The 72089-nt window shown below is 36.5% G+C and overlaps 1 protein-coding gene across 1 annotated transcript; it reads left to right on the forward strand.

Annotated features, from left to right (window-relative positions):
• The first annotated feature begins 32829 nt into the window (after positions 1-32829).
• Positions 32830-58650, forward strand: LOC122748939 (thimet oligopeptidase-like). Its single transcript, XM_043995020.1, is given in 4 exon segments — positions 32830-33014; positions 56493-56544; positions 56546-58183; positions 58186-58650. Coding segments are annotated over 4 exon segments (2340 nt in total).
• Positions 58651-72089: the final 13439 nt, after the last annotated feature.

Below are 72089 nucleotides of genomic sequence, written 5' to 3' on the forward strand. Positions count from 1 at the left end.
AAATGTACTTCACAAATGTTATGTACACTATAAATGTAAAATATTATTATGGCAAAGTTCTCCAGGAGAATATATCCCCAGGAAGGAGTGTGTTCTTGCTATAGAATCTAGAACACTAACAAGTTCTCATTTTTCTGTATCGCTCCTTCTTGAACATAGAGTTCAGCATTGAATCCAGAGGAGAGGGAAAGATTTTTCACCTCCTCACTATGAAAACTCACTATAATCTGCTTGTAATTATTTCTAGTCCAAACAAATCCCAGAGGCACTCATGGAGATTAATTCTGTCTTGTCTACCATTCACATCATCCTAGAATGAGTGGTTCTTGCTACCTGGCATTAATTAATGTCAGGCAAACTTTCAAAAGCTAACTAAATCCCAAATATGTTAGACTATTGTGGTCAGCAGCTCCTTCAGAATAATTGTGTTTGTTGTCAACAATCCTGTGACCATGGGAGATTTGATTCTGATATTGAGGGGTTGCTTCGATTGGACTGTTCCTAACAAACTATATTAGAAATATTTTTTAAAAATAATTTCCAATGCCTTTCTTTCCCAATAAAAAGTAATGGAATAGAAGTGACTACAGTACTCTATCCAAGTAATGGACATATGGACGCCTTATTTCTCCTAGCAGCTGCCCATGTTTCCTATCATGAAACACTTCAGGCAGGCCCATAATGAGAGATTGCAAAAGACCCAAATTAAGAAAATTGACTCATTAATTGACATTTTTTTAGCTTTGCTAATCAAGTGAGAAAATTCCATATTTACTTTTTTATGAAAAGGAATAAGAAAATTAGTTTCTTTATTTGGTTTATTGTTAAATAACACTATTATAGAATCTTATAGTGTTTGGGCAGCTTAGGTGGCATAATGGATAGACTGCTGGGCCTTGAGTCAGGAGGACTCATTTTGCTTAGTTCAAATCTGGCTTCAGACATTTACTAGCTTTGTGACCCTAGGCAAGTCACTTAACCCTGTTTGCCTCAGTTCCTCATCTGTAAAATGAGCTAGAGAAAGAAATGACAAACCATGCTAGTATGTTTGCCAAGAAAACCCCAAATAGGTCATGAAGAATCAGACAAAACTGAAAAAATGACTGAGCAACACTGTTAGATATGTAACAGTGTTTTAGCTCATGTTTTAGAGAGAGGAAGCTGAGGCCTGGAGAAGTTAAATGACTTGCCCAAAGGCATGTAGCTTATGAGGAAACTTGAGTACAATGTCAGATCTCCTAATTAAAGGATCAGTACTCTCTCCACTAAAACACAATGGTAAAAAAAAAAAAAGAACTAATAAAACAAAGGGAATAATGTCTATCCGTGTTCCATTTTATATCAGAAAATTAAAAGCAAGAGCCCTATATTGGAACATGCCATTTTAGTGCACCAGAGAATACATATTTTCTTAGTACTTCATCTGTAGCCTATACATTATTTTTTTTTATTCTTTATCAAAAGTGAGACTTGACACATTTCTGCTGGCTCTAACATAGGTGGGACAGATTAGTATTAAAACATATGGGTAGTAAGAGTGTTCCAGATATGTTAACACTGCTGAACACTTGTTCTGAAATGACTGCAGAGTCTTTGTTCCATTCCATTTTGTAAAACAGAAACATGACTTGAGTGGAAGGAGCTAAAGGAAGGACACTGGGGGATTGAATGTTGGCTCTGCCCATAAACACTTGTGTGTGATTTGGGGGTAAGTCACTTTGAACATCAGCTTATTTAGCTGTAAAATGATGAGATTACTCTAGGCGATCTCTAAAGTCACTTCTCCCTCTACAACTTTCTACCTAGGGCTCCTTACTCAGGATGGCTTAATAGTTTTACCTCAAAGCTTTCACCTCTCAATGCTGCCCCCTAGAGGTTAGTGTAAGTCTGGCTTCCAAATTCTTTAGAGCAAGGATAATAAGTCTTAAGATTGTTGATGGTGACAGAGGACATTATCAATTTTCTTTGTAAGCATGTGATCCCAATCTCTTAACCCAGATTAAGTTACAGGCACTTGAAAGCTGAAAGAGAAACAACTAACCAAATTTTATTGCCCATTCAGAAAGTAGAACAAACTACAATTTCTCATTTATATGCTAGTGTTGTGCAGTGAAGCAATTGCTCTCTAAGGAGAGGGTTGCGGTTTTTTTGTGTGTGTTTTTTATGAAGAGACTAGGGGCCAAGGGCCTTTGTGCCTGAGCACCCAGCAGAGAACATGGCTATTGTGCAAAGGTGATCCATCCTGCCTGAAGAAAAGATGCCAGGATGGGGTTTCAGATTTGAGCATGATGTCATTCCTTGATGTGTTCTCTCAAACAAAGCAGAAGAGAGTTTCTTGAAAAAATGCTCTTTCAGAGCCTTCTTAAAGGTCAAAGGTTCAAGGGTTTTGTGTGTATTTTCGTTCTTTGGAGTGGTATCATTGCCTTATGTTTTCAAGTCACCTCTGTATGAAAACATAAAAGAAAGGCAGTCTTTGGCATTTAATACATAGTGCAAATCATCTAGCATTTTGCACCTTATTTTGAGGGTGGTCTAATTCCAAAAACTCCTACTGGGTTTCAGATTTTAAATCAGGAGCTCTGTGAAAAGACCACCTGGTATAGTGACACAGATTATTAAAAGCTAATAGTGATTTAATACAGCAAGTCTCATGACATTTCTTCCTTCACGGCTAACATTTACAGAAGAGGCAGTAGAGTGGTGGAAAAACAGCACTGGTCTGAATGTCAAGAGATGATTTACAGGTTTTGGTTTTACAAAGAACAGGTTGTCTGACCTTGGGATAGCCACTTCACCCCTCTAGGACTCAGTTTACCCTTCTTTAAGATGAGGACATTAGGGAGAAAATCCCTGTTTCATTTTATAATTCTATGTAGAGTAAAATAATTACAATAGTGAAAGATTAATTTCTCAGACTTATCTTAGGTAAGAAGCAGCCTTGGAGTTAGAGGGCAGAGGACTAACATCAGAATTGGGAAGACCTGGATTCAAATATTCATTCTGCCTTACCCTACCTTGCCCATGAACATCGGTAGAGGAAGTTACTTTTGGGATAATTTCCTGTATCAGTGAAATAGTTCTCTGTCTCTCTTTAGTTGATCTCTGTGCCTCTCTGTTTTTTTCTTTGTGTCCCTCTCTATGTCTTTCTTTCTCTGTCTCTGTCTCTTTCTATGCATATATATGAAGGGGTATGTGTGTGTGTGTGTGTGTGTGTGTGTGTGTGTGTGTGTGTGTATATATATATATACACACATATATGTGCATACATGTGATAGTACCTATGCAATATGATTTTGTGTATATGGCTATATATATGAAGAAAAGATAGGTAAAAAGAAAAGATGAATTTTCTAGTTTTTAATGTTTTTAAACAGCTACTCTTTATTTTTGTATCATTTTAATTCCTGAATAAATGAAACACACACTAATTGTTTAGGGACCTATCTTTTGTAATGCAAAAATAGAAAAGGAAAAAGAAAAAAATACTTCAGTAAAATCAAACCTTATTACTATAATTACACAAGACATTGAATTGCTTTTTTGTTGTTTGTTCTTTCCCTTTACACTGTTAGTCATTATACATATTGTTTTCCTTCCTTATCACTTTACATTATTTCATATGTCTTCTTGTGTTCCTTTAAATATGCACAGTATTTGAAAAACAGTCTTTGGTCTAGTAATTGGACTTTGGGCCAAAGGCATGAGCCTTTTAGAACCTTTCTTCAAACAATTCCAAATTGCTTTCCAGAATGGTTGAACCAATTCACCATTGCACCAATAATGTACTAATGTGAGTCACTCTTTACAGGCCCTCTAGTATAGATTATTTATCTCTTCTATTATCTTTGTCTACCTACTGAGTGTGAGATAAAACTTCAAAGATGCTTTGATTTGTGTTTCTCTTACTTTTAGTGATTTGGACCTATATTTCACATATTTATGAAGTTGGAATGTTTCTTTTGATATTCATTTTTCCAAATGCTTTTATCACATGGATTAATTCCTAATATATCTAGGATAATTAAAAAAAGCACTTTCTTCTTCTGCTAAGCCTGCATTGCTTCCAGACAGTGACAAAGTACCTCTTGCCCATTTCCTAAGTTTCTGAACTAGTAAGAGTACAAGGCAATAAGGAAACCACCTTCAGGCTTCTAGGACCTGAGGGTCCTATGTTGCTGAACTGGCAGATGAGACAGAGCTGGGGAAATCAGCCTCCTGAGGCCCAAGACTCACAATAAAGCTGGGTTTGCTCCAAAACACAGCAATGTGGAAGACCAGTCAGTCAATAAGCATTGACTAAGTGCTTGCTATCTGCAAGTGATTGTACTGAGGTTATACAGAAAAACAAGAGTCCTTTTCCTCAAGGAACTCACATTCTAGTTGGGTGCATGTATTATATATACAGAGTAATTGGAAGGCATAGCACCTGGGGAATCTTTAGAAGATAAAATTTGAGCTTAATCTTGAGGTAAATCAAGAAAATAAGAGGAAGCATTGAGGAAGGCAGATCATTTTAGGTATGGGGGCCAATCAGAGGAAAGGCACAGACACAAAAGAAAGGATCGGGGCAGCTAGGTGGCACAGTGGATAGAGCACCGGCCCTGGATTCAGAAGTACCTGAGTTCAAATCCAGCCTCAGACACTTAACAATAACTAGCTGTGTGACCCTAGGCAAGTCACTTAACCCCAATTGCCTCACCAAAAAAAAAAAATCAACAAAAAAACAAACAAACAAAAAAGGATCGTCATGTTTGAGAAACTGCATGTAGGTTATGGTGGTTAGATCATAGAGTTTATGGAAAAGAGTAAATTCTAAGAAGACTGTAGAGTCAGAAAGAGGACGGGTTGTAAGAAAGATATTGGATCCTGTAAATAATAAATATGTACTGTGATTTAATGAATAAGGGGCTGACATGGTCAGACCTATACTTCAGAAAAGTCACTTGGATTGAAGTAGGGAGAGTCTTGAGTCAGGGGCATCTATTAGTATATTTTCATTATCATCATAATCACCATCATTATTCTAGCTGTTGTTGATATTGTTGTTAACAATAATAACAGTAACTAACCTGAATCAGTCTAAGCTAGAGTTGATAATGGGCTGAAGTAGTCTGGTGGATATGTAAGTAGGGAGGGAAGAAAAAAATGTAAATGCGAGATGATGTGAAGACAAAATAATATTTGCCAACAGATTAGATATGTGTGGTAAGCAAGAGTTAAGAGTTTAGTATATCAGAGTTACAGGCAAGATGACCAGGAGGATGGTGTCAGTTGTGTGAAAGTATGGAAGAGGAGAGATTTTGGGTGGAAGAATGATGTGCTGTGTTTTGGTCAGATTGAGTTTGAGATTACTATCACAATCTAGTTCCAAACATTCCAAAAGCAGTTTGTTAAGCAAGGCAATAAGTTAGTATTACATATATAGATCAGAGAATCATTTGTATAGAGATAATTGAACCCGCTAAAGCTAAAGAAATCAATGAATGTCATAATATAAAGATAAGGAGAAGGCATTCAGGAAAGATCTCAGGGGACATCCATGGTTACTAGGAGTGACATAGATAAAGGTCCAACAAAGGAGACTGAAAAATTTTCTTTCAGATAGGTAGAAAAAGGAGAGATTACCTAAGAATAGCTAGCATTTATAGAACAATTTCAGATTTGGAAGTGTTTTGCAAATAATAGTTCATTTCATCCATACAACAACCCTGAGAAATAGGTGTCATTATCCACATTTTACATATAAGGAAACCAAGTCAGGGAGAGGTCAAGGGACTTTCTCAGTATCACATAGCAGGTATGTGAATCCATATTTGAAGTCAGATCTTTCTAACTCAAAGTCTACCATTATGTCATCCAGTTGTGACTATTTCCCTTTATAGTGTCACAAAAATTTAGAGGGGAGAGTATCCAAGAGAAAAAGGTAGTGAGAGGTTTTAAATGTGAAAAAGAGGTCAAAGTGGATGGTGATTAAGAAAAAGATTTAGATATGTCACTTATAGCATCACGGTAACGTTAGAATGGGTAATTTTAGTTTAATGATGGACCCAGAAACTAGATAAAGGAGATTAAAGCGAAAGAAGATGGAGGTCTCTAGCATAGTTAGCTTTCTCACAAAGTTTAAGTATAAATGGGAGGAGAGACAAAGGATAACAGCTAGAAAGGATGATTGGATAAAGTGAAGGTTTTTTGGGTTTTTTTAGATACGAGAGACATAGCCATGTTTTCAGGGAGCAAGAAAGAGGGCAGTATATAGGGAAGTGACTAAAGATTAAAGACAGAATCGGGTAATAGTGACATCAATATCCTTGAGAAGATGGAAGAGAATGAGCTGAAGTGAGCTCATGGGACTGGTTAGCCTTGCCAAGGTGAAATGGATAAGATTTGAAATGAGGGAATTTTAAGGGAAATGATAAGATTTGAAATAATCATTATGGAGAGTGAAATAGGAAGTTGATTAGAAAAAAAGGAAAATATAAACTTTGCTTCAGTGAAGACCCAGTTGAGATTAGATAATAAAAGACCTTAAATAGAACAGTTTTGCAATTTTCTCTATAGCCCTTTACTAGCACATGAAACAGAAAAGGAGGTGGATTGTTGTAGTCATATAGGCTTGATTTGGCAAAGGTTGATTGGTAATAGGATGAGAGAGCCAGGAATCTAAGAATAGAGGATAATGCAGAGTTGAACTGGTTCTCTAAAGGATCAAAATAAGTAAGGAAAGTATAAGCCAGAGGAAGAATAATGGCCTGGAAGAGAAATGTAGACCATTTGAGGCATATGACATACAACTTTGAATCTTCTAATCACTTGTCTGATCATTAGCCCTCACTGATGCTCCATCTGGACTCATTCTCCAATGTTTGGCATATTTCAATCCATCCTAGTCTCTCCATGAGCATGAAACTGAATTCCTGAAACAACTGCTGAAGAGTAAGCCTGCTTTCTCAACCTCAGCTGTTTATGCCCCTATTTCCATTCTTCTCAAGCTTACCTCAAATTTTCCGTCCCTATTTTAGGTCAGATCTTCCCTTGTGCTCTCTTGAATAAAATTTTATAATTTTTAAACTTCCTTTCATGTTAATCCTCTTCCTTTCCCTTTCCATCTTGTGGTAGCCACTGAGACCTAGCTCCCTCTTAGGGATAGTACATCCCTGACCACATTTTCCAGTACTGTTTATACTTTAATTCATGCCTAATTTATCATGGTAACAGAGTTGGAATATTCCTTGTTTCCCATTGCCACTTCCAAACTTACACTAGAACTTCCATCACTGGGCAACCTCTCTTCCTTTGAAGTTCATTCAATTTAAATTTATGACCTATTCAGATTCAATATTTTTTTCCTTACGCTTTTTCTTTTCTCCATGTGTTCAGTGCCTGACAGTTTATCTACTCCTCTTTCATTCTAGTGATTTTAGCATATATGTTTATGTTCCCTCAAATACCCAGTTGTCCAATCTCTTCAACTCCCATAACCTTCTTCTCTTTTCCAATTCAGTTACAAAGGGAGGCACTCATACCCTTGATCTTGTCCAAAGCTACAAATATTCCATTTCCATGCTTAAGAAATCTGAATTCCCTTTACCTGATCATATTTTTAATAATCTTTCTACCTTTCCCTTTGCTGTATTTTTTCTAATCCCACTCTTTTTCCTCATTGTTACCTCCGAATTCTACATCCTTCAGTACTCTCAGAGGTCATCATCATACTCTTGTTATACTATCATATTTTCCCTAGCTTTTATCCATTTGTGAACCAGTTCAACTCTGCACAGTTCGTTAATTTGAACTCCTTTTCCCCTTATTTTAGTGCCATGAATTTTTTTTTGCCATACCTCAAATGTTGATTACTAAATGGCAACTCTGTGGTTCAAAAATTACTTCAAATTAAAATAACTTTATTATTTTCCCGTAATATTTATTTTCTCCCAAACAAAAACATATGAAGAAAAGAATGAAAACAGCAACAACAATAAAAGAGAATACAAATGCAAGAAATAAGTAAGCAGAGCAGCATAAAGAAGTAGTAGTGAGTTCATATACCCTTGTTGTTGTTCAGTCTCTTCTGACTCTCAATGACCCCATTTTGGGGTTTTCTTGGAAATGACAGTGGAGTGGTTTGCCATTTTCTTCTTCAGCTAGCTCATTTTATAAATGAGGAAACTGAGGCAAACTGGGTTAGGTGATGTGTCCAGGGTCACATAGTTAATAAGTACCTGAGACTGGGTTTAAACTGAAGTTTTCCTGAGTCCAGGCCCAGTGCTCCATTTTTTACATCACTATCTGCCCTAATATTATAACAGTGGACAATAATGTCCCTCTCTCAGGGTTAAACAAATCTAACAGAAAGATAAGCAAAAGGGAAAATATATCACTGAACAAATTTTGGTAATTTTAGAGAAAAATATTTTATTAGAAATTGTCATAATTAAATTATATATTATACATCATTTATAGACCATAACACAATAAAAATAAAGAGAACAGGCAAAAGACACAGACATAAGTAGGGATAAATTAATTCTTTCCCTCCAAAATATAAAACTTAATAAGAAAAGCCTAAAATAGATCAAAGAACAAATCATAGAAACAATTAAAAAATATGTGAATGATAACAGAAATGAGAAGACATCATATTAAATTCCTTGGATTCATCTAAAGTAGTCCAGAGAAGGAAAACAATTTCTAAAAACATAAATTAAATATGTTAAAAATCATTTTAGTGAACTGAATATACATTTTATATATTTGAAATCTGAGAAATAAACACCTCCAAACACCATTGAAAATGAAATCTTGAAAATTAGAAAAGAAACAGTTTTACTTGGAAACAAAAACCTACAAAACTATAGACTAAAAATAAAAGCTGACTTTTTGAAATAACTAACAAAAGTTAGAAACCTTTAGCTAATCTGATTTTTAGAAGATGAGGATATTAGTAAAAATGAACAAGATATAATTTTAAAAAGAGAAATAAAATCTGTAATCAGAATCTACTATATACATTCTTACTGTATAAACTGAGAAAACTGAAAACTTAAAAGAAATAGAGAATTCTTTTTACAATATTATTACTATACCAGTTCTGCTGGAATACACAGCAAATAGGTAATGAACTCTGTCATTACTCAAATTAGATAATGAACTCTGAGACATAATAATCCTGATCAAGAGAGTGACCAAAAAGAATGCCAAAGGACTCATAGTGAAAAATGCTATCTACCTCCAGATGGAGAACTGATGGACTTCATTTTCTTTCTTTCTGTTTTTTTTTTTTTTTTTAGAACATGGCTAATATGGACATTTGTTTTATATGATTTCATATTTGAAATAGGTTTTGTATTTCTTGCCTTCTCAATAGGTATGAGAAACACTGTGGGAGAGAAAGAATCTGGACCTGAAAAAAACAAACCTGAATTTAAAAAAAATAAATAAAATAGAGCACTATCTATAAAATACAAAATTCACAAAATTTAAAGAATTTTAAACTCCAGATTGTGATCTTAAATAACCAAATTCACAAAAAGAAATACAACTAGATATGATATATGGAAGAAATCAAAGTGAGTTGGGGGAGAATCCTGATGCAAATCTATATAGATTTAAAGAATCCCATCAAACTTTAAAATAAAAATTAACACCTCTACTAACAAATTGTCAAGAATTGAAACAGAGCACACTCTGTCAAACTCCATTTATGAAAAAACATTAATTCAAATACCTAAACCAAAGAAAGATAATGCAAAAAGCACAACATAGCAAGCTCATTAGTGAATATTGATTCTAAAATTCAAAATATTTTTGGGAAAATGTTAAAGAATATTTGCAAAAGTAATACTGATGAAGTTGGACTTATCTAAGAGATGAAAAGGTAGTTCAAAATTAGGAAATTTAATAAATCATTTGGAAATAAAATTATATATTAGATGATTAAATGAATGGATAAAATATTTGACAAAATAAAATATTTATGCCAAAAAATCCAAAAAAGTAGAAGCATGGAAGGATTTTTTAAAAAATGACAAAAAGTGCTCATGTAAATCAAAAGCTTGCATTATATGCATTAAGAAAAAAACTAAATTTTCTAATAAATTCAGGAAAAAAACCAAGAATAAACCCTTTTATTCAATTAGTTGATATTGTTTTAGAAATGGTAACAACAATAAGAATAGATAAAGAAATTAGAAGCATTGCAATAGGCAAAGAGTAGGAAAAAAAAATTACCAACATTTGGGTATAACCTGATTTACTTAGAAAATCCCAAGGAATAAGCAAAGAAATTAAATTAAAAATAAAGCATTTCAATAAAATGGCAGTCTCTAGTATAAACTCAAAGAAATTAACAACTTTTATATCTTGTAAAAACAAAATCAAGGAATCATTAATGTAATGGAACGTTTCATCCAAAATAACGATAAAATCTATAAAATTTCCACAAACCAAACATTACTACTAAAATGAATTTTTATATTTCTATCAGGCTATTAAAAATGAAAGTTGTCTGACATAGAAAATGAAAATATATTTTATTTGAATGAACAACTGATGAAGAATATTAAGGAATAAAACAATTAGTAACTAAAAGGGAGTGATATTTAATAACTTCAAACTATATTATATATTTGGTACTGTTTAAAAATAAAAAGTAAATCAATGGATTACAGAAATAATTGAGCTCAGCAAGCTAATAGGCTAAAAAAAACGGGGCGGGGCGGGGAAGAGAGGAATTATTCAGGAAAGAATTTTCTGTTTGTAAAGAATTTCTGGAAAAATTTAAAAGACATCTGGTAGAAAAACAGTTTTAAACAAATATTTTATGCTATTATGGTAAAATAAATAGATACATGGCCTGAATATTAAAGATCATAACATGAAAATTAGAATAGAGGCATGCTGTATACTTTTCACATATATGTCAAAGGGGTGACTTCTTGCCAAACAAGAGATAAACTCAATTTCCTCAAATCCTCTTCAGAATCTCCACAATAATATTTATCTAGCACCTAATCCTCTTCTAATTAAAATGACCTTTCCCTAAACACCTCCATTCAGAATGTTTTGTTTTTGTTTTTGTTTTTAGTGACCCCTTGTTGTTGTTCAGTCTCAGTTTCAGTCTCAGTCTCAGTGACTGACTAGGACATCAAGGATCCAAACAAGGTAAAAATGATGAACTAACAGGGGCGAAGGCCAATATTCTTTAACCCTAATGAGTACTCTTTCAGTAGCTCCTTACCCACTGCAAGTCATGCTCATGAACAGCAAGGCTGCACAGGCCAACCCAACAGCTTATGCTAGAATTCAACTCCCAATTCTGAGACTGAGTTGGGGTTAAGTGACTTGCCCAGGGTCACACAGCTAGTAAGTGTTAAGTGTCTGAGGCCGGATTTGAACTCAGGTACTCCTGACTCCAGGCCCGGTGCTCTATCCCCTGTGCCACCTAGCCACCCCTCATTCAGAATGAATAAGAGACTTTCCAATTTAATTTAGCTTGTTTTTATCCTGTCTAGTTGCCAATACTGCACCAATATTTGTTATTGGTTTTGTTTTGTTGTTGCAAATGTGCAGTATTTAAGCTATTTTATAGATGATATAGGCTATAGGGGCTAGCTTGCAAAGTTGACAATAATCATAATTTAGAGTTGGTAGTAACTCTAGACGATATTATGTCCCCCATCCCAGACTACCCTTTGTAGCACTTTTTTATTTGAAAATTCATCCCAGTTGGCTTAAAAATAATTTTTTTTGGAATGCAAGCCATGAATTAAAGACCTTCTGTACATTGAAGAAGTATGTAATGGATGATAAGAAGCAAAAGACATAACAGAGTAGAACTCCAGAAAGCATACGTAAAAATAGAATTCAATCCAAGCATGGGGGCATGGTCCCTACAAAGTCAAATAGATTGAAAATGGAGATTCATAATTAAACCACATAGAGAAAGCTAGCTTGGCTTGATCAAAGAGTACAAGAGGTGGAGTAATGTGTATCGATTCTAGAAATGTTGACATAGGCCAGGTTTTGTGTAGGTTTATAACATAAACATATTCATTTATTTGTTATCTAAAGGGGAAGACAGAAAGATGTGACAATGTTCTCTAGGAATATTTGAAAAGGAAGAGAGGCCTAAAATCTGTGGAAATCAAAGCAGGTGTCATGTAGGGGATGACACCTGACCTGAGTCTTCAAGGGCTTAGATTCCTTTAGATAAGGAATCTAAAAGGATGAGGTGAGGAAGGAGAAAATCCCTGGAATGGGAGACAATTTATGTGAATACACAGATGTGTGAGGCAGAGTGTAAGGTTCAGGGAACAGAAAACAGGACATTTTGTTTAAAACATTTCATACATGAAAGGGAGTTATATGAAATAAGGCTTGAAAGGATTCCTGAGGTCAGGGAGTGGAGGATCTTAAATGCCAGGCTAAGGTTTTTTTTGTTTTGTTTTGTTTTTCTTTGTTTGTTGTTGTTGTTGTTGTTTTCACCTAGAAGCAATAGGGATACCCTGGAGTTTTTTGTGTAGGTGAAGGATATGATCTTATATGAACCTTTACAAGATTAATTTGGCATCTGTTTGAAGAACTGGCAAAGTAAATTGCAAAGGGGAAAGAATATATATACAGGTGACAGAGAGACCAATTTGAAGACAATTACAGTAACCTGGTAGTGATGGATCCCTGAATTTAAGTGAGAGTGAAGGTCATGTGACCAGCAAGATGGTGGTCTAGACATTTTCTCCAATCTTCATGACCTCTCAAACCATTTCACAATAGGCAAGAGATAAATTTCACAATAAGCAAGAGATAAAGCAATTTCAACTATCTTCACAGACTAGGACATCAAGGATCCAAACAAGGTAAAAATGATGAACTAACAGGGGCGAAGGCCAATATTCTTTAACCCTAATGAGTACTCTTTCAGTAGCTCCTTACCCACTGCAAGTCATGCTCATGAACAGCAAGGCTGCACAGGCCAACCCAACAGCTTATGCTAGAATTCAACTCCCAATTCTACCCTTTACTCTCACAACTCCCTCAGTGCCATGGAGATACAAAGAGTAGAAATTTGCTCAGGCTGCTATAGTTCAAGAATTCATGAATAGATAGTACAGGACAAAGGAAAATTTGTAAACTTCATAAGGTAGAGGCCTCTGTACCCTTTGAAGAGAACACAGTAACACAGAATGGTGTTTCTTAATGGCTTAAAAGAAGAATGAGAATTGTGAAAGAAGAAATTATGGCATGCTTAAGAGAAACATATGGCATAAAAGAAAAACTTAAATTCATGGTGACATGTCTCACCAAACAAAGACAACAGATTGGAAATACAAACACATGAAAGTAAGGGTCAATTTGGAAGAAGAGAAGTGAAGACCAATTATGTTAAAAGAAAAGATGCTCTCCATATAAGCAATATATATTGATTTTAAAGATAGAGTGGACAGAGAAAATTTATTCCCTTGCTGAGAAGACAAGACAACTCTTCTGATTTGTTCCAGTTTTCTGGGGTTGCTTCCTGATGATGTGTCAAGTGAAACAAGGATGACCATTAATAGAGGACTTTCCTTGAATGAGTAATAAGAATGAAGATATACCGTTTTACATCTTTTTCCTTTGGACTTCCATATGAGAGGATATCAAGAGAGGTGACCAAGGGGCAGCTAGTTGGCGCAGTGGATAGAGCACCGGCCTTGGATTCAGGAGTACCTGAGTTCGAGTCTGGCCTCAGACACTTAACACTTACTAGCTGTGTGACCCTGGGCAAGTCACTTAACCCCAATTGCCTCACAAAAAAAAAAAAAGAGAGAGGTGACCAAGGGAAGAGTTGTTTTTTTTTTCCCTTATAGTCTCCCACTTCCCATCAGCCAAAAATGGCAGTTAGAAGATGAAGCACAGTTTATATTTGCCTAGATATCCCTGGAACTGGATTTTAAAAAAATATCCCACTTCCTTACTGTCTTCTTTTGCAGAGACAATCTGAAAAAAGGCTTGCCTCACAGCGTACATCTGCAATGTCAGAATCATCTTAGATATTCCTCTCCCCCAATCAGTTACCAATCCTAGAGGAATTTACTTACATAATATCTCTTTCATTCAAACCCTCCTTTCCATTCACACTTCTAAGTACCAAATCCTTTGAAAACTCACCATCTTTCTTTATAAAAAAGCTCTCTTTTCCCATAGGAGTATTCATCAGTGGTACTCTTTCCTGGGTCAGCTAGGTGGAGCAATAGATAGAGCACTGGCCCTGAAGTCAAGAGAACCTGAGTCCAAATCTCACCTCAGATACTTACTAGCTGTGTGACCCTGGTCAAGTCACTTAACCTCAATTACCTTAAAATATCTGGGGTCATCTTCAGTCATCCTGATATATAACTTGCCACTAGACCCAGATGGCTCTAGAGAAGAGAGTGTGAGGTTGGTGACCTTGCACAGTCCTCCCTCACTTAAATCCAATTCACTGAAAGTCATGACATCACCCTGATGTCATGGTTCTCTTCAAGAATGAAGAACAAACAACAAATAACAACAACAACAACAACAACAACAACCTCCTTCTATTTGGAACTATGCCCAAAGGGGCATAGAACTGTGCATAGCCTTTGATCCAGCAATACCAGTGCTAGGTTTATACCCTAAAGACATCCCTAAAAGAGAAAAAGACCTATCCGTACAAAAATATTTATAGCACCTCTTTTTGTAGTGGATCAGAACTGAAAATTAAAGGAATGCCCATGAATTGGGGAATGGCTAAACAAGCTGTGGTATATGATGGTGATGAAATATTACTGTGCTATAAGAAATGACAAGCAGTATGATTTCAGAAAGGCCTGGAAAGACTTGTATGATCTGATGTATAGTGAAGCGAACAGAACCAGGAGAACATTGCAGTGACAGCTATAATGTTTGATGAAGAACTATGAATGACTTAGCTATTCTCAGCAAGACAATGATCCAAGATAATTCCAAAGGACTAATGATGAAGCATACTATCTACCCCACCCCAAAAAGGACTGATATTGATTGAACACAGACTAAAGCATGCTATTTTTCATTTTCTTTTTTTATTAATGTTTTCTTATACAAAATGAATACTATGATAATGTTTTATGTAATTGCACATGTATAACCTATATATGATTGCTTACTGCCTTAGGTAAGGGGGAGAGGAGGGAGGGAAGGAGGGATAAAATTTGGAAATCAAAACTTTAAATACAAATGTTTATTTACTTTCCAGATTTCTTCTACTGACCCCCATTTTTAATCTGTCCCTTTGCCTCCTCTCCCATTTTCTTGTAGGTTCTCTTCTTCCTGAGAGCCTCCAAGAGATATTTTCCCTTCATTGCTAACCTTTGATTTGATTAGGGTACATAATATATCCCCCCTTATAATTTTCCTTCCCTTTCCCTTGTAATAAGGGTTTAATTTATTATTATTTATTATTTTTTTAAATTTGCTAAATTGGACCAGGAGAGGGAAGGGAATAGTTATGTATATGGTACCTACTATGAACCAGGCACTGTGCTAATACCTTTTCACAAATTTTCACAAATAAAAATTCATTTTATTGCCACAACAATCCTGTGAGGCAGGTACTATTATTATCACCACTTTACAATTGTGGAAACAGAGGTAAACAGAAGTTAAATGACTTGCTCAGGGTCACACAACTAATAAGTGTCTGAGGATAGATTTGAACTCAGGTCTTCCTGACTTCAGGCCCATTCCTATATCCTTTAAACCACCAGCTGCCCCAACTGCTCAGAGTGAGTAAAAGATTGATTGTAAATGTTTTGACAATAAAAATATTTATTTTTAAAAATAAAATTAATGTATTATCAGAAACAACACATGAGGAATTAAGAAAAAACCTATGGGTATAATTATATGAACGGATATAAAATGAAATTAGAAGACATAGGTAAACAATGAAAACAGCAACCACAATAATGTAAATTGAAAGGAGATAGAAATAAAACTGAACGCAAGGTAATTTTAAGGACTAATCTGTGTCCAGGGGAAGAGATCAGTAAATGGATCTTCCTTTTTTATTAAAATTCACACACATATATAGATGTAGTATGTATGGTAGATAAAGAATTCACCTTGGAGTCAGGAAGACCTGAGTTCAAATCCCACCTCTGACATACAGTGTTTGCATGCCCCAGAGCAAGTTCCTTAACTTCTCAGTACACCCAGACAACTTTGAAAGGTTTGTTGCTTCAGAGTAGGTGCTGATCCACACTGATAGAGCAAGTTTCTAATAAGAGCCTTCTATACTGATAAAATCATAGATCTGGTAAAACACAACACACACACATACACATGCAAGGTATGTTTTTATGAGGCTTCCATTTAGTGGGGGGTGGGTGCTGATTAATTGAGTTTTTATTATATACTGAACAGTAATAACTATGTACTCATGACCCTAAAACTTTCATTTGACTGGAATTGGACAAGCATCTTTTCCTCTCAACTAAATGATTTATTTAGTTTGGCTCCATGTTACACTTATGTAAAATTCTTCCTGCTGAGGCAACAAAGGAATTATGTGGGTTTTGTGTTTTCATTCTGGTAACACATACTATAAAGGGTCAAAAGTCAAAGTAGTAATTTTAATATGCATTCCCCAAATCCAAAGCTGCAAACTCATCCTACTATTTTCCCAGAGAAAAACACTGATAATCTAATTCCAATATACCAATGTTACATTGTTCCATACTCCAAAAAGAAGAGATGAAAACTTCTTATTCATATCTTGAAGCAAATAAATATTACCACATGGGACTGAATGGAAGGAAAGGCCACATTTCCATTAGGTTATTCCACTGTTGACAATAGTCCTTTTGAAAATGAAAATGCAGGAGTTTGGTCAGAGATGTTGCACTTTGATGTGAGCTGGTGTTATCCCATTGTTGATTCAAAGGGAGCAAGTCAAGAGACTGCTATAGTGAATCCTGGGTTTGGAATCCCATAAATACCAGTGGTAAACTCTTGTATTGTCATTTCTTCACAGATCAGAGAACTGCATTATTTAACAATTCTGGAGTACATTAGTGCTTGGCTTATTATTATTGTCAGGAATGTTTGCCTTGTATATCCATTCTGAAGACTATACAGTTGAAATTTAGGTGAGCTAGAGGTGGGTGGCCAAAGACCGGGTAGGAGTTTTAAAAAATCCATTTCTGAAGTATGTAACTTTACTCACTGGACAAAAAACAAAGCCTGATATTATAAAACCCATAAGCTTAGCTGGTGTGTCTCTAATTAAACAATTATTTATTGACTTTTGTCTCTAGGCATGGCAAAGCATGAAGAATTAAACAGGGTCTCTGAGCACTCCCTGCCTTGCTCAGTGACATAGGATAGTGATTAAGCAAACCTGAAGGAGATGAGGAAGGCATTGCAAGGAAATGACTGACCCTGGTGTCAGGAGACCTGGGGTTTTGTTTTGCCTCTGATACTCAGTAGCTATATGATTGAGAATGGAGACTGGACTGATGATCTCAATGGAAGAGATAACTTTTGAATGAGGAGACTCTCTAGACCAAAGCTTCTTAAACTATGGGTGGTGACCCCATAAGGAGCCACATAACTGAAAGTGGGGGTCAGAACAATTTAGCAACAGTAAAAGGTTAAGATGTTTTGGGGTCATGTAAAAATGTCTCTGGGAGTGAAAACGGTTAAGAAACCCTGTTCTAGACTGGTCAGCCTTGAACACTGAGCAGTTGAGTAATTTGCTTAGGGTCACACAGCCAATACATGTCAGACTTCGAATTTAGCAACCCCTTCTTTTTAAAAATTCCCTACACTGACTGGGTCCTGTGTATGTATGTATGCATGTATGCATATATGTATGTATGTATATAAAAAGGGATACTCACTACAATAATTAGCAAGATAGCAAACTATCAAGGAATTTCTTTATTAAATAAATTTTTACAGTAAAAATCTGGTGTCTGAGATACCATCATCTATCTCTTGCATATATTGTCTCTTATACAAATTGTTTTTAACCCCAGAATACTATTTCACATTTCTATAAGAATTTGAAATTTTCAAAACACTTTCCTCTTAGCCACCCTATGAGGTATGTAATACATATGTTGTTATCCCCATTTTATAGATGAGAAGACCCAAGGAAATAAAGTGACTTTGCCAAAGATCACATAAAAACATTTATCACATATTACATTTCAATATATAATGGATAATCTCAAATCAATTATAACTTTCACATCTGAAATGAAATTTCTCTCTTCATGTCTCCCTCTTCCCTGTGCTTTTCTTTCCAAATGTGTGGTCTAAACATGTTATATTAGACTAACTTAATGATGAAATAAAAACATTCTTATCCTGATTTGATTCTGAGAAGATTGTTTATAAAGTACAATTCACCACTCTTCCCTGTGTCCATTCTCTCTGGTGAAGTACAATTCACCCCATAAATACATCTGCTCTCCAGCTTGTAAGTTTTTTTCTTTACACGTTATCCCAACTAATTCTCTTGTCTACTTTGAGAATCTCTAAGCTTCTGTGCTTCTGATATCCTTTTAAAAAACTATTACAACACTTACAGTAAATTTTAATCCATATTAGGCACGGTAGGGAGCCTAGATGGTGCTAGCATTTATATGATGCATTATCATTTTCAAGGCCCTTTGGACACATTTTGTTTAATCCCCCAATTACCCTGCAAAGTAGGTGTTGCAGGTAGTATTATTCCCATTTTAAAGATGAAGAAACTGAGGCTGAAGAAGTTGAAGTCATGAAATGACTTGGTCAAGACATTGTGATTATCTCTGTTTTACAGAGGAGGAAACTGGCACATAAAGAGCTTTGGTAACTATTCCAGGTCACCCAGCTAGTGAATGTCTGAATCAAGGTTTGGACTTACACCTTCTTGATTTCAAGTCCAGCCCTCAAGTGGGGGAAGTGTGCTTCTAATCAGCTTCTCTTCTGACTCCAACTCAAAGGCTCTTTTCCCATTGCCTTCTCCACACTGACACTAAGAGTCAAATATCCTGCTTAATAAAAAAGCTACTATAAATATACCATGTATGGATGATTAATTTTCAAAGAAATAGAACATAATAAAATGCACTGGACTAAATCCATACTGAACACAACATAAACTTTCTTTGGTGACTCAGAAATAATTTGGAAAGCACTAGCCATGCTTTTTTTTTGGTAGAAAGAAAAAAATTGTTTTGCAAGTGGATATTAATTTCCAGAATTTGTTAAAGTATTTATAAGTATACCCTGGAATTGCAATTCCATGCTATGAAGAAATTTTCCTTGTCCTCATTTTCAACTGAGAAATAATCTTGCTTCAGGGCAGCTAGGTGGCAAAGTGGATAGAGTACCAGCCCTGGATTTAGGACCTGAGTTCAAATCCAGCCTCAGACACTTGACACTTACTAGCTGTGTGACCCTGGGCAAGTCACTTAACCCCCATTGCCTCCCCCCCCAAAAATAGATAGATAGATAGATGAATAGATAGATAGATAGATAGATGAATAGATAGATAGATAGATAGATAGATAGATAGATAGATAGATAGATAGATAGATAGATAGATAGATAGATAGATAGATAGATAATCTAGCTTGGCTTTCTTAAGTGGTGAGGGTATAGACTGCCCAATTGAATAGCTAAAAGCAGAATGCTTTAGACTTTATTGGTATCTTGCTTTCGTTATCTGTCTTTCAGGCAGGTTCTTCCTGTACAATCCCTCTCTTATCAATCTGGTTCTCTTTCACAGCTTTACCTGTAACTTCCAGAAAAAGAACTCCTAAATAAGTTTCTCTAGTCTTGATCTCTTTCCCAAATTCCATATGCATTTGTCCAGCTACCCAAGGGAATCTCTACTTGGACATATTACCAGCACATCAAAGTCAGTATATCTAAGAGAAAACTATTTCTACCCCTGAATCTGCCCTTCCTTCTGCCTTTACTATTTTTAGCTATGCCACCACTATGTATCAGGTTGGTATCCCATTTTCATCGATATTTATTAAATGCTTAGTGTAATGTCAGGCACCTAGTAGGAGCTTAATAAATCAGTATTTCTTTAATTTATTCCTGAAAGGAATGGGACAAATCAATGGGAATGCTCTTTCAGAGTGTTCCAGAATATCCTGACATCTATTCCATGCTCTCTGCCCTCACCTATATTCATAACCTTAAAATTATTGTTACTTTATTTACTTCTATACCCCATATCTGCTCAGCTCATTTTTGCTCAAGAAATATTTTACAAATAAGTGACACTTCAGATAAAATGCAAAATTTTAAATATCACTTCCCTTACTCCAATGAGCTTCGGTAATTCACTTCTTGAGAATATAGATTTTTTTTTTACATATAAGGTATTTTATTTTTTCCATTACATGTAAAGATAGTTCTCAACTTTTGTTAATACAAGCTTTACAATTTCAGATTTTTCTCCCTCCCTCCCCTCCCTCCCCCCTCCCCTAGACAGCAGGTAATCTGATATAGGTTATATCTATATATATATCTACATATCCATATCCATATCCAAATAGATATATATATATACACATAATAACATTAATCCTATTTCTGCATTAATCCTGTTACAAGAGAAAAAATCAGAGCAGTGATGCAAAACCTCAAAATAGAAAAAAAACAATACCCCAAACAAAAGAAATAGTATGGTTCAATCAGCATCTATACTCCACAGTTCTTTTTTTTTTTCTTGGATTTGGAGATCCTCTTCTATCATGAGTTCCCTGGAACTCTTCTGTACCATTGCATTGGTGAGAAGAATATAGTCCATCACAGTAGGTCAACACTCAATGTTGATGATACTGTGTACAATGTTCTTCTGGTTCTGCTCATCTCACTCATCATCAGCTCATGTAAGACCCTCCAGGTTTCTCTGAACTCCTCCTGCTCATCATTTCTTAAAGCACAATAGTATTCCATTGTATTCATATACCACAACTTGTCCAGCCATTCCCCAATTGATGGGCACCCCCTCAACTTCCAATTCCTTGCTACCACGTAAAGAGCAACTATAAATATTTTTGTACATGTGGGTCCCTTTCCCCCTTCCATGATTTCTTTGGGAAAAAGACCTAAAAGTGGAATTGCTGAGTCAAAGGGTATGCACAGCTTTATCGCCCTTTGGGCATAATTCCAAATTGCTCTCCAGAATGGTTGGATCAGTTCACAGCTCCACCAACAATGCATTAGTGTTCCAATTTTCCCACAGCTTCTCCAACATTTATTATCTTCCTTTTTTGTCATTTTAGCCAATCTGATAGGTATCAGGTGGTACCTCAGAGTTGTTTTAATTTGCATCTCTCTAATCATTAGAGATCTAGAGCATTTTTTCATATGGGAATAGATAGCTTTGGTTTCTTCATCAGAAAACTGCCTGTTCATATCCTTTGACCATTTCTCAATTGGGGAATGACTTGGATTCTTATAAATTTGATTTAATTCCCTATATATTTTAGAGATGAGGCCTTTATCAGAAGTACTGGCCTCAAAAATTGTTTCCCAGCTTTCTGCCTCCCTTCTAATTTTGGATGAATTGCTTCTGTTTGTACAAAAATTTTTTAATTTAATATAATCAAAATCATCCATTTTGCATTTTATAATATACTCTATCTCTTGTTTGGTCAAAAACTGTTTTTCTTTCCAAAGATCTGATAGGTACACTATTCCTAGAGAATATAGATTTTTAAGTAATAACAATGCATTAAATTTGAATGTTTATATTCCAAAATCTGACACTGTCTCTTAGACAAAATAAGCATTTAAATCAATCACCTTCGGATGAGATCTTATTTTGTTAGCACTTCGAATCCATGAAAAAGTTTCAGAAAAACTATCCACTTGTTTTGCTGATAACAAATTTTACAGAAAAGCTATCCACTTGTTTTCCCTCGTCAATGGGAAACCCCTTCTGGGAAGTTAGTGAAGGCATTCTGAATGTGTTCCTTCCATTCATTCACTCACAGGCTTTGTTATAGTCATCTTGCTTTGGATTGAGCCAATAATTTCATGAACATCACTTGGAAAGTATAACAGGTATATATTATGAAGTAGGTTACTGAGCTGTGTTTTGTTTTGTTGGTATCAATGTGTGCTTATGAGTCTTTGTGTAAAATTTAGCATTTTTTGTTTGTGGAAGAAAATAAAGAGCTGTTTTATAGAACAGGTATACCTTATCCTTATTGTATCATGTGTACCTTTCTACTCCTCATTTTGGGGAATCTGTTAGATATGAACCCAAACTAAACTTTCAGTACTTTACCCTTAGACTTTGGGGTAGAAATATAAAGAGCTTAAAAGTTGGAGAAAAGGATCCTTATTTTTCTTATAGGTGGTCAGGTAGCTCTAGGACTGAACATAATACACATATGAGTCCAGAGATGAGAGGTGGTCCTTACTGGAGAGAGAACAAAGTACCTTTAGTCCCCTTAGTCCAACTGCAGTTATTATGTTAAATTTGTAAGAAGAAGGCTCTGTAATGAAGCATTAAATTGCTTTAAAATCATAACATGATAGACTGTAAAGATAAAAGCAGAGCCAAGAAACTTGGGTTCAATTTCACTCATCAGCTTTGTGATGATATACAAGTCATTTATCATCTCTGACCTTTTCTGAGCCTTAGTTTCTCTATATAAAGAGATTAAAGTAATTTGGACTATTTGCAAGCTTGATTGTAAGGAAAGTGCTCTGAAAGCTTAAAGCTATATAAAAATGTGGTTATTGGCAATATGATTTGGAAGTATGCTCATGTGAACTATAATGCAATAGGTATGGGAATCTGTTATTGCCTGAGGTATAATGGAAAGAGAATAGTGCAGTAGTAGAGAGTACTAGAGCCTAGCCCTGCAATTTGTTACCAACTAGGAGATTGTTTTACCTCTGTAAAACAATGGGGTTAGCTCTCTTTCTATCCCAATAGCCAACTACTCCCAATAAATCCCTCAGTGCAGGTGGCAAGAGTTTCATCATTCTTTCCAAAATACACCATGATCATTCTATGCTTAATTATTTTATTAATACAATTATTGTTCCATTGAGGTGCCTCCTTCCTGCTGAACATCTATCCAAATCCCACCCATCATGCAAGGCCCAAATCAATAAATACTACTTTCTCCAGAAAGCCTTCTCCAGACTCAGACATCCTGAACATGTTCTTTTCTGAACTTCTGTTATAGTTATGGTATAACATGAGGCAGCTAGATGGTACAATGGATAGAAAACTGATTCTGAAGTCAGGAAGACATGAATTCACATCTGGCCTCATATAATTACTAACCCTGTGACCCTGGGAATGTCTCTTATTCCTGTGTCTGTCACTGTTTCCTCATCTGTAACATCAGGAAATAATATTGCCTACTTCCACTTGTGTTTTTTTAAGAGAAAAGGAGGAGGGAAGTGAGGAAAGGAGGGAAGGAGGGATAGAAATTGAAGCAGAAAAATCTAAATAAAAATGTTTAATCTGGAAAAAAAATTTAAAGTGGGGGAGGGGTGTGCTGGGAAGGGTTCAGGAGGTATATATGTATTTATATACACACATAAACATATATGTGTTGTGCATATATGAGTTAAGTCTTATTTATATAATAATTATATTTAAACAAATTTGTTATATATATGATTTATATAAATTGATATGTATATGTTATTTATAAAAGTTATTTAAAGATTTAAAATACTAAGTTATATGTATTAGAATATATCTAGGTATATCTAAATGTAGAAAATGTACATATATCATATGTGTGTACATATATGATATCTATGTTTGATATATGTACAAAAATAATTACATATCACAAATAAAAATAAAATTTAAAAAAGAGAGAAAAGGAACTATTTATAAAGCATATGGAAAATCTGAAAGTCCTCTATCAGTGCTAACCCAATTTCATATATTCTATTGCATTCTAATAATTTCATATATATGTATGGGGAGCAGGGACCATGAACAACATATATGATTTTAAAAATTTTTCCACAGTGTTTACTGGAAATTGCTAGACTTGAAGTCAGAAAACCTTAAGTTTGATTCCTGCTTCTCATATTGATTAATTGTGTCACTGATTTTCCCTGAGACTTTAGTTTCCCTATCTATGAAATGTATACAATTTAGATTTCTTTTTATTTGTATCACTAATGCTTGGTCCAAGGCATTTGGCAAAAGTATTTAATACATGGTTGTTAAATGCTATTATGATATTTACATGAAAGGATATATATATATGTATATATATGTGTGTGTGTGTATGTGTATATATATGTATGTGTATATATGTGTGTGTGTGTGTGTGTATATATATATATATATATATATATATATATATATATATATATATATATATATATATATATATATATATATATATATATATAAAACTTTGAAAACCTTAAAGTGATATTCAAATACTAGCTGTTTGTATTTGGTGATTTGTCTTGGTGACTGATATGAAAATAATTTTTATTTTATTTTTTTTGGTGAGGCAATTGGGGTTAAGTGACTTGCCCAGGGTCACACAGCTAGTAAGTGTCAAGTGTCTGAGGCTGGATTTAACCTCAGGTCTTCCTGACTCCAGCGCCAGTGCTCTATCCACTGCACCACCTAGTTGCCCCTGAAAATCATTTTTAAAGTAAAATTAAATGCTTGCCCTAAGTATGGTATTAATGTAGGGCAGCCTAGTCAGATTCTATATACCTATTTCAGCAGAAACCTGCTGAAATCATTCACACTAGGCCAATTAATAATCAAGAAATACAATGAGAAGCTCCAGCAAGGAATTTCTTCTACCTCAAAAATGCACAAAAAAATTCGCCAGTAGCTCCTGCAAAAGAAGCCAGCCAAGAAGTTACCACCAGCAAAGGCAGATAAGGCCCCAGATTCCCAAAGTTACCAAAAAAGGGTAAGTGATAAATATCCCTGAAAGGCTATTTGTTTTTGGGATAGCATGAATTATGGATTCCCACAGAAATATCAGAAGGAGGGGTGGTAAACCCAGGGAAAGGGGTCTCTCAGAAGCACATGGGAGCAGCAGTAGTGAAGGTAGATCAGTGTCCAATGAAAGCACTACTCAGAAGAGTAGCCTCCCCACATCTAGGCTCTCAGTTCCCTGATACTTATCATAAAATGACATAGAAGACCCTAAAAACCCAGAACTCAGAACCTCAAAGATCTAAGGGAACCTGAACTTCAAGAGGTTGAGTACAGAAAGCAGAGATCCAACAGAAGGTCAACATACTGTAATGTCAGGCACATCATAGGACTATACTACCCAAAAGCCCAACAGGGTACAAGCATGAGACAAAATTCCAATTTAGAAATTGAAGCTGGAGAGATGAGAATAACAAAGACATTCACCAGCATCAAATATTATTGCAAATATAGAGATTTCCCAAAAGGAAGAAGAAACTACATAAAACCTGCAAGCATATACTCAAAGAAAAATGGATTTTCCTCAAGGATTCCATGAAGTGAAGTGTGAAATAAAAAATGAAATGAGTTCTTAAGAAAAGACCTAGAAGGAGAATAAATAGTTTGGAAGAGCATATAGTAAAACCCACCAAATTAACCACTCCTAGAAACCTAGAATAGATCAAACAAAAATCAATTACTTCATGAGGCAAAAAGGCTTATTGGAACAAAGTTAACAGATTTTTAAAAAGTAGAAGAAAATGTAAAATATCTGCCATGAAAAACAAATGCCCTGGAAAATCAGTCAAGGAAACATAGTTTAAAACTAATCAGACTTCCCGAGAATTATAATTTATATATACACACATGCATACACATATACATGCAAATATACACCCATATATGTGTATGTCTATCAAATGCTATATTTAAAAGAATAATAATTGGAATGTTCACAAATCTATAAGAACCATAGCACAACAAGATAAAAAATAATTCACTAACCTCTTCTAGAAAGAAAACTCAAATATTAAGTCCAAGGAATGCTATGTCCAAAATTCAGAGCTTTCACAAAAAATGAAAAATTCTGTAAGTGTCCAGAAAGAAGCAGTTCAAGTATCATGCAACCATAGTCAGAGAGACAAAAGACCTGCTTCTATTAAAAACATAAGATCTTAAGATGCAGTATCCTAAAAGATAAAATACGGTTTTCAACTGATAATAACTAATTCTGCAAAGATGCATATAGTACTGTAGTATAAAACGAATTTTTTAAGGAACAAAAGAATTTCTAGCATTTCTGATAAGAATGCCAGAGTAGCATAGGAACAATGAGTTGCAAGTATAAAAGTCAAGAGAAATCTAGAAAGGTATATTCATTTGGAAGAGTAGAAAAGGCTGTATGTTGTATTGCCAAAACTCTCACAGAGAGAGAAGAAATGAGGGTCCCTTCAGAGCCTTAATGTCTTTATAGACTATCAGGTAAGTTAAATAAGAAAAGAGCAGAGAATCTGGTTGGGAGGACATGTAGATTAGTTCTAGTCTGAAGGTTTGAAGAGAAGGAAGAGGGGTTAAATAAAAATGTGCTAGTGTAAAAAGAAGGAAGAACAGGGTTGAATCATTAATTCTTATAATAGAGAAGTTTGAAAAAAATAATAAATATAAATGGAAGAAGGGGGTGGGAAATAGATGCTATATAAACATCATTCTTATCTGAAACAGATAAAGGAATATCAAAAACACATCGTTTGTAGAAAAATTACACTCAGGGAAACAAGAAAAAGGGGTGTTAGGGTAGAATGGGGGATGAGTGTTAAGAGAAAGTGTAGTAGCTGGGAAGGAATAGATGTAAGCAAAACAAACTTCATGATATCAAAAAATAAATTAGAGTGGGGGTGGAGGGAAGAGAGCAAAGAATTAGACTATAAAGGACACTCATCAATTGGGGAAAGACTGAATAAATTGTCGTGTATTATTGAATTGGAATAATATTAATAAATAAAAATTATAAAATACATGACTTCAGAGAAATTTGACTCATAAGCACCAATGCAGAAGGCAGCAGAACAAGGAACACAATTTATAAAATGACAACAACCCTATATGTCAGGAGGGGAAAAGCTTGATTTAACATCGAGGGCATAGGTTCAAGTCAAAGCTCTAGCATGTACCTTGGCCAATTGATCAACAAAGATGTATAAAGTGTTTACAATATGGCAAACACTGTTTTAGACTGTGGGAACACAAATATAAAGAGAAAGGGTTCATGTCCTCAAGGAGCTTGTATTCACATGTTAATATAAAAAGAATATATATAAACTGAACACAAGACAAATTGTACAAGAAAGAATCTTTAAAGCTAGGCAAATCAAGAAAGGGTTGATGAATGAGTGGGTTTTAAATGGAGTTTGGAAAGGAAACAGAGGCCAAAAGGTAGAGATAAGGAAGGAGTTCATTCCAGGGAGAAACTTGGTTTCCTCATTTGCAAAATAATGAAGTTCAACTAGATGATCTTCCTAATCTAAATCTAGAATCTATGGCAGCGGAGTCTTAATTTTTTTTGTATGTCATAGACTCTGCTGGCAGTTTAGTGAAGCCTATGGACCCCTTCTCAGATTAATATTTAGTGGATAAAATAAAACTCATAATGGTACAAAGGAAATAAATTATATTGAAATAGTTATAAAAATTTATTTTAAAAAGTTCACAGAGCCCAATTTAATAAAACCTGTTCTATGGACAAAGGAATTTGTATTACTTAGATTAAAAAGTAGTTCTGGCTCCTTATAAATTAGGGTATTTAATTTAAAATCACATACTTTGTCTTTGTGGAGGACATAGGATGAATGGTGCAAATAGAATTTTACTCATCATTTTTGTCTTGGAAATTCTTCAAGTAATAGCCAGAGTTCATGAGATTCATATAAGGATATCCCCTCTTGGTTCAGCCAATTAATTAGAGGGATGGAAAATTAATCCATCAGTTTATTTTTGGTGGGTAGCAAATTACTAACTGCCTAAAAGATTATAAAAGTTCAAATACCACAGTTGGAATATTATACCCATATTCTCATTTACAAAATAATTTATATGGCTTCAACATCAGATCTGTGGTATTTTCATAAGGCATAAGGGAATGCTGATTTTCTTTATTATTCTGAATAGCAATAAAAATGCTAACAAATCCAGGAGCTAGATATAACATATCACATTAAACTATGAATTATATTTTTTAGAATTTTTCTTTAAAAATTTATCAACAAAATAATAAAAGCATTGTTAGTTTCCATGCCCTTATCTAATATCTTTTACTTTTTAAAATTCTTTATATATTGTTGCTATTAATATTATTTTGCATACTTATAGACAGTATATATTGTTCTGATTCTGCTTTCTTCTCACTACATCTCTTACATCCTCCCATATTTCTTAATATTCTTCCTATTTGTTGCAATGATACTCTGTTACACTAAAATATGCTACAATTTGCTCAGCTATTTCTCAGTCATTGAATCTTTATGCCAGGTGTTTATTACTAGAAGAAATAAAGCTACTTTGGATATCTTAAGTTTTTGTTAATTTTTTTTTCAATTCAACAACATACTTTTGAAAAGCATAACTTTATTCTGAAATGTATTGACTCAATATACCTGCTCAAGTCATTTACTCTCATGGTGCTCTAAACAACTGACTATAAATTGCAGAATAGTTGCATTAATGGTAGGAGTTTCCTCACCAGGACACCCTTATGCAATGAAATCACAAGAAAATCTGAACAAAACAAAGCACATGGGCAGCTAGGTGGCACAGTGGATAAAGCACTGGCCTTGGATTCAGGAGAACCTGAGTTCAAATACAGTCTCAGACATTTGACACTTACTAGCTGTGTAACCCTGGGCAAGTCACTTAACCCTCACTGCCCCACAAACAAACAAACAATTAAAAAACACATAAAACTAGAAACAAAGTTAAAAGAAACTAAATGCAGAAGCAGACATACACACCCACTGCATACATAGGGCATACCCTTGGTTATGGGATAATTGGTTCAATGAGGTACGGAAAGAAAAGCACTGAAGTCATAGCAACTGAGGTTGAACTCCTATTCTGTTACTTACCTTTACCAAGTCCTCTAACATCACTGGTCCTTAGTTTTTTTTATCTGTAAAACAGATGGGTTTGACTAAATGATATTTAAGTCCATTCTAGATCTGAGTATATGATTCAGTAATTTTTAGCTGTTACGGTATGATTCTATATTGCTTTACAGAAAATTGTTACCAGTTTACAATTCCAGAAAAGTCTAATATATCCTCCCGCACTCCAATCCCTCCCTAATCATGGAATTTTTTGTTTAATTATTTTTACCAGTTTGTCAGGGTAACATATCTCTAGGTTCTTACATATACACACACATAATCATAGGAGTAGATAGATATACACACATGAATGCATACACATATACATGTGCACATGTACGTAGATATGTGATATCCATGATACATATATATGTATTCAGATATGTACACATGTACATGGTATGTGCATACATTTGCAAATATATAAAATAATGCAAATAAACATAAATTATTTTTCAGCTAGTTAATGAAAATATATCTCTATATGTAAATATATATGTCAATTTGAGAACTAACTATGCTTAGTCCATTTATAAATTAAGCAGTTGGTCTTTCATAGATTTGTATCAACTTCTTACAGACAATAGAAGTCAGATTATTAGTAGGAATATCTATAAACTAAGATTTTTCCCTCAGTCTGACAATTGCCCTTTCATTCTAAATGCCTTGCTTTTTTTTTTTTTGAGGGGAAATGAGGGTTAAGTGACTTGCCTAGGGTCACACAGCTAGTAAGTGTAAAGTGTCTGAGGCTGGATTTGAATTCAGGTCCTCCTGAATCCAGGGCCAGTGCTTTATCCACTGTGCCACTTAGCTGCCCATGCCTTCCTTTTTAAAAAATAAAATTATAATAAAATTTATCCATTTTATTTTCTATAATTTATTTTATTGATTGAATAGATAATACTTTCTCCTTACTATAACTGCAATAAGTGTCACTTTACATTTTATTCTTGAGTTGTCAAAATATTTAAATGATTGTGCCATTTGTTACTTACTACAATTTGTAATGGGAGCTGGAGGGCTAATATGTTTTTCAACATATTGCCAGTATCCCCCCAAAATTAAATTGAATAATTAATCCCTTCTCTGATGTTCTATCAGCTTGGATTTAAAATCCATTATATGCCTTTGGAACTAATTCTGGATTAAGTATTTTGTTCTACTAATCTATTTTTCTACTTTTTATTCAGTTTCATTTTCATGTTTTCTGATGGGAGTTAATTTCTTTGAGATTATATTATAAAAACTCTCTTCCTTTATTTTTAAAAAGTCTCCTGATGTTCCTGGGATAGTCCACAAATTCAAAGGTTATCACTTTTTTCTAATACTTTAATTAAAAAGAAGAATAATTATTTTTCTAATATTAAAACTTTCTCAGATTTCAAACTGAAACACACATTGGTTAAAATTCATTCCATCTACTATTAGCATCTTCTTTATTTATAAAAGATAAAATATTGGTTTACCTTTCCTATATGTAGGTACATACACATAAATACATCTTCTTAGTTAAGCATTTCAAATCTTTGTCAAAGAGGCTCATAATTAAGGGCTCATTTTAAGTACCTTCTCCTATTGCCAGGTAACACTTGACAGTCAATCAGCAAGTATTTATTAAATGCTTACCACTTATCAGGCATTATGCCCAGTATATCCTAATATTGAAATGGCAGAACCTTCTTTCTTTTTTCTTTTTCATTATATGATGATTACTCATGTATAACTTATTTTGAATTGCTTGAGTTCTTGTGGGTGGGGGTGGAAAGGGAAGGAGGAAGAGAAGTTGGAACACAAAGTTTTTAAAAATTGATGTTAAAACTTGCTTTTACATATATTTTGGAAAATAAAATTCTATTTAAAATAATAAAAAAAAAGAAATGCTGTCTTGGAAGAAATTGTATATGTTTAATAGCAGCCATCAGAGTTCAAATCTTGTGCAGCAAAGGATGGGGAGAAACCTCGATGAATGTCATGAATGTAGAACCTTCTTTAACTATGAACCTTGCCACCATCATCAGAAAAGACTCCTCAGTGGCTGGAGGAGTATTGTGTTGAAGGAAGCTGATATTTTTTCCTAGAGAATGTGTCTTATTTGCTCTTCCTAGAGCTGTTATATCAAGTCCAGTTCAAGATGTATGGCCATACAGTAGAGCATGAAAGCTGTCTCATATGATAGTAGTATACATTTTAGTATTGTTATTGATTTGTTCCAAGATTTTTTGGTACAGTGTATTTCCTCCATCAGTATAAATTATAACAACTGTAACTTCTCTTCTTTGTGATCCATATTTATGACTATAAATAAATTATCTAATGTATATAAATGTGCTACTCAGTGAAAGGTAAAGAAGAAAGAGAAAGATATACCCAACTGAATTCAGAATTCCAGAAAATAGCAAGGAGAAATAAGTTTTTCTTATATAAGCAATGCAGAGAGGTAGAAAACAACAGAATGGGAAATACAAGAGAACTCGAAGAAAATTAGAGATATCAAAGCAATGTTCATGCAAAAACAAACATGATAAAAGACAGAAATCATAGGGATTTAAGAGAAGCAGAAGAGATTAAGAAGAATTGTCAAGGATGCTATATACATATCTATGTGTGTGTATATACACAATACATATATACATAATATATATACACACATACACATACAAGAAAGAGCTTAATATCTCAGATAACCACAGTGGTGTAGTTACCAATTTACTGCAAGACATCCTGGAAAATGAAGCCTCAGGAAGTGTTGCTGACAATAAGGCTAATAGAGGTGATAGAATTTCAGCTGAGCTATTTAAAATCCTAAAAGATGATAGAAGCTATTAAAGTGCTGCACTAAATTCGCCAGCAAATTTGGAATAGACAAGTGTTCACTGAATTGCAAAAGATCAATCCTAAAGAAGGAAAATGCCAAGGAGTATTTAAATTAAAGAACAATTGTGCTACTTCACTTAAGCAAGGTTATACTTAAGATTCAGCAAGCTACACTTCAGTAATATGTGAGCTGAGAATTAGCAGAACAGGCTAATTTTTGAAGAGGCAGAGGAACTAGAAACCAAATTTCCAATATTCATTGCATTATGGAGAAAGCAAGGGAGTTCCAGAAAAGCATCTACTTTTTTTTTCCTTCATTCGCTACAGTAAAGCTTTTGTATGGATCACAACAAATTCTGGTAAATCCTCAGAGAGATGGGAGTTCCAGATCATCTTCCTTGTCACTTGAGGAACGTCTATGTGGGCTAAGAAGCAACAGTTAGAAATAATTTTGTAATAACTAGTTTAATTTTGGAAAAGGAGTACAATAAGACTTTATATTGTCACCTTACTTATTTACCATATATGCAGGGTACATAATTCAAAATGCTAGGCTGGATAAATCAAAAGCTGGAATTAACACTGTTGGTAGAAATATCAATAATCGGGGCAGCTAGGTGGCACCGTGGATAGAGCACCGGCCCTGGAATCAGGAGTACCTGAGTTCAAATCTGGCCTCAGACACTTGACACTTACTAGCTGTGTGACCCTGGGCAAGTCACTTAACCCCAATTGCCTCACTAAAAAATAAAAAATAAAAAGAAATATCAATAATCTCATATATGCAGATGATACCTATATGATTGCAGAAAGTAAAGTAGAATTAAGAAGACTCTTGATAAGGGTGAAAGAAGAGAGCATGAAAGGTAGCTTGAAGGTTATCATTAAAAATACTAAGATCTTGGCAATTGGTCTTATCATTTCCTGGCAAATAGAGGGAGAAGAATGGAAGCAGTGTCAGAATTTGTATTCTTGAGCTCAAAGTTCACTGCAGATGGTGACTGCAGCCATGAAATTAAAAGATCCTCAATCCTTCGAGGAAAAGCTATGCAAAATATGGATACCACACCAAAAAGCAGGGACATCACCTTGTTGACAGAAGTTCATATAATGAGAGCTAAGGTTTTCCAGTAAGAATGTATCGCCATGAGTGTTGGACTATGAGGAAAGCAGTGCTGTAGAAGACTTTTGAGAGTCCCTTGGACAGCAAGGAGGTCAAATCAGTCAATACTTAAAGAAATTCAGGCTATTAACTAGAATATAAAATATGTAAGGTGAAACTTAAATACTTTGGCCACATAATGAGAAGACGGTACTCTTTGGAAAAGACTGTGATGTTGAGAAAGATTGAAGACAAAAGGAAAAGGGGTCAACAGAGGATGAGATGGATAGATAGTTTCATGGAAACAATGAACATGAACCTGGAGAGACTTTGAGAGATAGTGGAGGTCAGAAGAGCCTAGTGTACATTAATTCATGGGATCATGAAGAGTTTACACATGAATGAATGACTGAACAACAAGACTCAAGTAAATTAATATTTTCTTCCTTTTTTCTTTGTTGTCAGTACTTTTTATGATATACTATTTCTTATAAGACTTATTTTGTGCAAGACTTCCTTGGTCACATGGTATGATTTATTTAAACATATCAGGTAACTTTGTGCAGCCCTTTGACTTACTTGCAATGGTGGGTTGTCTAGAATTATAGTGCTCTATGAGTTACAGCATTATGGGGAAAACACTGGTATTCAACTATAAGCTTTTGAATAGCAAGTCTTTGGCACACCAGGGTCATTGACATGACATAATAATAAATTAGACTAGGGTTGTTTGTCTGTTATTTTGAGAACTTCTGCTATATCAGATTCAAAATTTAAATTGAACACACATTAAGGTCTCTGTTATTGTTACTGATGTATTTAGTGATTTGCAGGTGTTCTAGTTTATTCTGGTTAGCATGGAGAATGAAAGGGTTTTAGATCCATTCTAGGTTAATTCATATAGTTATCAAAAGTAATACTATTTTTTATTTCATAAATAAGTAAATACAAGAGGTGTTACATGGTATACTAATAATTTTATTTGTTTAGTGAGCTACAGTTTAAAAGTTTTGATCCTAACAACAAACCTATGAGGCAGGAAGTTTAGGTAGTATCTCTGTTTTATAGATGAGGAAATTTAAGTTGAGAAATGTCATGACTTGCCCAAGGTCACACAGCTTACAAATGTCAGAGACTATCAGGCAATTGAATGTTCCACTATGCCTGTGTGTGAATATAGTCTTTATAATTACAATTATTCCTCCCAAATTTTGTGCTGGAATTGCACAAGAAGTCTACCAGAGGTGAATGCAAGGGAATAATTGCTTTTAGGTGAGTATATTGCCATCTTAATTGCTATTTTCTTTGTAACAGTTTTCACCATAGAGGGTTATGGGGAATCAATGAGAATTAAGACCATGGTGTTTTTTATTTTCTAGAAGGCCTGAACCTGAATAGGTATGGTGTTTGTAGAGTACATGATTTTAACAAACTTTGGTATAAAGTACTGTAGAATAAAGAATTTGTAAACTAAGATTCAACTAAATTCTTTGACTGTTGGGATTGGAGTATGTAAGGGCAGGAGAAAGGAAGGCATAGATAATTAGACTTTCCAATCAGTTGATAATGATCAGCTTGTTGTTGTTGTTGTTGAGCAGTGTCTGACTTCATGTCCCCATTTGGGTTTTGGGTTCTTTTTGTTTGTTTGTTTTTGGCAAAGATACTTGAGTGGCTTGCCATTTCCTACTCCAGGTCATTTTATAGATGAGGAAACTGAGGTAAACAGATTTAAGTGACTTGTCCAGGGTCTAAGGATAGATTTGAACTCAGAAAGAGGAGTTTTCTTGACTTCAGGTCTGGTACTCTATCCACTACACCACCTAGTTGATTCTTCAGGGCAAACATATAAGAGATAATTAATGTATCATAACTTGAAAGCTATGTATGAATATAGGACAGTGGTGTATGGGAACAAATAGCAGCGATTTCTTAGGTGAAGTGGCAAGCTCTATGTAAGGAAAAAAAATAAGCATTAGTCACACACTTATGATGTCCTCTTAGGGCCAGAAATCCCCAGATCTACAATGAATCATATGATACTTACTAAGTAAGTTTCTCTGCTGAAATCTTAAAAAATAAATGATTGCTAAATAAAAGCACCCAGGTCATAACTTCCCAAATGGGGTCATTATCCTTTGAAGGAAGCATTTTTTTTTTATCATCATGACAACATTTCTATCAGGAATCATTTCTTAGATGGACTGTGTCTTCTTTCAATCCAAAAAATTCAATTCTTAGATAGACTGTGTCTTATTTCAATCCAACAAATAATTGAATTAATCAATTGATGAATTTACATTAAAGGCATAGTTCAAGGATAAAGATAGAAAAAAAAAACAACCCCTTCCTTTCCAGAGCATATGCTCATAGAGCTTCCTGGGGAGATAGCATATCTGCATATTGACTCTGTAAAAGGGGAGTGACACTCATTCAATTTGTCCCCCTGACTTCAACAAACTATCAGCATAAATCCTGGAAAAAAATCTAGTGCTATAATATAATGAATGTGATATTGATGGCTATAATATATTGAATGTGATATTGATTGGGAGTTGGAAGGGAGCACTGGGGTCTACCTGACCTATTCCCTATGCCTCATCACTCTAACTTTCTCACAGTTCACCATCTAGTATTCATCAATGCCAAAATAGTGGAAGGGGGTATTAAAGAGGCTAAAATCATAGTCACATATTTGCAATGACCACAGTGGTTCTCGAAAACCATCTTATACATTCATCTAATTCTTTAATGTGAACCAGATTCCAGGAACCCTAGAGAGTTTGGTAGAAATTCTGGCTGATTGAAGTTGGTCTAACAGGTCAGAGAGTAGTGGGAGTGGGCATTGATTGCAGATGTTGATAGCACTTACGGCCTGGTAGTCATTCCATAATGCCCCTTCCTCCCTTTTTTCTTTACATACAAATTTCCAGGGCAACAGTGGGAGAGGCTGATAGCTAAATGAACCTCTACTTAAATTTCTTTTCCATGTCCTCCCCACCCACCCCCACCCCTGGAAATCTCAGATGACCATCATCTTCTGATCTAAGAGTAAATATGTAATAATAATAATAATAATAATAATAATAATAATAAAACAGCAAACATTTATATAGCACTTTCAGGTTTAGAACGTCCTTCATAGAACTGAGGAATTGAAAGCACCTCAGTGGCTATCTGGTCCAAATCCCAGCCTAAAAAGGAATCTCAAGAAGCAGGCATGCAAACACGGCTTGAACACCTACAAAAAAGGAAGACCTCATCCTCTTGAAGTAGCACCTAATACTTCTGGACAGCTCTAATTATTATGCAATTTTGTAATTTGCTTTGTTCTCCCCTGACATTAAGGCTAAATTTACCTCTTCACAATTTCCTTCCTTTGAAAATGGTTCTGCTCTCTAAGGAAAAACAGAAAAAAGTCTCATCTCTCCCACATATATATATATATATATATATATATATATATATATATATATATATATATATATATATATAGCAGCTAGGTGGTGCAGTGGATAGAATTCTAGGCCTTGAGTCAGAAAAAACCTGAGTTCAAATTCACTCTCAGGCACTTAGTTTCTATGTGACCCTAGCCAATTCACTAATGCTCTTTTTTTTTTTTTGCAGGGCAATGGGGGTTAAGTGACTTGCCCAGGGTCAGACAGCTAGTAATTGTCAAGTGTCTGAGGCTGGATTTGAACTCAGGTACTCCTGAATCCAGGGCCGGTGCTTCATCTACTGTGACACCTAGCTGCCCCTCACTAATGCTCTTTTTAACCTCAGTGTCCTCATGTGTAAAATAAAGATGATAATAGAACCTACCTCCAGAGTTGTTATAAAGATCAAATGAGATAATAATTGTAAAGTGCTTAGGATATTTATTATTAACTTATTTATTAGCATAATAATTATTATTAGCACAATTTTGTTATTTATAATGGTTATTATAAAATTAGCTAAAAATTATTATTGTTTGATAATATGATCATGGCATAACTCTAAATGATTTAATACATCTGTCATATTCTTCCCTGAGTATTCTTTTATACTGTTTAAACAGACTCAATTCCTTCAAATGATTCTCATATGACTAGGATTCAAAGCTTTTACCATCTGAGCTATTGTTCAGCACGTGCCCTTTCACTTATCAATGTCTTCATTAAAATTTGGATCTCAGAACTAAATGTAGCATTCCAAGTGAGATCTAACTTGAGCAAAGAAACTATTGCCTTCCTATTCCTGGAATTTTGGCTTCTCTTAATGAAGCTTGAGTTCTTATTTTTGAGCTTTTGGTCAACTAAAGAGCCCAGATCATTTTACATTTCCCCTAGAAAACTAGGATGTGGCACATATAATATTAGACCCAGAGTCAGAAAGCTCAAATCCTTCTTTAGATACTTACTGTCAGATCATAGGTAAATCATTTAATCTCTCATCTCATTACTTCCCTCATCTGTAAAATAAGCATAATGATTACATCCACCCACCAGGCTTATGAGCATTAAAAATCAAAACATATGTAAAGTACTTGCCATACCTTATAGCATGAAATAAATGTTAGTAGTGGTAGTGACAATAACAATTTGATGATGAAATTGATTTTTGAACCAGTGTAAGACTTTAGAAATAGCCTTACAAAATTTTATATTCTTAGGGTCAGTCTGGTATACTTGCCAAAATCTTTTTTTTTGTATCCATACATGGCATGCTAGCATCGCAGAATTATGTCATCTGTTCATATATGGTGATTAGGCTATCTATGCAGCTTACAGTATCAGCAGCTATAGAAGCAGAGAACCTGGGTTATCCTTCTTTGACTTGCACAAATTCAGAGTCCTTTTTCATTTATTTCAGTCACATTCAGAATTTGAAGAAGAGAAACCCAGCTGGCACTCAAAGGGAACTTACCAAGTTAAAATTTATTGATATCAAAACCACAGAAACATCAAGAACATATGCTAGTCTGTGATGAAGCCACCTGGGTCCCTTATGTCCTGAATTCAGACATGCCAGAGTACACATGAGGTTCAACCAGGATTTAGTCTAAGAGTTTGCCAAATATTTAATGCTGAGAAGTACATAAAGGGAGCTAGAGCCAGTGAAAGGAAAGAGCACTCAAGGCACCTTTGAATACACCAAACAGAAATCAATTGTCTAAGGATGTGCAGAGGCATTTGCTCATTTCCTTTGGTGCTTTGAAGCACCAGTAATCTCACTAGGTTATATCAGTCCCTCAGACTGTTATTGTCTGCATGTCACATGCACATGTCCTCTTCCTTTGGGGAAAAAAAAAAAGGCCTCACATGACCACAATCCTTATCACTACAATATGGCATCTCTCTGATATTGCAACCCTGAAACTCAATCAAGAGCAAAATATGAAGTTCAGGAGAATGGAAACTCCAAGGAATCTTAACAGATTTAGGAATTCTTAATGCTTTTTTTTCAATATAAGGCACCCTTCAGGGTGGTTCTGTAATGATTGGAGTGATACCACCTACTGGAGAGTTACTGTAGGATAGCTCTGCCATGAGGAGAAAGTGTCTGAGGCCAAGCCATGTGGTCAGTTCCTTGGTGTCAGGAAGTGACTTTTGCTCCTGAGTACTAGCTATCAAAGCTACCAGCCAATCAACTTCAGGAGCCTCCCATTTTGGGGAGGAGAACACGAAGTAGGAAGGGACGCTGGAGGAAGGGTTCTTCCTCTTTGGGACGGAGACATCGGCTTGGTGGCAGGACTTCATGTGGGAGGTTAGGAAGGTAAGGATTTCCATGCTATAAGAAATCTGTTCGCAATCTTTCTCTCTCTTTACTATCTTATATCTTTTAATAAACCCTTAAAAAGCCTAAACTCTTGGTGAATTTATCAGTGATTTTAGCCAGTTTCCCCCCCAAAACTGGGGGGGGAACAGATTAGAACCCACATTTAGATTTTTAAACAAGGCAGTCCCAACAATACTAACCAGTGCCCTCTGGTCACTTCCTCTGCAACAGCAGGAGGGAAAATTCAAATTGTAGAAATTACACATAATTGAGGCATCATGGTGACTCAGCCATTGAATATCTAAAACCATGGTGAGGAAATGATTGACCAAGTCATACAGAAAAGGAGCATGACTTGTCCCCTTTTAATGCACATTGTGAGTTCCCACACCTCTTTTACCCCATATTCAAATCATTTTTAAAAATACTTCAGCACTACCAGGTACTTCTATCAATATTCTCAGCTACCATATAAGCGCCATGTCACTGGAGTCCTCCTCTGCCATCCCACTATATCAATGTTCGTAGATGAAGGTCAAACCTTGAAGAGGAATGGGAAACCTCAAAAGATCATGGGATCACTATTTATAATTGACAATTTATCAATTAGAAAATGTCTCATATTCTTATAAATTTGACAAAGTTCTCTATATATTTGAGATATGAGAACTTTATCTCAAATGAGGAACTGTCCTTAAAATTTTCCCCAATTGTCTGTTTTTCTTCTAATCCTCGGTACATTTGTATCATTTGCACAAATCCTTTTCAATTTAATGTAATCAAAATTATCCATTTTACAACTCATAATGCTCTGTATATCTTGTTTATTCATCAATTCTTCTTCTATCTATAAATCTGATAGATAATATATTCCATAATCTTCTAATTTATGGACTATATTTCCTTTTATGTCTCTCATGTATCCATTTTGATCTTACATTGGCAAATGCTCTAAGATACTGATCCATACCTAGTTTCTGCCAATTACATGTAAAAATAATTTTTAACATTCATCTTTAAAACTTTGAGTTCCAAATTCTCTCCTTTCCTCCCTCCCTTCTCCCCATTAAGAAGATAAGCAATTCAATATAGGTTACATATGTATAGTCATACAAAACATTTACATATTAGTCATGTTGTGGGAAAAAGATAAGAAACTCAAGAAAGTTTTTTTAAAAAATTAAAAAATATGTCTCAATCTGTATTCAGACACCATCAGTTCTTTCTCTGGGGATGGATAGCATTTTTCATCGTAAATGCTTCAGAGTTCTCCTGTATCATTGTATTACTGAGAATAGCTAAATCATTCACAGCTGATCATCTTACAATATTGCTGTTACTTTGTACATACTACATTTCACTTTGCATTATCTCATGTAAGTCTTTCCAGGTTTTTCTAAGAGCATCCTGTGCATTTCTTATAGAACAATATTATTCCATCAAAATCATATACTGAAATTTTTTTGCCATTCACTAATTGATGGGCATGCCCTCAATTTCCAGGTTTTTTACCAACAGAAAAGAGCTGCTATAGATATTTTTCTACATATAGGACCAATTATTTTTTGTTTTGTTGTTTTTTTTTTTAATTTCCTTTTGGAATCAGACATAGTAATGGTACTGCTATGGCTTTATAACCCTTTGGGCATAGTTCCAAATTGCTCTAAAGAATGGTTGAATCACTTTACAACTTTACTGAGAGTGAATTAATGTTTCATTTTCCCCACATCCCCTACAATATTTATCATTTTCCTCTGCTATTCCATTAACCAATCGAATACATATTAGGGTAGTATCCCTTGTTTTCATTTGTATCCCTCCAATCAATACTGAGTTAAAGCATTTTTTTTTTCACAAGGCTATAGATAGCTTTGATTACTTCATCTGAAAACTGTTCAGGGGGCAGCTAGGTGGCACAGTGGATAAAGCAGGAGGATGTGAGTTCAAATCCAGTCCCAGACACTTGACAGTTACTAGCTGTGTGACCTTGGGCAAGTCACTTAACCCTCACTGCCCCACAAAAAACAAACAAATAAAAAAAAACCTGTTTGTATTGTTTGATCATTTGTCAATTGTGGAATGAAAGTCCATATTTTCAATGTGAATTTTAAAAAGTAGTATTGCTGTATGCCAATGATACCACTGCCTCCTAAAAACCAAAGATGAGCATTGCACAGAAAGAAAAAAGAAAGTACATTGTAGGTCTGAGCAGGCTATGAAACGTAAAGAATATAAAGGAAAAGAAGAGTCAAGGATGTCACCAAAGAATTACATGACCAAAGGAGAAGATGGGCTGAAAACAGAGAGAGTACTCCATTGGTATCCCTGAGATGCCAGGAGAAAGTGTGGAAGCCCTCCAGCACATTGGATTAGTCTTCTCTCCTCTCAGATTATAAATACCTTAAGGGTAAGGGATGTGGTATCTATCACTTTTAGAGTTTAGAATCAAAGTATGTAGATATGAATTCTGGTATCGGGCTTCATGTTTGTGTGATTTTCAGTATGTCACTTAATTTTTGTGGGTTTCTGTTTCATCATGTGTAAAAAGAGAGGATTGTTCTAAGTTATCTCTAGTGTCCCTTACAGTTCTAAATGTATGGTCTGATCCTAAGATTTGCCTCCCACTGGGAATAAAGCTATGCTGCTCTAACCCACTTGGAGTCTCATAGCAACAGGATTTTCTCCCCTTTCAGTGGACGGGGGTATTGTTATTAAATAGAGTCTGGTATAATAGACAGCCTGGGAGCCTAATATAAGATCTATTAATGTGAATTCACAAGAGAGAGGTGTTTTTCCCTTCTTTTTATTTGCATCCTCAGCATCTAACACAGTGCCTAGCATACATAGCTACCTAATAAACACTTAATGAATGCTTGTTGACTGATCTATCAATTGATTTAATTGAGCAAACTAATCCTCATTGTTCAATCCCTCCTGGAATTAGAAAAATGGCACTAATTGCAATCTAGGTTTTGTATACATGTCCACAATTTGTATCACAAAATAAACCACATGCAGGACATGTAACTCTGGGAGAATCTTTACATAGGGAAGAAGGAAGAGGGGAAATGTGAGACAGAAGAGGAGGAACATAGGAAGAAAAAGAAGGAATAACAATAGGTTGTGACATAATAAGGAGGAAATTGCTCTTTTCATTGTCACTATTTTATCCAGAAGAAATTACATCTCTAGCAGCATGTAGAGATATAAATTGGGAATATCAGTCTAGAGTCTTTGCTCTGAGAGTAGAAAGGGGGAATTGGAGACCATATACTATTTCCCTGCCCTGAACGATCAGTCCAAAGCATTGAAAATCCCCAAAGCTCCCACATTATTATGCTGTGGTAGGATATTGGAAGTTAAGAAGATCATAAATTTAGAGCAGAAAGGGTACCTTTGAAGCCATCTAGGCAGACTTTTTGCATTGCTGAGAGACAATGTAAAACATGGTCTTTATAAGGATTACTATATAAGGATTGCTCATGAATAATCTTTATCTTGATGCATCTCATCAGGCTTTAGTCAGCTTATGGGCTCATCAGTCATATTTGTCCTCCAGGGGGAAACTTCTGACCTTAAAAAGGCCTGGCTAACTCTGGATACTCCAATTCTCTTGAAGGAAAATAGCCTTTTCCCAGATAAATAACCTTAGTATCCAATTTGAGCAAAGAGATAGGCTCTTTATATTAAGTATACACTCTGCTAGAGGAGTCTGTGTTGTTTCTCAACATCAGCACCTGAGGCCAACTTGTGATTTGTAATCCAACTGTCTTCCAGGATGGGAATGGAACTACATAAGTTTATAAGTATTTGTTCGCCTAAACAGAAAAAAGGTACCAGATTTTGTAGTAATAATTTCTCTTTCCCTGAAGGGATCTCAAAATGTTTAATACATATTGTTCATTTTTAACTTTTTGGTCATTGCTGATCATTTTATTATTTCAATTAAATCAATTAATTGCTGCACAGCATAGAGGTTGGAGATTTGGCCAGAATCCAGAAAGGTCTGGGTTCAACTCCTTTCTCTATCATAAGATGGTTGTATGACTCTGAATAAGTCACTTAACAACTCAAAGTCTCCAGAAATATTCTAGGAATATTTCAAACAAGATATTGGTGTACATTCAAGAGTGTACATAAATGGGGTTTCCTTATCAGAAGCTCCTGTTACCAATGAAATCACAGGTCTAACCATATCCCTGGATTATTCTTTTTTTGTTTGTTTTCTTATTGAGGTGTTTATGACATATATATATGTCATATATATATATATATATATACATATATATATATATATATATTTCATATATATAAAAAATGTAAAGATCATTGTGGCTTAGTGGTCTTCTCTCAGTGCTCATGCTTTTTTTTTTTTTTAAGTGGGGCAATGAGGGTTAAGTGACTTGCCCAGGGTCACACAGCTAGTGTAAGATTAAAATTGGATATTAGATCATAAATCTACCCTACTTAACCTTTCCCTTAATTTATCTCCCAGACTAGTAAATGGAAGAAGCTTCTGGTTTTCTAGATAGACCTTTTATTGTATGGTAGTCACAAGGTGATGTTGATTAGAAGGATAGGAAAGTAGAAATACAATACAAATCATCTTAAGTCTAGGCTTAGTCTATATTCCATATAAAACTCACCAAAAGCAGAAGGCCACCTTTGGGGCGAGAGACTGAGTCAAGCGCGTGCTGTTAACTGAGAGCCGGGCCGAGTCAAACTCTAGTCTGAGTCTATCTGTGTAGCACAGCCAGGAAACCAGCGGAGCAGGAAAAAAGGCCCCACTTCCGTTCTCTCCTTGCCTTTTAAGCTCGCACCCCGGAAGTCGAGTGCTCAGCAGGCAATCTGGCCTGTGTTGCAGGTGGACTGGTGTGCATAGCTCATGCTGTTGGTCTCCTCCCCAAAAGGGTGGTCCTAAAAAAAACCTGGCGTCTCTACATTATCTAACTGACTCTTAAAACTTTTTACCACATTCCCCCCTTTATATCCTTAGACTTCTAATAAAGGGTTGAGGTAGTTATGCAATCTGTAACACTTTTTACCACCATGTGTCTGGATCAAAGCCAAATTTAGTATGTGTTCATGACACCTGAAAATGTTATGGAAAGATTATCATACCATATCTCATGGTTCTGAGACAGCCAGTGATTATGCTAGGCCACAGGTGAGTTTTATACGGAATATAGACTAAACCTAGTCTTAAGACGATTTGTATTGTGTTTCTACTTTCCTATCCTTCTAATCAACATCACCTTGTGACTACCATACAATAAAAGGTCTATCTAGAAAACCAGAAGCTTCTTCCATTTACTAGTCTGGGAGATAAATTAAGGGAAAGGTTAAGTAGGATAGATTTATGATCTAATATCCAATTTTAATCTCACAGTTTGGCGACCCAGATGGGACCGGAACCCACACTAGTAAGTGTCAAGTGTCTAATTCCGGATTTGAACTCAGGTCCTCCTGAATCCAGGGCCAGTGCTTTATCCACTGCAACACCTAGCTGCCCCCAGTGCTCATCCTTCTTGATCTCTTTAAAGCCTTCAGTGATACTGACCACCTTCTTTTCCCAGATTCCTCCTTCTTTCTGGGTTTTCATGCCACTCTAATTGCTTGATTCTCCTCATGACTCTCTGGCTATTGTTTCCCATTTTCCTTTGCTGATTCACCCCTTTAATATTTGTCATAACTGTGGCTGTTCTTTTAGACTCTATCCTAAGTCATCCTTTTATTTTTTCTCTCTCTAATCTCTCTCTATATAACCTCATCATCTGCCATAGACTTAACTGTCATTTTTAGGTGGAGCCAAGATGGCAGAGTAGGAACAGAAACTCATCTAAACTCCCCCAACATTCCCCTCCAAGCTACGTTAAAATGAAATAACATGGGGGCAGCTAGGTGGTGCAGTGGATGGAGCACCAGCCCTGGAGTCAGGAGTACCTGAGTTCAAATCTGGCCTCAGACACTCAGACACTTAACACTTACTAGCTGTGTGACCCTGGGCAAGTCACTTAACCCCAATTGCCTCACTAAAAAAAAAAAAAAAAAAAAAAAAAGGAAAGAAATAGCATAATAAAATTTCTGGGATGCAGCCAAAGCAGTATTTGCGAGAACATTTATATCTCTAATTGCTTATATCTATAAATTAGAGAAAAGGCAGAACAATGAATTTGGGAATACAATTTTTAAAACCTAGAAAAGAACAAATTGTAAATCCTCAATTAAACACCAAATGGAGAATATTGAAAAAAATCAAAATAGAGATTAATAAAACTGAAAGTAAGAAAACCATTGCGATAATAAATAAAACTAGCAGCTTATTTTATTAAAAAATAACAAAATAAATAAACCATTGTTTAATTTGATTAAAAAGGGATGAAGAAAACCAAATTACTAGTATCAAAAAAGAAAGGAATTGGGATAGCTAGGTGGCACAATGGATAGAGCACCGGCCCTGGATTCAGGAGTACCTGAGTTCAAATCCGGCCTTAGACACTTAACACTTACTAGCTGTGTGACCCTGGGCAAGTCACTTAACCCCCAATTGCCTCACTAAAAAAAAAAAAAAAAAAAGGAATTAATTCATCACCAATAAAGAAGAAATTAAGAAAATTGTTAGGAGCTATATTACCCAATTATGTGTCAATAAATTTGACAATCTAAATGAAATGGATGAATATCTACCAAAATATAAATTACCCAGATTAAAAGAAGAAATAGGGGCAGCTAGGTGGCACAGTGGATAGAGCACCGGCCCTGGGTTCGGGCAGACCTGAGTTCAAATGCAGCCTCAGACACTTAACACTTACTAGCTGTGTGACCCTGGGCAAGTCACTTAACCCCAATTGCCTCACCAAAAAAAAAAAAAAAAAAGAAGAAATAAAATACTTAAGTAACCCAATCTTAGAAAAAGAAGTTGAACAAAACATTAATGAACTTCCTAAGAAAAAATCCCCAGGGACAGAAGGATTCACAAGTAAAATCTACCAGACACTTAAAGAACAATTAATCCCAATAATATATAAACTATTTGGAAAGAGAATTGAAGAAGGAGTCCTGCTTAACTCCTTTTACAACAGGTATGCTGCTGATACTCAAACCAGGAACAGCTCAAACAGAAAAAGAAAATTACAGACCAACTTTATTAATGAATATTGTTGTAAAAAAAATGTAAGTAAAATACTAGCAAAGAGATTACAGTAACATATCACAAAGATTATACACTGTGACCAGGTAGAATTTTCATCAGGAATTCAGGTCTGGTTAAATATTATTAGTACAACTATCAACATAATTGACCATATCAATAATGAAACCAATACAAAGCATATAATTATCTGAATAGATGCAGAAAAAGCTTTTGACAAAATACACAAACTATTCTTATTAAAAACATTAGAAATCATAGGAATAAATGAAACTTTCCTTAAAATGTTAAGTGGTATCTATCTAAAACCATTAGCAAACATTATCTGTAATGGGGATAAGCAAGAGGCCTTCCCACTAAGATCAGGGGTGACCTGTCAATATAGTATTTTACAGAGCTAGAAAAAATAATAACAAAATTCATCTTGAAGAGTAAAAGGTCAAGAATATCAAGAGAATCAATGAATAATAAATGATTGAAGGTTGCCTAATTGTAATTTCAAATTGTATTACAAATGGGTGATCATCAAAACAATCTGGTACTGACTAAGAAATAGAAAGGTGAACCAGTTCATAATACACAGTAGTGAATGACAATAGTTATCTAGTGTTTGATAAATCCAAACATCCAAGTTTTGGGGGCAAGAACTCATTTGACAAAAGCTGCTGGGAAAACTGAAAGCAGATTGGTATAGACCACCATTTTATTTTATTTGCAAGGTCAAAATAGATACATTATGTAGAGATAAAAGGTGATATCATGAACAAATTATAGAACATGGAATGTTTTATCTCATAGATCTATGGTTAAGGGAAAACCATATGCCCAAGAAAAGAGATAGTTAGCATTATGAAATGTAAAATAAATAATTTTATTTCATTAAATTAAATAGGTTTTACAAAAGCAAAACCAATGGACCCACATTAACAAGAAAGCAGAAAACCTGGGGGCAGGGGAAATTATAGCAAGTTTCTCTGATAAAAAGCTAATTTCTCAAATATAGAGAGAACTGTGTCAAATTTATATGACTACAATCATTCCTTAATTAATAAATGGTCAAAGTATATAAACAGGAAGTTTTCAGAAGAAGAAATCAAAGCTATCTATAGTCACATAAAAATGCTCTAAATGATTGTTGATTAGAGAAATGTAAATTTAAACCATTCTGAGGTACCACCTCATATCTATCATATTGGCTTATATGTTAGGGAAGGAAAATCACAAATGTTGGTGGGGATGTGGAAAAATTGGATTATTAATACACTGTTGGTGGAATTATGAACTGATCCAACCATTCTGGACATTAGTTTGGAACTATGCCCAAAGGACTATAAATGTGTGTATACCCTTTAACTCAGAAATATCACTACTGGGCCTGTATCCCAAAGACAACAAAGAAGAAGGAAAAATATGTCTATATTCAAAATGTTTATAGCAGTATTTTTTTTTTGCGGCAAAGAATTATAAACTGAGGGGATCCCCATCATTTTGGAAATGGCTAAATAAATTGTGGTATATTAATGTGACAGAATATTATTGTACTATAAGAAATAATGAGCAGGATGATTTTGGAAAAATCTGAAAAGACTTTTATAAACTGATGCATAGTGAAGTGAGCAGAACCAGAATAACACTGTACACAGTAACAGATATATGGTATGATGATCAATTATTAATGACTTGGCTTTTCTGATCAATACAATAATCTAAGATAATTCTGAAGGATTTTATGATGAAAAATACTATCTACCTCAAGAGAAAGATCTGATGGAATCTGAAAGCAGATTGAAGTATACTTTTTTTACTTTATTTTTCGTTATTGTTTTTGGTCTATGTTTTCTTTGGCAACATAGTTAATATAGAAAAATGTTTTTATGACTTCACATGTATAATCTATTTTGAATTGCTTGCCTTCTCAAGGAGCAGGAAAAAGAAGGCAGAAGGAAGAGAATTTGGAACTCAAAACTTTAAAAATATATTAAAAATTTACATGTAAATATGAGGTAGGTAATTAAATGAATAAATATATTGGGGGGAAAAGAAAGATTTAACAATAGATAAAATTGTCATCTTCATCCAGAGAATTCACAGTCCTACATAACCAGCCCTAGTCTCCTTAACTCTAGTCCCACATCTCCAAATACCTATTAAACATTCCAAACTGCCTGATTCCAGAAACATCTCAGACTCCCTATTGTATCCCTTCTCCCCAATCTTCCCCCAACATTATTCTTCATTTTTGCCAGAGGCATCGTTATTTAAACTGCCCCCTAGGTCTGTAACATCAGCATTGTCCTCAAGTTTTTGCTAACTCTCATCCCATATGTTAAATCAGTTGCCAAACCTTTCCTTTTCTACTTCCTCAATTCCTTCTCTCTATTCAAACAACCAACACATTAGTTTAGCCTCCCAACACCTCTTGAGCATATTGTAATGGCCTCCTAATGATTCCCATGCTTCAAGTTACTTTTGCCTTCAATCCATCATCCATCCAACTGCCATAGTGATTTTCTTCAGGAGCAGAGCTATTCATGTCACTTCCCTACCCAATTTACTCCAGTAGGTGCCTATTGCATTTAGGATCAAGTATAACTTTTCCTGCTTGTCTTTGAAAGCCCTTCTCAATTTAACCACAGTCTTTCCATCCTTATTATACATTAATTTCTTTTCCACATTCTATGATACAGATAAATTTTGTATTTAACTCTCTGTACCTAGTGTTTATTTTTCTCTATATACTAATATAGGCACATGTTATTTCCCCTCAGAGAATACAACTTTCTTGAAAATTAGGATTGTTCTTTTTTGTTGTTTCCAGGGCCTATCACATAATAGGATATTGCCTAATACTTGTTAATTAATTGACTGACTAATTGTTAACAAGGTTTGTCATCAAGTACACATAGGTTCAAGTCATGTTTCTGGTAGAAACTGGATATATGACCCTAGGCAAGTCACTTAATGTTTCAGGATCCCTGTCAACTCTCTAAGATGACAAGTTATGAAAAAATTGGCTGATACAGTTGGCAGGAGGAGTTTTCTCACTGAGATTATGCCAACTGAAATCTAATAAAAATAGATAAATGACTGGATGAGAAAATAAATGAAAAACCAAATATATAAATCCATAAATATCCAATTAATGCAAAAATAATCTTTGCATGTTTGTATGATAAAAATGCAAGATGGTAATATGTAAAGTGTAACACCAAATACATATTCAAAGGGCCATAAAAGATATTGTATGAATTTTTTTTCAAATATATAGTATTTAATAAATATATGTATTCATATGTAGCCATTTTATATTTCTATCAATGTACCAGTTTCAATTGATTAAATAAACAACTTCCATTGTACTTTATAATTAGATGTTCATTAAAAAAAGGTGACCATTATCTCAGCAGCACATTCCATGCCAAGGAATCTACTGCTTGACAGTATTCATAATGATGCTAAGATCCTAGTTAATTCTTCAGCTGATGAACAATCAACCTAATGGGAAAAGATTCTCTCATTGCTCAAGCTTGACCTTTACTAAAGTGGCAAGTCTGAGATGATTCCCCTCTGTTTATCTAAAGTCTCCATTGTTCAGTTAAAGGTGAGGCAAATGTGTGAATCAGCAAAGGTCAGTGGGTCTACAGAGGTCCCTTACTAGGACTATAAGGAAAAGTGATTAGATGAAATTACACTGAACAGTTCACTGCTCTTGTTATTTCAGGAAGGGCAATGAAGTGGACTTTGGTGACTCATGCTCTATACAAAAATGCAAATTGTCTCAACCTAAACTCAGCATTTGACTAGGAAGAGTCTTTTTAAAAAATATGCAGTGACTCCCATTCATGACTTCGTATACATAAGAAAAATCTGGCACTGGCCTGTTTCTTTTCTTGATTTGAATAGGGCACTTTGAATAGAAGTATTAAATCCTTTTTTTTCAATGATCAATAACAGTACCTTAGAGAGTTAGAATGTCTAATCCTAGGTCAAGATTAAAGCAATAAAATGTGACAAGTAGGTGGGTCTATTGCTTCAAGATTTTCTAAAAATAAACATGCCACAAAACAGAGGATTGGGGTGCTTAAGCTCCAAAGCAGGGCTTCTAACATTTGTTTTTTGTTTTATTCATTTCATGGATTCCTTTGGCAGTCTGGTGGAGTCTATGAATGATCCTTTGTTAGAATTTTTTTTTGTTTTAACAATCAAAGTAAATTCTAAATTTTAGTTACACATTAGTTCTTAATAATAATAATAGTAATAATAATAATAACAGCTAATGTCTATACTGTGCTTACTATGTGCCAGGCATTGTGCTAAGCACTTACAATTATTATCTCATTTTATCCTCATAACAACCCTGCATGTGGCTGTTATCTCCATTTTATACATGAAAAAACTGAAGCAAACATGTTAAGTGACTTGCCCAGGGTTATATACTTAGTGTCTGAGGCCAGATTTGAACTCAAATTTTGCTGACTAAAAGTCTGGCACTCTATCTCCTTCAAAGTTATCTACCCCTGAAATCTACTCACTGACCCTTTGGGATCCATAAATGCCAAGTTAAGAGACCCTGCTTTAAATGGATAAAATTTTACACTAACAATTAAAATGTAAACAAATCTTTCACTAGGGTTCTACTATGATACTTCTTCCTGGTATGGGTAGGGGACAGAGATGAAGATATAGACTATGACTATGCCTGTGAAGAGGAGGATGTGGCTAGGTCCTAACAAGTTAGAAAGACTTCATGTATGGGATCAAGGATGGAGAGTAGGACTGTTGTCTGAGGACTAGCCTCATTCTGAAATGGCTCATCACCAGGTTGACTCATGGATGGTGAATTTTTCATCTATGACAACTCCCCAAACTGATCTACTAAGTTACAAGAAGAGTTGCAATCTGTAATAGTAGAGGGAGTCCTTGGAATATTGATATTTGCTAATTTTTTTTAAGATAATATATTAGCGGGGCAACTAGGTGGCGCAGTGGATAGAGCACAGGCCCTGGATTTAGGAGGACCTAAGTTCAAATCCGACCCCAAACATTTAACCTCAATTGCCTCACCAAAAAAAAAAAAAAAAAAAAGATAATGTAATATATTAGCTCTAGTTTTGTGTCCAAGCCAAATGAAGACACTGTATGAGTCATGTTTGTGGTAAGACTGTTTTTCTTCTTTTGAGCAATATCCCAATTTTACACAACCAGAACTGAGTGTGTGGCATTCTAAATTGGCCATGAAACCAGAAGAAAATACTGAACACTTCAGGAACCTGTATTTCTCATATAATGTACCAGAATTTTATTTGCTGAAACAGTCATGTAATCTTCATAGATTAGAAAGACAGACAGATAGGCAGGCAGGCCGGCAGGCAGGCAGGCAGGTAGGCATAACATTTATTAAACCTTTACTCTGGGCCAGACATTGTCCCAAGAACTGGGGATTCATTATCCCTACCCTAACCAAAAAATAGTCAATCCCTACCCTTAAAGGAACATATATTCTGTTTTGGGGTTTTTTTTGTTTGTTTTTTGTTTGTTTGTTTTCCAGGGCAATGGGGGTTAAGTGACTTGCCCAGGGTCACACAGCTAGTAAGTGTCTGAGGCTGGGTTTGAACTCAGGTCCTCCTGAATCCAAGGCTGGTGCCTTATCCACTGCTGCCACCTAGCTGCCCCGGAGCATATATTCTAATGAAAGATGGTAATAGTAGCAAGGAGAACTCTGCTGGAGGGAGTTGGGGAAGCTGTTGAAGAGGAGATGGAGAAGTGACATGTCCAAGGTCAAACTGATAGTAAACATCAGAGACAGGCTTAGAATCCCGATCCTCTCACTTCAGAGTCAGTGCTTTTCCTACTGTATCACTATTCCTCTTTAGGCCTCATACATTAAATTCTTCTTTACTTAAAAATGGGAAACATTGTTTCCAAGGCATTAAAATGCATCCTTTTTTGCCTTCTTCTGCCCATCAAAAATGATAGAACATGAAATAGGCCTTTTAATGGCAGCATCCAGCTAGAGTTTGTCTTACAGTGTCCTTAGAAAATGGACTGGGACTGGATTAGGAATCAGAAGCACAAATGCATTGTGGAGCACAATTCATCTAAGCTAAATAGTGTTGTGGGAATGCCCTCAAGTATGTGCATGTGAAACTAGTTATTTTGACTTCTGCCTTTGTAAATTAATGATCCCATGGGAAAGACATTCTTATAGATTCTTATAGATGATTCGATTTTTAAAAACTCCACAGTTTATTTAGAGAAGAATAAACCGACTGCCTTAGGAGCCATAACCTCCAACCCCAAATAACCACAACAATCAACCAAAAGTTACCTGTGCAAATTATCTGGCGGAAATAAAACAATAGTAATCACATGTATATAAGACATAGCCAGACATATATCCTGGAAAGGGTGCATGATTTAGTAGGGCAAGTTCATAAGACCTAAGGAGTTCCTGAAGCTGATAGATGTTGAGTGACTTGACAAAGGTCACCCACATAATAAGCATGAGTGACAGGATTTTAAGTCAAGGTCTTTCCAACTCCATCAGTCTTCTATCCACCATTCCATACTGCCTCAAAGAATTCATTCTCTCTCTCTCTCTCTCTCTCTCTCTCTCTCTCTCTCTCTCTCTCTCTCTCTCTCTCTTTGTGTCTCTGTCTCTCTCTGTCTCTCTCTTTGTGTCTCTCTCTTTCTCTTTCTCTAGTTTTGTTTCTAAACCAGATGAAGAAACAGAATAAGTCATGTGTGTGTATGTGTGTGTGTGTGTGTGTGTGTGTGTGTGTGTGTGTGTAGATATATAAATATAAGGTCGTCTAGAGCAGGCTAACTTGATTTTTAAAGGCCATTAGGGACATAAGAATTAGTCCCTATTATTCTTTTCTGGCCTTTTCTTTTTTTGTTTGTTTGTTTTTTGTTTTTTAGTGAGGCAATTGGGGTTAAGTGACTTGCCCAGGGTCACACAGCTAGTAAGTGTCAAGTGTCTGAGGCCGGATTTGAACTCAGGTACCCCTGACTCCAGGGCCGGTGCTCTATCCACTGTGCCACCTAGCTGCCCCCTGGCCTTTTCTTATGCAAAGGATTCACTCAAAGTTATTCATCCTTTACTAAAAGGAATGTAGTGTTACATTTCATTATCTCTATTTTCTGCTCTGATATCCTAAGATTTCATCAAGTGGGAGATTCAATCGGATATCCCCTGATCTGTGCCCCTGCTAACTGACCACAAAGCTCCTTCCCACAAGGCACTATGCTTTGAGTTCAAACAGACCGGCATTCATTTTGAAGGGCCCATCCCCCAAAGTGGGTTTGGCTGTCAGACTTCTTTCTCCCTCTTGAGAGAAAAAGTCAAGTTTCTTGACCTAACCCCTAAAGTAACTGGGCAAAACTCTAAAGCAAAGCTTGAAAGTGGTTCATGTCTAAGGACAACCCAAAGCATGGGTAGCAGAGTCTGTTTTAGGAAAAAAGTACTCAATATATAATATTAACGTCCTTCACCAACATGGAAATATAGAAAAGATTCAAAGGACAAATTCAGGAAAACTAAAACAGTCAATTAACCTAATACAGTCACTGCATTCCCTTCATCCCCAAAGATAAAGACAATTTTATAGGTCATCTGGATATATATTCGACATTCACCTCTGACCTGAACTCTCTGAGCATCTTATTAAGTTCAGATATCCTAGCTAGCCATAGCATGACTTCTTTTAGTCTTTTAGCTGCATCTTGCTTGTGGTGGTAGACATGCCCAACCCCCTGACACTACTCCCGCCTTTACACCCCCCCATATTCCTGCTCTGACAGAAATCACCTTCCCCTGGAGCAGCTGGTAACTGACATAGAAACTCAAAACTCGAGTTAATCACCAGTACTGGAAATATTCATTTCTCAGTGTTGCTTGTCACTGATGTATGCTCAAATAAAGAAACATAAAGCAGCAGTAATCAAGGACTCAAGGGCTTGTCTCTGGCTCCCCTAGGCAATTGAACTTCAGAGGAGAAGATTTCTGAGTCTTGTTGGCAAAGGAAGAAGCTGGACTTGATAGTGGGGAACAAGGAATAGTCTCACCAGTTTCTCAGGGGATATGAGAATAGGCACAAACAGTGTTAGAAAGGATAGCCATGGATCAGTGTGACCCAGTGAAGCCAAGACTGAATGTTTAGATGGAAATAGTATAAAAGGTAGATGTCCACAATGTAGGACGGAAGAAAAGTTTCTTGGTTACATAATGGGAATTCCAGAAGGCACATTCAAAGGGTGGCCAGAGTTTGAATGGGATGAGAGAATGGACAGTGGGAAATTTATGCCTAGGCAGATGGTAATCACTAATTGACAACACAGAGATAAATAATAGATGGTTGGAGTTTGTTAGTAGCTAAAACAACATAGATCAAGAAAGGGAAACGAAAAATAAAATGAGTTTCTCTTCTCAGAAGGAAGATTTAGTCCTAAACAATTTGACATAGAAAGAACTTGAACAAAAGGGAGAGATCTAGAGTTAAATAAAAGCCACCATTAAGCTAATTTGTTAATCATTTGCTAAGCCTAACACTTTGTGCTAGAGATGAGAATCCCAGACAAAATAAACAACCCTAACAGTCAAGACTACTATCAAGAAGCTTAAATGCTATTGGAGTGAAAAATGTTCATGATCTACCTCTATTTCTGTCTCTATCTCTGTCTCTCTGTCTCTCTCTCCCTCCATCCCTTTCTCTCTCTCCTATCTATCTATCATCTATTTCCCTTGCTTTTTTTTTCCTCTGCAATTTGATAAATTACATTCTGTGGTAAAATAAGGCAAAGTAAATCAAATTTTATAGACTTGTATATTAAGGTCAGATTTGCATTATCTGGGGGAAATGGATATTCTTCTGCATGATGTACACCGTCATGCTGACTCCTCAAGTCATTCATTTTTAATATGGTTGATTAAATGTGCTCTACACATTGGCATGTGGTCATTTGCAAAAACAAATGCAAAAGCAAATGACCTCAAGTGTTCTGTGCACCAATTTAGCTACTTTAAGCTTAAATCACTGTTAATGCTTATAATCCTAATGGGTCCATTTTGTTCTTTTAATCAAATAGCTTGTTAAAGTTCCAGTTACTGGTAACCACTGGGGAGATTCTGAGGCATGCAATGCACTTTGTAATCCTAATTCCTGTTGAATGCAGTACAGTTTAATTCCAAATTTATTTCACATAATAATTGCATCTTCCTTCCCAATAAACCCTTTGTAGGTTGCACTTAGAAACAGAGATGGCTCTTTTCAGGAATTGCCTAATCTGATAAACTGCTGCCAGATGATTAAAAATATAACTCTTGATCCAGAAAAATACTTTAAAAGTTGCAGAGTACTCTCAATTTACTCTCTCATGCTGTGTTATTGCATGCATTCCAGCAGGTGGGAAATTAAACAGAGCTTAATAATGGAATATATGTAATTAATTCAAAGGTCTATAATCTTCAAGTGTGTATATAGATGACATTGATGGGATTCACAGAGTGGGTTTAGAGCACAGCCAATGAGGCACAGTAGATTCTGAAGCAGGGAGAATAAGAGCAATATCTCTATATACTATGATGCAGTCAAGAAGAAGGACGAGAAGGAGAAGGAAAAGAAGAAGGAGAAGGAGAAGGAGAAGGAGAAGGAGAAGGAGAAGGAGAAGGAGAAGGAGAAGGAGAAGGAGAAGGAGAAGGAGAAGGAGAAGGAGAAGGAGAAGGAGAAGTAGAAGGAGAAGAAGAAGAAGAGGAAGAAGAAGAAGAGGAGGAGGAGGAGGAGGAAGAGGATGAAGAGGAAGAGGAAGAAGAAGAATTTGAAACTATAGCAGCCTCTCTTTCAGGATGTGTAGAATGAGTTTGTTCCCCTGAGACACTCACAAAGACTACATCTTCATTTCTTCTTTGGTATAGCCAATTATGTCTTAGCACATCATTTCAACACAGTGCAGCAACAAAGTTAGAGTTCTAACAGAACCACAGATTACCCAATTAGGACACTTGATAGTTAATACCTAGTCCTGCTTTCATTCCCCAAATCCAGAATCAGTAGTATAGAGTTAATCTTTAGTCAGTCTTTTTTTGTTGTTTGTTTTGTTTTATTTTTGTTTTTGTTTTTATTTTTGCAGAGCAATGAAAGTTAAGTGGCTTTCCCAGGGTCACACAGCTAGTAAGTGTCAAGTGTCTGATGCTGGATTTGAACTCAGGTCCTCCTGAATCCAGGTCTGGTGCCTTATCCACCTAGCTGCCCCCTCAGTCAATCTTTTAAAAAGAATCTGTGAGAATCTGTTATTCAATTTGGTTCAAATTAATTTGTTTTAAATCAATTCAAGTTCATTCAATTCAGTGATTGTTTATTAAGTGCCTATTACATACCAGGAGTGTAATAGGCAATGGGACTATAAAGACAAAATGTAAAAGGTATCTGCCCTCAAGGAGCTTATGTTCTTCTGGTGGTAAAACGACATTCACACAGACAAAGGGGGGAATACAGAGAGACTAGGGTGAAGGGGGCATCTCAAAAGGCTTCATATAGGCAGTGACTTAAAAGTGAGCCTTGAATGAAATTAGAACCATACATTTAAGAAATATAGGTGAAGTCCATGGAGGAGGAGACCTCGGAGCAGCCTCCAGCACAGGGAGTGCTACCTGTACGTCCGTCGTGTGCCGCTGTAGCCCTGGCCTTGCCGCCACCATGGCACCCACCACAGGAAATGTCCTGGATAATGCGTCTCCATGTTCTGTGACAAACTGCTTACGATGGGACTTGACAGCAGGGCAGACTGAAAATCTTACCAATGAATTCATTGAAAAAATCAAGCATGTGTCTGATCAAGTGGGATTGCAGACATTTGAAGAAGTATCCTATGAGAGTACTCTCAAGGCATGGGCTGATGTGGAAGTGGAATACACAGTTCAGAGAAACATTCTGGATTTCCCAAAGCATGTCTCCCCCTCTAAAGATATCCAAACAACCAGTACTGAGGCAGACAAGAAGCTCTCTGAGTTTGATGTGGAGATGAGCATGAGGCGAGATATGTACCAGAGGATTGTCTGGCTTCAGGAGAAAGTTTCAGCAGACTCATTGAGACAGGAATCCAAGAGATACCTGGATCAGTTAGTTAAGCTGGGAAAATGGAATGGATTGCACCTCCCAGAAGAACCTCAAGAAAAAATAAAAAACATTAAAAAGAAGCTCAGCCTCCTTTGTATCAACTTGAACAAGAACCTGAATGTGGATACTACCTTCTTGCTGTTCACCAGAGAGGAGCTGAGAGGCCTTCCTGAGGATTTTCTGAACTCCTTAGAAAAGACCACGCATGATAAGTTGAAAGTTACTCTCAAGTACCTCCATTACTTTCCTCTCCTAAAGAAGTGTTATGTTCCCGAGACCAGGAGAAAGGTTGAAGAGGCTTTCAACTGTAGATGCAAGGAGGAGAACTGTGTGATCCTCCAGGAGCTGGAGGATCTCCGGGCCCAGAAGTCCAGCCTGCTAGGATTTAACACTCATGCCAACTATGTCCTAGAGATGAACATGGCCAAAACCAGCCAAGATGTTGCCACGTTCCTGGATGGACTGGCCCAGAAACCAAAACCTTTTGGGGAAGAAGAGCGAGCCATGATATTGGACCTGAAAAAGAAAGAATGTGAGAAGCAGGGCCTGGCTTTCGATAACTGGGTCAATGCCTGGGACATGCACTACTACATGAATCAGGTGGAGGAGACACGCTATAATGTGGACCAGAACCTGCTGAAGGAGTACTTCCCCATGCAGGTGGTCACCATGGGCCTGCTGTGCATTTACCAAGAGCTCCTGGGACTGACCTTTGAACTGGAAGAGAATGCCAAAGTGTGGCATGAGGATGTGAAACTCTATTCAGTTTGGGACTTTGACTCAGGCAAAGTGATATGGAAATTCTACTTGGACTTGTACCCCTGGGAAGGGAGGTATGGTCACGCTGCCTGCTTTGGCCTATAACCAGGCTGTCTCCTCAAGGATGGCAGCCGGCAGATCTCCATCACAGCCATGGTGGCCCATTTCACCAAGCCCGCCCTGGATGCCCCCTTCCTGCTGCAGCATGATGAGGTGGAGACGTACTTCCATGAATTTGGGCATGTGATGCACCATCTCTGTTCTCAGGCAGAGTTTGCCATGTTAAGTGGGACCCATGTGGAGCGAGACTTTGTGGAAGCACCGTCACAGATGCTGGAAAATTGGGTGTGGGAGAAGGAGCCGCTGAAGCGCATGTCCCAGCACTACAAGACTGGAGAGCCCATCCCCCAGGAGCTTCTCTGGAGAAACTCATCAAATCACATCAGGCTAATACAGGTCTCTTCAACCTGTGTCAAATTGTCCTCTCCAAGGTGGACCAGGCCCTGCATACACAGACAAAAGCAGACCCAGCCAAGGAGTACTGCAGGCTGTGTCAGGAGATCTTAGGGATTCCAGCCACTCCAGGTACTAACATGCTGGCCACTTTCGGTCACCTGGCAGGAGGCTATGATGCCCAGTACTATGGCTACCTCTGGAGTGAGGTGTACTCCATGGACACATTCCACACGCGTTTCAAAATGGAAGGGGTCCTCAACTGTAAGGTCAGCATGTACGACAGGACCTGCATCCTGAAGCCTGGTGGCTCTGTCGATGCTATCAACATGCTGCAGCAGTTCCTCAGCTGGGAGCCCAAGCAAGATACCTTCCTCTTGAGCAAAGGCCTGAAGGTGTCAGACAGCAGCTCACTGTCCTCTGCCTGCTGATAGGTCAGCTCTGGAGGCACGGGAGCTCTTCATGCATCCCCATCCTTCAGCACTGAGCAAGTGTGGACATAACCTTCCACTGGCCTCCCTGTTGCCTTAAACTCCCAGCAGAGAGAGAGCGCAGAGGGACTCTAGCCCAGCCACTAGCAGAGGGGAGTGGGATGATCTGGGATTTCTACACCCTGCCCCAAACCCTCTCTATTTTGATTTCTACTTTTTAACCTTCCAGTCCCTTTTGAGGGTCTTTGCTCAGTGACATTAAGATGATTAGAGAGTTCTTGTGTTGGCCATATGGCCTGATATTTTTTTTCCCCTTGTCCATCCCACCCCAGAGTTACCTAGATCAGGTTCTCTATGAAATAATTTTGATCATTTTTTAAATGTGGAGGGAAAGAAGGAGTTTCTCCTTTGCCTCCCTCTCTCCCTCCTCCTACCTTGAAATGGTTTAGTTTGAGTGGTTGTTAAGGCAGAAATCATGGTTTAGTCTTTTGGGGGTGGTTCATCATACACTGTTTCAGTGAGAGATCAATTAGACCTCAGGGAATTGACAGCTGGGGTGAGTGCGTTGTGCGCGTGTGTGCAGGAGCTGCTGGTGAGTGAAATGAGTGAGTTGTTTTCCTACCTGGAACCAAGGGGCCTTAGAAAGTTCACCCTGAGCTTTGTCCAACCTTTCCTTTGGGATTCTGAGCCTAGCAGCTCAACGGGTGTTTAATGCCTGGCTTACACATAATAAATCTGGAAGAAGCCTAAAAAAAAAAAAAAAGAAAAAAGAAATATAGCTGAGAGGGGGCAGCTAGGTGAAACAGTAATAGAGCACCGGCCCTGGATTAAGGAGGACCTGAGTTCAAATCTGGTCTCAGACACTTGACACTAGCTGTGTGACCTGGGGCAAGTCACTTAACCCTCATTGCCCTGCATTTAAAAAAAAAAAAAAGAAGAAATATAGGTGAGAAGTTAACCTATTCTGTACATAGGTAAGGGTCTCTGAAAAGACATGGAGGCAAAACAAGGAATGGCTTCTAAGGAATACTTCTAACTCTTGTACATTCTGGAAACCTCTCAAAACAATCTAGACATTTGCATACAAATGACTAAATTTTGCAAATGTTACAGAGAAGTGAGACTATATGCCATGGACTTTGTGGCATAGTCAACAGTGTTATAAAGTTATTATATTTCTGAAGAAAACAAAGGCCATATACCAGCCAACGCCAGAAAAAAACAGCCACATCTGACACACACAAAATATCTTTAGATAGGAACTCAGTCAATAAGCATTTATTAAGCACTACTCTAAAAGATAATCCCTGCCCCCCAGAACCTCATGACTTCACAAAAGTCATGCTACTCCAGCTTGGAAAAGCTTAATTTACAATTAGTACATGAGAACTCACTTAAGAGCAAATATTTATTAATCACCTGCTATGTGCAAGATATTGGTTATATAAATATAAAAGGAAACCAGTCCCTGACCTTAAGGAATTCATATTCCACTTTCAGAACAGCTGTACATGTTCACAGGTAGGAAAATACAGCAGAATTTTAGGAAGGAAACTCATATAACAGCAATTCCATCGGGGCCTTGCTTCCCACTCCCCACAGTATACCTACTCTGAACTTTATGCAACCCTTGAATGCAAAGCCTGTTGACATCCAAACTTCCCAGGGAGCTTAGGTCTCTCTAGTTCCTACCTAGAATCTCTGACAATCCCTTCTCTGATCCCTCTGCCAACCAATTTATAAAATATGATCTGGAATATGAGGATTGGTACGTCATGGCAGAGAGGTGACTTGGTAATGTCCTATAATTTGCATTTTCAGTAACAGGGAATTATCAAAATACTTGAGATATTTTATGTATTTGTAGTTTTTTTTTTTTTTAAAGGAGAAAGAGAAAAGGCAAGAATAGCTTTGGGGAGCTGAGAATGTCTCTCAGTCAGGGCTGACATGCCTAGAAGTTAATTCCATTCTTCTTTCATCCATGTTAAAAAAATACAATCACCCCCCCCCCTTCCTCTCACTGTCTTGTTTGAAAATGTGTTTCATTTTGTTTCAGTAGCTTCTTTCTTATCAGTTAGAGATTGATGTAGGTTATCAGGAAATCAATATAGACATACAAGTAAAAAAACTTTGTAAAGCTGAAAGTGCTATATGAAATGAAGAAAGTGGTGATGTTTATGGGACTCTCTTAATCATCCACACCTTAGTGAGAATGATTTAAATCCTTTCTCCTTTCTCCTGATCACCTGGCTAATTTGCTACCTAGAAGAAATAATGAGTTTCTTGTGTTAAGGGGGGGATATTTAGATTTTATAAATCTAGAGCCCTAAGAGGTCTTAAAGGTGTGCTAGTTCAACTCATTGTTTGACAGATGGAGAAAGTGACATCTAGGGCAATTAAATGACTTGTCCAAAGTCACATATAGAGTATAAAGATTATTTAATCTAAATAAGGATACACCTTAAGGAAAGAATTTTTCTTTCTTTTTTGGAGATTGGGTTTTCTGCAACCCTCAAATTACTCCATTTTTGATGGTTTTCACCTATAAATAAGGCTAGTTGTAAATAACAATATAAAGTCTTGTCATTCCTACAGTACAATGTGGTCTTTGACAAGTCCAAACCTCAGAGTGCAACATCTGCTTGGAATAAAAAATGAAATAAAGGTATACTATTTTAAACACTGACTTTGAAAAATAAATCCAGTAGCATCCATGTGAACTTGATTTCATCTTGTGACACATTCACATCATTTGCTTTCCATAAATGTAAGTATTCTCTGGCTGATGGGCACATGGTAAGTCTCATCTAGAAGATTACTGCACATGGATTCTGCTTTGTCTGGACTTTGTGCTGAAAGCAGCTCAGAACGAAAGGTGGGAGGAGTGTGAACAATAGAATTTTGGACCTCTGGAGGCCTTAAAGCAGCAGGAATCATCTTCCAAGTCCCAACAGCACATGGTCACAGCGATATAGCTCAGAGCATTTAGGCAAATAATTAGAAAACCTACAACAAGACTGGGGTGGCATGTCAAATTGAGAGGCAAACTCGAACTTGAACTCTTCAGGACTCAAATTACTGTGCTGGCTGTGTCGGGAGAGAAAAATGGAATAGGCAATCTCAGTGTTGTGGCCACAAAATTATCCTGCATTCACCATCTGAGTTAAATCTCGCTAAGCTTTATTTGAATTGTCCTACTTTTTGATTCAATCACCTTTCTTTTCCCTCACAAGTATATGTTATTGGCTTATTCAAGTTTCATCTTCCACAGTCCTGTCAGCCAAGCAAGGGCTTAAGCTGTTTCTTCAAGAAGTGGCCAGCAGCCAACAGGGGTTGCTGAGAAAATGAGGCAAATGGCATCCTAGGGCTTCCCCTGGGAAACTAAGACTTCTCATATACTTGGCTCCATCTCTGTAGGCTATCTGGAGAACCACTGATATTTCTCTTACAACGACTAAGCCTTGGAACATCATAAATAGTGAATTTAAATTCAGTAAATAAGTATTTCTTAGGTCTATATGATGGTATTTCAAAATAATGTATGTGTCTGGGACAGCTAGGTGGCACAGTGGATAGAGCACTGGCCCTGGAGTCAGGAGGACCTGAGTTCAAATCTTGCCTCAGACGCTTAACATTTACTAGCTGTGTGGCCCTAGGCAAGTCACTTAACCCCAACTGGCACTCCTCAAAAAATAAATAAAAATAATGTATGTGTCCAAGGTTAGGGGAAATAGTAGACCTCTTTTCTTGGAAGTCTTAATTCTACAGAATTTAAATGCACATTAAGTGCCTACCACATACAAAGAACTGGGTAAGATACTGAGGATGATTTAGATGACAGTACCTGTCTTCAGGAGGGTTTTATTCTCTGAGGAAGAAGTAAAGACCATAAATAATGTCAATAAAATTTTGATGGCTGCACTGTCTGTTTTATTTGAGAACTCCTCCACCAGTGCAGATGACCTGTCCTTTTTCCTCCTGTGTCTTTTTTTGCCCCTATCATTCAAAGTGAGACATGGAGGCAGAGAGAGAGAGAGAGACAGACAGACAGAGACAGAAAGAGAGAGACAGAGATACAGAGAGACAGAGAGAGAGATACAGAGATAGAAAAAGAGTCAGAGAAAAGGAAAGACAGGCAAAGAAACAGAAACAGAGAAGAGAGACAGAGACAGAGATAGAGTCAGAGACAGAGAGACAGGAAGGCAGTGAGACACAGAGATAGTGACAGAGAGACAGAAAGACATACAGAGACACAAAGAGACAGAGACAGACTTAGAATTCCCTTCATCATCCCAAAGCACACTTTATCTCTGAGTGAGAACGAATATAGGTCTTGTAAATTGGGGGACTTTATCTATTTGCCCCCATTACAGAAGTATTTTAATAGCAATACTCACCCATCCTCTGCAACCCCTAAACAAAGAAAAATCATTCAAAATTGATGTCTATTTCTTCACCACCACCACCATCTACAGACTCCTGCAACAAATCTGTATCGCAAAACGAAAAGGAATTAGTATTTGATAATAAACATCCCAGTCTCTAATAATACTTGAGCTAGATACCCCAAAGAACTCACAGCCAGTTTAGATGGCACTAGAGAAATGTGGGTCTCTCATGTTTGTATCTACACAGATGAAGAAAACCACACCATAATAGACCAAAATCTCAAGAATGCCACTCCTTAGAATTTGACATTTCACTAGGCTTCAATCTGACCCTACAAACCCAACAGTGAAAACAAGTATTATCCAGAGACTAAGACTAAGTAGCATGAACACATATCTAAGGCACAGCTATGGAGGATGCACATGCCACAAATCTAAGGCCAACTATGAAGGATGAATGAAGGAAGTAATCCAAGTCCCTCTTCAAATCCCTCCTTTACTTTTGACACTTTTCCCCATCCCACTACTGATGTCAGCATCCTCTGTCTCATGTCCCTCAATGTTCTATGAATCTCTGGAGACAAATCAGGCAAATAACAGGATGTGAATGTGCTGACATGGGCTTACAAACACATTTGCACATGCGCATGCACACACACATGAAAAACATTGTGAGAAAATAATTATTAATAATGGATTTCTTGGGGACCCAGAAATCAGTTCCTCAGTCCTATCTCCCCACCCCCCACTTCAAAAAGTCCAGTTCTCCTAGGGAAACTTTATCAAATGCCATCTTGGACAAACCCAAGGGAAGAAAAGAAATGGATTCTTTTGTCTATTTCAGTGAAGGACTGATGGGATTAAACCACACCTAGATAATGGATTTAGCCTTGAGCAACTTGAGTGAGGGTTTTTTTACATTCTTTTCCCAGATGTCACCACCAGAATCCGTTTTAATGTAGACTACCTTCAAATCATGTCAACCAATGGAATTGAATGATGCTAATCAATTAGCCTTGATCAATCTATAATGACCTGCCTCTGTCAAAAGAAGATTAAACCTCAAGCTTTTTAGGACAGCATGGGGTCTTCACTGAGTCTTCCAGATCTTCCAGGTCTTCTAGGTTTCTCTTTTCTCCTTGAGACCACATGCAGCATGGGTCTTTTGGGATTTTTCTCCTGCTCATGCTAACTGTCATGCTGAAGCGCTCTCCCTGCTTTCTCCACTACAAGATCTGAGACCATGCAAAGTTAGGGAGATACGTGGCCAATATTTTACTTATATAATATTAATAAATTAACATATGCTTACCTAAAGCTGATATCTATAGAAAATTAATTTCAACAACCACAATAATAATGTTCAAAATCGGCATTTATGGCGGCAATAAATGTGGAATCATTTAATGTGTTATACAGTTTTTCATCCCTCTACCTTTTCACTGGTTACCCCTAATGCTTAAATATAATCCCTTCTCATCTCCACCTTGTGGAACCCCTTTTTGCCTAAAAGACAAAAGCTCAAGATTCTCCATGAAAACATTCCTGATCTCGAACCTCACTCTCAACTGCAAGTGCCCTCTCTTCCTAACTACTTTTTATTTATATACTTTGCATTTATTTGCATTCATTCTCTTAATATTTATTCTATATATACTTAAACATGTACTTATTTTCTCCCTATAAGAGTACAAATGCTTTGTGAGTAGGAATTGCTTCTATTTTTTTTAATTAGTATTTGTATACTCAGAACCTAGAACAGTGCTTGGTCCATAGTAGATACTTAACAAATGCTTCTTAATTAGTTGATTAATTGAATTAAAAAGATGCTTTATTAACTTGGGGAATCAAGTAAAGCTTCCTACTCAAGGTAGCCTTTGAATTGGGTTTTAAAGTTTGGATAGGAATTCAGTTGGGTATGTTATAGGTATTCTGTGTCTGTGGTCAATGCCATACCACAAAGTCTGTAACTTTTTGATACACTTTCTACCCCTCTTCCCTTTCCTTCACCCTGTTGGCAAAGTGGTAGAAACAGCTTGGTCTATACATTCTAAATCTCTTATTGGGACATTTCAGAAAAATCTATCTTGTTGCATACATTGAAAATTGTTCATAAGAGTTTTAGCACCTTTAAAAACAAAATGAAGCAGGTTTCCTCAATTAAAAAAAAAATCTGATTATGCTGAAAGCTCTCAGACTAGAGCTGAAAAATTGGTGAACTGCATATTTCCAATTGAAAACAAGGGAGGAGTATGAACAACTTGAAAACAGCTGGTCACCATGGCAATGGAGATAAATTCATTCCAATTGGAAGGAAAGTGCCATGGAGTTTGACCAGGTTTATAGACCATCAGGGAAGGAGACCATGTGGACTTTTTCCTCCATCTTTTGTTCTGAGTCAGAAGAAAGAAAAATTGAGGAATTGATGCTGGAAGGGAGAAACATAATTAAGGTATTTTACCCTTGGTCTTGCCAGGACTAGCAGAAGGCTCTGTCCTTGGCCCTCTTCTCTTCTCTTTCTACACCCTCTCCCTTGGTGATCTCATTCACTCCCACAGTTTCAACTATCACCTCTATGTGGACAACTCCCAAGTCTGCATCTCTAGTTCACAGTTTTCTCCAAAGCTCCATATTCTAATTTCCAATGGTCTACTGAACATCTTCAGATGAATGTCTTACTGCCATATGAAACTATAAAACTAAGACTGTGTCTGAAAATGTATATAGGGCATATATGATCTGTCCAGTGCTTATAGTGATTCCAAAACATTTCAAAGTTCCAACAACAAAGAACCTGATCTGGGATACCTTTCTCTTAGGGCTCTTTCTGATTTTGCGAATCCAGATAAACCAAAGTGGAGTCACCCCATACTATCCCCTTTGGAGTACAACTTCTGGGATATAGGGGGAAAAGTAACACTGACTCCACTAGCATACTGGATAAGAGACCCCTCATGTTTGTCTTGTTGGTTTTCTGTCTCTCAACATAAGGGTTGGGATTGCTGTCTAAAGTGATTACTTTCTCCTGATTAAGGTCTAGTTTATTCTGAGTTCCACAGTGAGTCAAATTATCTAGAGTTCTCAGTGACAACTCCTGGAAGTACCTAGCCTTTATAGAAGGTAATTTTTGATTGCCTAGAAAAAGTGTACCCAATAGGTTATAGTCAAGTGATAATTTTTTCATCGAGCTAACATGTAAGACACAAAGTTCAAAGAGGTCCCTAAATAAATTTAGACATCTAAATGAATGTAGGTAACTCCTATTTCTTTTATAAGCTCTAACATATATACAATTATTATCAATGTTCAACTTGGTTATACTTTAAATTGGTTCTAAGTCAATCTGGTGAAAGTGGCTTATTGTTTTCTCATAGGTCATATGAGTCCATAATATGAATGTAAATAAGGCTTTCAAGGATAGCAACCTTCAAGTCTTTTTATTAACTTCTTAAACTTTTCAGCATCTTTGTGAAAGAAGTGCAAGACTTTCAACCCTGTGACATTAATACCCTAAATTGTGTACTTAAAAGACTTTTCCCCCTTATTTTGAACCATATTTCATTTTAATATCATGATTTCATTTGGCCTCTATCTGTGTGTTTTTTTAATACATAGCTATGTCTAAAAGCCATCCAAAAACATGTGTCTTCTATTTTTTTTACTTTTATCAATAGTTACACAACATGAATTCATACACATTCATAAATACACAGGTCTTTTTGACATCTCTCTTTTTATCAGGAAATTGGGTAACAGAATAAAACAAATTAAAGAGTGGTAAGCTGCTCAGATCTTTAGAATAAACGTCCCATCCACAATCCTTTTTCTATGTATATCCTTTTTTAGGTAAGTTGAAACTTGAACCATATGCTAGCATGGAGCAAATGGGTTTTTGGTCTAGTGCAGAACATTTATGGATGTGGTAGCAGATATTCATGCATGCAGTGAGGAGAAGGAGGTGAGGTAAGAGGAATAATAGATGCTGGCCCAGGAGAGAGGAACATAGGTTTAGGTTAAGGGAATTTGTGTAAATATCATATTTTGGTTAGTTTACACACTTTCTTTTTTCTTTCCCATTAATGAAATCTCAAATACTCTGAATCTCAACTGCTTCCCACATCTTTTCCTTTTTTGTATTGTGGAAATTTATTTTGATTTGGGGACCCTACCTTTAGGCTGAGATTAGAAAGCCTTGGGCCCTCAGGGTCTCTCCCCCTCCTCCTCAACTTCAGGTGAGCAAAAAAGCCCCATGGGCTATACAAGACGCCAGGTCAGACAGCTGGGGGGGGGGGGGGGAAAGCCCCACCTCCCTCAGACCTGAGCGGAGCTATCCAAAGATTCGGGATAGCCTGTGTTGAGGCATGAGGCTCAAGAGCACCCCCACCCCCCCATCAGCCGCAGCTCTGGCTGGCGGATTAGCTAGGTCTGTGGGGGCGAAGGAAGCCCTGAGATTTGAGTGGAGAGAAGAAAAGGCATATATAGACCAGGAGGACGGACTAGGGGACGGCTGATTAGGGGCTGAGGACAGACTAGAAAGACAAGACTCAGGGGTTTGGATGGACAAGAAGAGGTCAAGAGGCGGCTGAGGAGATGGCAAAGATTGGAGACTAGAGGGGGATGGACTAAAAAAAAGAAGGAGGGGGATGGACTGGGTGGACTAGAGAAGGACGGACTAGGAGAGAGGCTGACTAGAGGGGAGCGTGGACAAGGACGGAGGAGAGAGAGTTCAGAAAAGGAGAGACCCGGCTGACAAGGTTACAGGCCTTAATACAAACCAGGGAACGTGTAACGTGCCCTGAGGCTGGAGGCAGCTAAGGCCCTTATTGTATTCAATAAATTCAAGGCGCAGCAGGTGGGAAAGAGACCACAGGAAAGCAATCAGGTTGTACATTTTATTTTCTTGTATTCCTAATTTGAAATGGTATCTCATAAATAAACTCTGCTTTGATTATTTAGTTAAGAAGCTTCTTAATCTTTAGTCTATCAGTTTGCGAGCAGTGTGGTGGAACTTTATAAATGGCCCACATTAAATTAATGAAGTCAGCCAAATAGTCAAAAGTCCCCAGATTAGTCATTCATAGATCAGTTGCCCCCAAATTAGGCCCAGTCAAGTCAAAAATATTTCACAGTATCTCTTCTCAGGTATATCAACTTCTCCCTCATCCTCCTTCCACAATGGCATTTTCCCTTAGCAAAAGCAAGTGATAAAAACTTTGCTACCTCCTCTCTCTATTAGCATGTAGAGGACAACTACAAAATTCTCCTAAATCATGTTGGGGTGATTAACTTGGGGAGATATTCCACTTCCGGTGGGGAGTAATCCTCTACAAGTATTCCTGGGGTCAAGGTAAATTAATTGATAATCATTAGGTGTAGAATACTGTTCTTGTTTGTACTTCATGGAGGATTGTGACACTGGGATGAGGTCATGACTTGCACTGAATTTAAGTGAGGGAGGCTGTGCAAGATCACCTGGGTCCAGTGGCAAGATAGATATCAAGATGAGTGGAAATAGCCCTGGATGTTTAAGGCAATTAGGGTTAAGTGACTTGTCCAGGGTCACACAGCTAGTAAGTGTCTGAGTGAGATTTGAACTCAGGTCATCCTTACTTCAGGGATACTGATGTATCTACTGTACCACCTAGCTGCCCACAGAATACTATAATAACTGCAGGGAATGCGGGGGGAGGGGGGGATGTGGGGAAGTAAGACTTAAGAGAGCACTTGGAATGGCAGAAAACATTTGTACTGGGAGTTCAGAGATCTGGTTTTTATTCTATGTGCATAACAATCAAACAACTCAGCAAATATGTATTGAGCACATATCTTCAAGGCATTGTGGTAGGTGTTAAGGATACAGTTGTGGAAGGAGGAGACAGGGAGGAGGAGAGAGAGAGAAACAAAGAGAAGCAAAAGGAGAGAGAGAGAGAGAGAGAGAGAAATCCTGCCCATAGGGAGATAGCAATCTAATAGCAGAAATAAGACATATTCAAAAATATGTCTGATACAAGGAAGAATGCAATAAAGATAAGGAGTCTAGACAAGATAGGATCAGAAATATTGGGAAGGAGAGAATACTTTCAGTTGATGGATACCATCCTGGATGTGATCATTGAGGAGTTCACATTGGAGCTAGGCTTTGAAAGTAAGACAAGAATTCCAGCAGACAAAGATGTTAAAAAAAACAAAAAAGTTAATTTCCTAACTTGGAGTACAAATTGATCTTTGTGGATTCATAGAGAAGAAGATGGGGCAGCATAGAAGGATAACTAGAAGTTCAGTTTAACTTTTATAAAATGTATATGAAACCCAGGGTGGAATAAGTATAAAAATATGAACTAGAGATTATGGAGAGCTCTGAAATGCCAATGTAAGGAGTTTGTATTTTATCTTCAGGCAATGAAGATTTTTAAAGGGAAGGGGGAAGTAAGGTTGCTAAGGTCAGCCCCTGTACCAGGATACCTATGTATATGAAGGATGGTTTGGAGAGACTAGAGGTGAGAGAAACTGTTAAAAGTTTTCTATAATAGTATAAGAGACAAAGCTAGTAATCATAAGTGATTGAATTAGAGTAATGGCATTGTAATTGGACAGGATAGGATGGATGCGAGAGAAAGTAGGTAGAAGTCAAAACAATAAAATTTAACACTCATATATAGGGAGCAAAGATGAAGGAAGAGTAATAAGGATTCTGAAGTCTTGAGCTGGTTGACTGAGGATGTTGGTGTCATTAATGAAAACAGGGAAGTTGGAAGGATGTTGGGTTTTGATGCGATGATGTTGAGTTCAATTTTATACACTATGATTTTGAGTTGCTTATAGGACCTTGAGGTGGAAATAGATATTAGACATCTGGGTACATGAGACTAGAGAAGAAGGAGGGACCAGCTCTAGGGGAATAGACTTGTTAGGCATCAGCATGGAGGGTGGGCCTGAAGCTTTGGAAGTGGTTGAAATCCCCAAGTGCAAGAAGAAGAAGAGGAGGGGACAGGAAAGTACAGGACAGGGCAAGTCTAGATAAATATGTTTAAGTTCTCTCAACTATAGTTTTTCATCTAGAAAAAGACTATATGGGGCTAGATGATTTGGATGATCTCTAAAGCTCCTTCTGGTGGATAGTATATTTTTTATGATTAAGTCTCTGAATAAGAAGTTAGAGAAGAAATTATTTGTGTAAGGTTTTTTGAGATGAATGTACCCACTACACTTCAACACCTACAGGGTAGAAGACCTGTGGAATTGCAGAAAGTTTTAGAAATGTGTCCTTATTCTAGTCAACTTGACTTTTTTGTAACCTACCTGATGGTGAGAGAATACTTTGGAAAGTCCTTGTGAGAAGAAACACACCATGAAGATGCTACTTTACTCCAATTGCCATCAGCCTCTCAACCACAGTATAATGGAGTAGAGTGTTCCCCATCTAAAATATATCATACTGGAAAAATAACTATTTTTTTTTCCTACCTAATACAACCTTGCCTTCTGGAATCACAGCACAGAAGCACTTGGCTACTCAGCTAGTGGGGACTAGGACCCAGAGAAAAAGAGGGTAATAGTGCTAAAATACTCAAGAGTACGGGGCACCAGATGACCTGAAGGTCTTTTCCCATTCTGAGACTTGGTGATTCTGTGGGGAAGAGGAGTAGCACTAGGTAAGAGGAAATGGAGGAGATAATTTTTAATGTATATATCCTAAGAAGTAAGGAACTTTAATAGTGAAACCTTTGTGAGACTGATAACAATTTGATACTGTGGATACTCATTTTTAATTGGGAAGTGCTAGCTAAGCAGCTCGCTGCAATATTGGGGCAAGGAAAGAGACCAGCAGCCTCCCTCAAAACAGAACGGGATTTATTTTAACAAGAAGGAACTTAAAAAAAAACCACACACACAAATAGGATCAAGGAAAAGGAAATAAAATGGGGAAAGGGAAATTATACAACCTCAAAAGATACCACCACCCAGGAATCAGCTGAGAATCCGCAGCAGACCTCCCATCGTTCCAGCGTCCAGCTAGAATGCCCAATTCTCCTCCCCCAATCCCAGAAAAACCCCATGTAGCCCCAGCCAATGGGATGGGTACTCTGACAGTCACATGACTGCTCTCACTAGGCTTCCAATCATTATAATTTTGCTAGGCCCAGGTAGGCGGGGAGTGGTGATGACAGTGAGGTGCCAGCGCCATGGCACCATGTGGTTTGTGGAGACCCAGGCCAGTAACCTCAAATAACAATGAATTCTTTACAATACAGACCAGCATTTGGAACGCTGACATAAAGAAGACCAAAGAAAAGCTATAATTAGTAGGCCTGATTTCCAGTATGATTGATTTATCATATAATCTAGAATCAATCACTTAATTTCCCTAATAAGCTTCCCTATGTATAAAATGAAAGTTATAATGTTTGAGCTACATACAAAATAGTTCTTGAAAACTTCACTCAACTATGTAAAGGTGAACCCAGCTCATATTATATTGTAGGGAGGTATTTCCATTCTTGCTATTGGGGATGACTGTTACTTGAACTTTGAAGATTGCTGTGCTATTATTTTTAATTAAAACGATAACTTTCTTTCATTCTGAAGTTCCTTACTACTTTTCAAATTTCTTTCATGTCCTCAACTTTGGAGCTTAAGCTCTGTGCACAACTGAATGAAAGAAGACCTGCCAGATGACTCATTAATTGTATGGTAACACCAAACTGGAGTACTATGTTAAAGAGCAGAGAAGGGATAAAAGTTGCAGTGATGAAAGGGAAGGAAAGGCTGATAGTTTAAAGAGGAAGTTGAACTAAATTGTGATGGTAAGGGCCTTATGGTCAGAATATTGTAACTAGAAATTATCTATAGTCAATAAGCAATGAATGCACTTAGAACAATTAGAAGTATATTTAATTTGTACTTTCACTTAAATACCCTAAGGAGGTGAAACATAAATTAAAAATGAAGGATATGGCCTTAAGAAAATAAAAATATGATTTTTATGGGTTCTAGAAAAAAAAGTAGTAAGTTGGAACATAAAGGAGTAAGATAGCTATTCAGGGAAGTTAT

The sequence above is a fragment of the Dromiciops gliroides genome, chromosome 1, assembly GCF_019393635.1.
Source record: "Dromiciops gliroides isolate mDroGli1 chromosome 1, mDroGli1.pri, whole genome shotgun sequence".
In the NCBI taxonomy this organism is placed as follows: domain Eukaryota; kingdom Metazoa; phylum Chordata; class Mammalia; order Microbiotheria; family Microbiotheriidae; genus Dromiciops; species Dromiciops gliroides.